The sequence below is a fragment of the Chaetura pelagica genome, unplaced genomic scaffold (assembly GCF_000747805.2).
Source record: "Chaetura pelagica isolate M959 unplaced genomic scaffold, ChaPel_1.0 scaffold344, whole genome shotgun sequence".
Taxonomy (NCBI): domain Eukaryota; kingdom Metazoa; phylum Chordata; class Aves; order Apodiformes; family Apodidae; genus Chaetura; species Chaetura pelagica.
The window spans coordinates 12369835-12441923 of NW_009953098.1; the positions used below are offsets into that span (position 1 = coordinate 12369835).

General features: G+C 35.4%; 1 protein-coding gene across 1 annotated transcript; it reads right to left on the bottom strand.

Moving 5' to 3' along the window:
* Window positions 1-22889: 22889 nt before the first annotated feature.
* Window positions 22890-52628, bottom strand: PCDH11X (protocadherin 11 X-linked). The gene is made up of 3 exons (XM_009997169.1): window positions 52054-52628; window positions 30696-33182; window positions 22890-23485 (listed from the first exon to the last, which is right to left on the bottom strand). Exons 1-3 carry the CDS (start codon window positions 52591-52593, stop codon window positions 23480-23482), a joined length of 3033 nt encoding a protein of 1010 aa, XP_009995471.1. The 5' UTR covers window positions 52594-52628; the 3' UTR covers window positions 22890-23479.
* Between the last annotated feature and the right edge of the window lie 19461 nt (window positions 52629-72089).

A 72089-nucleotide genomic window follows, 5' to 3' on the forward strand; every position in this document is an offset into this window, starting at 1 on the left:
TCTGCACTTTTTCAGCTGTTTGAGCTCTGCAGGTGACATGCACAGCAAAACCCTGAATTATTTGATGGACCCATTTGACCTTTTACTTGTTGGTAACACTGCTAGCTTTTTCATCTTTAATCCATTTTATTTCTTGTGAATTCTCAGAAGACTGCATTCTACATTACACTGACAAAAAAGCTTTTCCTTTTAGAATTTGTCATTTAGTTTCTAACAACATATTTTACACTTTTTGGAGCATGACAGAAGTAGACAAGAAAGTGCCTTCAGGAAAACTGCAAAAGAACATACGTATTATCCATTTTGCTCTTTCAGAAGACCCCAAATCTCAATGGTCTTAAATATAAAATAGCAATGCTACAAATGTGCAGTTTATCATTCCTACAGCTTTTTCAAAATACATGTCTAATCACAACAAGTCCTGTTCAACACTTTCTTTACTCATGACTTCCATGGGAAGGAATGCAGGATAAGGCAAGGTGATTATTGCAATCTGTCACAGGAGAAAGACAAGAAAACCTAACTTTTAAAACTTTTTTAAAAGAAAGATTTAAATGTAGATTGTGCTTAGGCACCATGTTCTTTAGAAAATTCTTCTGATCAGTTAGAAATAAAACCTGAAAAAAACAGATTAAGTAAGATTTTTAACTGAAGCAGGGCAGTACCATTTTACTGAAAGAGAACTTTTTCAGTTCTACTAAATTTAGAGTGTAGTCCACTGTTTTAAAGAGTGGTAGAAAAACCTATCATTATGCCATACTGCAGTTTGTAATTTAGTCCTGTTAAAGTCAATGCTTGCAGATAAGAAAACTTACTCTTCATAAGCAACATAATATGCTACATGCTTAACAGAAAATGTGCTCTATTTTGTTTGGGGGTTGGACTACATGAACTTTAAAGGACCCTTCCAACCCAACTATTCTATGACTGATTGTATAAATTCACCTTCTCTGTCACTCTTACCGATGGTGATGTAATTTCCATGTTTTATGCACTTAATTACAATTATTTCATGGCAATGTGTGTTTGCCTAAAATATAAAGCAACACTGCACACAAGCTTCATCCCCGGCCATGAAGACAACTTGCAGGGGGGATTGCAATTCCTGCTTTTGGAACAAACAATGACAGACAAGCATTTTGAAACTTGTCTTGTAAACTGAGGTCCCTTCATTGTCTAAGCAGTGGCAACAGCCAGTGGTAACAGAAATGTAGAGGGAGAATTTACAACAGAATATACAGCATCAGCATCATTGAGCATATTGATTATGGTGCCAAAATTTTTTCCTGCTTTCCTTTTTTTCTTGACAGCTGTATAACATACACGTTACACTTACATGCTTAAGTAAGGATGCCTCAACAATCATTAAGGGAAGATGCATTCACAAAACTCAGACAGCTAAGCAAAATGCAAAGTGAAACTGATACATAAACTAGTTTCCAAGTCAGAAAATATAGGGTTAATTCTTTTATCCGAGTTTTGGTTAAATGACCTAGTTTGACAGAAAAACTAGCAGTTGCTTTCTGGGTTTAGTAAGATCATTAAAACTCCATTAGGTTATTTTTAACCTTGATACAGAATATAATAACTTCATTTATTATTTTCCTGCCATCAGGGCCTAATTCCCAAGTATATTTTTTAGACTATAGACACCATGTCCAAGTATGTTACTTATTTCTGAAAGTAGCTAAATCACACTGTTACGGAAAAGTTTTGTTGACATCATGCCAAGTTACATTTATGCTTAAGTTATATGTACATTAGCATTTTGAAACTTGTCAGATGACTTCTGTGGAAGTAAATATATGAAACATAATGTATTTCTGTATATACATGACAATATTAGATTATGTTAGCTATCATGCTTCATCATTAAGGTGTTGCATGACAATTAACAAACCTCCAATTTCCACAGGAATTTGGGCAAGGACCATTGGTCCACTCATGCAGATGCACTCTGCATCCCATATCCCTAAAGAACAGCCTTGTAACTGATGTAATCAGATGCTGAGTATAGCTTGCGTTTTGAAGAACATATGGTGGTAAAGAATTTACCAGGTTTCCTAACCCAGCAACACATCTGCAAGCACCATAAGGGGAAAGCCTCAGCTACGCTGTCCACTGAGAAGACACTGGATGTCTGCCACATCTGAATGTGAGTCATGGAGTAGGGAGAGGGGAATTTGCTCAATGTGCACGGTTGAACTATTCCTTTCTTTGTAGCTGAAATAAAAACCGATCTAGAGATTTTGCACTTGAGTGGTTGAAACATATTTTCCTGTGCTGGCAGAAGACAAGGCCAGTTTAAGAGATGTTCTTGCTTTTGTAATCAGCATGTAATGTCACTTACACTGCTACTCACTTTGAATTAAAACAACTGCTCAACTGTGTTAATTTATGCTGGTGGATCATTTCAGTCCATCATTTCAATCATGCATTCCCTACGTTCCACTGAATGCAGAGAAAGAAACTTTCCATAGCCACTGTACAAGCAGATCAGACAGATTTGATTTTTTCATCCATCTTTAGAAACAGCTGCAATTGTGTTGCCTGCTCAAAAGCTCACATAAAAATGGTTGTGCATCTCTTTTTTCCTATCTTAAGTGTCTTTTAAGATATGGAACAACAACAAAACTCCTTATTTTTAAGCAGAGAGAGTATAAAAGCTAGGACCCTCCCAGCACCTTAATATACCTGCTAAAGTGTCAAACCATCCTCTGCTTCATCCATACCAGAAGAGCAGGCCTCTGCTTCAGCTATCAAGCTCTATGAAAGACTGAGATCATGAGACAAGGTGGAAGCAGAGTATGACTTCTGGGATATAGTGTGTCACTGGAGTTTCTGACCTCAGGGTCACAAACAGCTTTCTGCCACGCTTAAACATTTCCAGAGTGCACCTTCTGTAATTAGTGTATCTGACATCACTGCGACACTACTTTGAAAAAGCCCTCGGATATACTTCATTTTGTGTGACTATTTGTACAAAAATGCACAAAGAAAAGGCTTTTTTTCCCTACTTTTAAAGAACATTTTTAATTCTGTCTATAGCTTCAGCTTTCCTAGATGAAAAAACCTCAAATGGAATTACAGAGACACTACTTATGCTATCAGGAGTGGATGAACTTCATGAAATAAAAACAAAGGCAAAGATAAATCTATACAGCTGCCATGGTGTGCATCTTATAAATACCTGGATGGCATCTATTCATCATCTTTATTTTATAAGCAGACAGATAAAAGCAGAGCTTAGAGAACATCACTCAGCTTAGATTGAACCCTTTAGATTTATCTTAATTATGAAAATCTGACAGATACTATCTGACAATAAGTGCAAGTAAGACTGGAAATGCAAGTGATGGACTTCCCTGAATGAAGACTCAGACTTATCTCACAACTTGCAGAGTGAAAGCCACATTTTACATTACTGCTTCACATTTATTACTATTATCTGTAGGAATATGAAATAGTTTGAAAATGGGAAAGTGAATGGATTCAGATTCTATTCTTTTTGCTTGCTAATACATTCTAAATAATGGTAGACATGAATAAATACCAAGTCTAAACACTTGGAGGGGAAAAAGTGTATCATATTTAGTAGATTCAGCAGTATTTGTGTGTGATTTTTTTATGATCACATCTCAAAATTCTGTCCCCATTTTTTGGAATGGAGTTTATTATAGGTACTTCAAGACATGAAATTAAAACTCACTCTTTGTCACATGATTTTTTTTTTTCCTCAAACTCTGTTCACTCCAGTTGCGTCTGCCTCATGCAAAAGGCTCTTATGTAGCAAATACCTTTCACAATTCCATGGTCTTTGTTCTTAAATTAGAAATAAGTATAATATTAAAAATTGTAAAGTTCAGTTACATTTTACATACTAGATAGCTTGCTACATTTTATATTTTTATACCATATTCTGAAGTTTCACAGATGGAAAATGGTATTTAATGTCCAAAAGTTGTCAAAGCAGCATTTTGTTTTCTTTTTAATTACTTTTGTTAAAGCAGAAGGGATGAAAAACCCAGGCATACAACACATTACATAGTAGCTAAATTTGGAATATCTTAGAGTACAAAAATATTTGCAGAAATTGCTTTTATATTTTATTACAATACTAGAACCACAGGAGATGGCCTGAAGTTGTGGCAGGGGTGGTTTAGATTGGACATTAGGAAGAATTTCTGTACTGAAAGAGTGCCTGCTCTGGGAGGTGGTGGAGTCACCATCCTTGGAGGCATTCAAGAAACATGTAGATGTGGCACTTCAGGGCATGCTCTAGTGGCTGAGGTTGTGGGGTGATCTGTATTTTTTGGTGGAGTGTGTGTGGTTGTTTGTGGGGTTTTTCTGTTGATGGTTGAACTCTGTGATCTTAGAGGTCCTTTCCAACCATGACAATTCTGTAAACTTGGGCTACTCAATTGCATAGATAATCTATAAAACATTGAATTGGAATTACTTCTTACAGCTATTTTGACTGATGTAACAGATAAATTATACCACATAAAATCCTTATAATATGAGAGTTAAGAGAATTAGAAGAAGTTAGAATCTTCTTGCCAGATAGAAAACATTGGCACATTTCATCCTGTTAGGAAGGCAAGAGAAATGCATAAAATTAACCATTACTGAACTCTTTGTTATAATATTTTAAAGCTTATAAATGTCAAAGTAGCTGTTTGATTGGAATCTCAAATTGACCAAGGAAGCCAAAAAAATCATTTAGCAAAAGCCTCTTCCTGATGATAAACTGGAGTAATTGTAAAATGAAGGTACACATTTAAGGTCATTTCATTGCTAAAAAACTGCTGAGCTGCTGTTTTCCATGAGAAATTCCAGCTCTAAGGAAAAAGAAATAACAACAACAAAATAAAGGTGAGATGACAATACTGTGAGATAAATAACTCCTCAACAATGTGCCTCACCATACAGGTGACCTCACCTAACTTTCCTTGTGGTGAAGCTAATATGCCCTTCTGTGCTTTCACCTCAGGACAGCTTCTGTATGTAAGTTAATTCAAGCAAGAAATACTTAGCAACACTTGGCTTCTAGATGGTTGTGTCAATAGGGCTTGTACTTAGGGACAGTTTCATATTCTCTAGCTCATCCTTTATAAAGGAGTCACTGGTTTGCCATTTAAGCATACTACAATTTTAAGCAGGCTATTTCTTGTTCAAGCCTGATAATTATTCACACAAAACTTAAAATAATAAAAAAGTAGTTCTTGCTTTGTAGGCATTTAGGTGCAGAGTGCTGCAATATGGAAATGAGGGATCTACCAGAAGCAGAAAGAGAAGCTTCCACTGTAACAGACACCTTCAAGTATGTTTTAAATGTCTGCATCACAACAAATCCCACACAGAAGGTATCTTGCCCATTCTCCAGCTACCATTACTACTTCCAACTCAAAACAAAACAGAGGCACTGAGTGAAATCGATCATCCAGTGGAGCATCATTTATACTATGCAGTTATTTGGGAAGATTGTCTTTAGGCACAATGAGTCCATACATATCTAATCCAGTCTCAGATCCTTTCTAGGATCTGTTCTTCGTTTCCCTCTAATTAATGGGTCACATCTGCTGAAACAATTCTACTGCTAAATACCAACACCTATCAATCACTGTTCCTCTCATTAAGAGGTTCCATCACACACTGCTAGACTAGGCTTACAGAGTTTTATTACCTGTTGTAAAACAAACAAAAAAATCCTTTAAAGAGATGCTTTATTTTGGGAGATTTATTTTTTTTACATTAGATTCCTATACCATATATACCCTGAATTCTCTGGAGTGATTCATTATATTTGCCTTGCTAAAAGGGCAATTTTTCTTAAACTGTGGATTGTTGAAGTATAATTAAATTGTTTCAACTTAATAAAATCTTTTTCCTGGCCACCTAAAAATACTCAAGTTTTAGGAAGTGATATAGTTCCTTTAAATAATGGATAACAAGTCAGGTTAATCCCTGCTATGTGGAACTATTTGCAATAGTAATTACTCTGATTTTTTTTTTTTTCAAAAACCTTGCAACATTCCTGGTACAGCAATATAGCTAATGGTGACTGAATGTTATGAAGCCACAACATCTGTTCTAAATGCTGCCAAAATAATACCAATTATTTCCAAATAGTGAGTTCCTACATCATTCACAAGAAACTATTTATTTAGCAGAGTTTGGGAACTGACTGTTCCAAATAAACTGACACTAGGTTCTACTGTGAATACTTTGATTAACATCCATGACAAAAAAAATTTTCAACACATTTTGGGATAAGACTGAACAGATAGTGCTATAAATGAATGCCTTTATCAACAACATTGCAGATAAACAGATTTGCTGGCCAGGACAAGTTTGTTCTTGCATCCCACTGATTCAAGCATGTCCTTACTTATAGGCCTCCAAAGTGAAAAGAGATACAGGACAGTGTACAGCAACAAACTTCTTCACGATTGCAACACAACTTCTCTTCAAAAAAAGATCAAGAAATCTCATATTCTATTTTAAACCTTCGCATAATCCAGAGCATCTAAATCTTGCTCTTGCATTTTCCGTGAACCCTTGCTTTTTGTTTGCTAAAATGGAAGATCACTTTTTTTTTCCTTCTCTTCCACTGCTTCCTAGTAACCTCTCCTTCATAAAAAGAGCATTCAGATCATCATTCCTATGCTGGCAATTCCCTCCCTCTACAAGTAGCAAGGTAATGGCTCCATTACACCTCACTTGCATCAATCCACTGCCTTAATCCTATCAAGCCAGAGAGATCTTGTTTATACTTAAGATTCATCCAGTCCTAATTTAACCTGTCAGTAAGAAAGAAACCCCAGTAAACAGATGTAAGTAGCAGTGGACTAACAAAGAGAAGCCTTGATTTTAATGGCTCTAAGTACAGGCCTTCTTTACTCTTCAATGTTTAAATTCTTGTAATTATTTAAACTTTTTTTTCCTATAGACATCTGTAAGCAACCAATAAAATAAATGTGTACACACATCTGATTACTCAAAACCAAAGCAATTTCTGCTTCAAATTTGGGGTTGATACTACAGTTCAGTTTAATGTAATGCTTCTTTATTCAGATGAACACAGAATGATCTGACTTCATGTACTGTCATAAATGGTATAGTTCTCAGTGTATCCCATACCAGTCTGGCATATGGCTAAAAAGACTGTATCTAAACTGTAAAAGACATTGAAAAATTAAATAATTTAAGATAAATTGGTGTTATATTAGATAAGAGTGATAGTCATGGGAGTCATCTGTAACTTCAGTCATTTCAATGACACCTGCATTCACCGTTAACCTCCCTGTTTTATACTGGCTACCTTCTTAGCTATATCCTGCAATGAAAACAGGATAAAAAGAATTTTGTAAAGCTTTGTGTCAATCCTACTCTGCTTCCCCAGAAGTCAATGATTAACCTTCTGTACTGAAAGGGAAGTTAACCTGCATAGTTTTGCAAAGCCAATTTTAAGGAAGTACAAAAGGAAGAATTTGTGAAGAACAGGAATGACCTCAAACTCTACCACGTCATACTAAGAAGCTTCAGCTACTGAGCAAATGAAGTCTCTTTGGAATTCACTGTAAAATATAAGTACTCAATTCACTATAATAATCAAGTTTCAGTGCTTTGAGTAACTAAAGGTAAGTAATACAAGGTAGGAAATAAGAGTGAGCAAAGAGCAGATACTGACTTTTGATCCAGAACTTTAACTTGCACTGAAATATTTCCATTACTGTATCTTCACAATTTTTGTTGTTCAGTATTGAAATCATGCAAAGATGCTTAATTTCATATAGAATTCATATAGAATTCCAAACAGTTTACTATAAAGATATAACTTTTTGCCACTCAACAAAGAAATAAAAACCAAGATGTAAAAGCACAGTGAAGGACAGATGATTTTAAAACTTCAACCTATAAAATTCTGCATCTAAAATTAATACAGCAAGATGGGGTGGAAGAAACTGGTAGCAGAGATTACCACGCTGATTTCAAGGCATGTGAAGAAACACATGCAGGAAAAACCTCTAGATTTAGAGCCTGTCCTCTGAGGACAAAAAAAAAAAAAAAAAAAAAAAAAGAGAGATGCCCTATACCTATCCAATAATGAAAGAAAGCTGGATATAATGATAATGAAAATTAATCTTCCTTAATACAATTTTCCAAAATATATTTTTTTAATTAAATTTCAACTCATACATCAAAATGAGTGAGAAATCAACTGACTGGTTTGCTGCTAAAGAGCTGCAGACTGCTTCTGAACTAAAACTGCATGGGACTGCACTGTGTTTTTAAAGGTTAGCAAGACACCTTATGCTCTGATACTGTTCTCATTTCACAGAGCTGCTTCTCTTCAGGTTTCATCCCCTTGCAGTTTTCTTACAAAGCAAAACTGTGAGCAAATACGCAATACGATATAAACGTCTTTATAGAGTATCATCCTACTTCTTTCTTATTATGCTTTTTTGTCCTTTCATTCATACAATAAAAATATGTTATCTCTCCAATCTAGAAGAAAGCAAATTAAATGAAGCATCAAATAATAACTGTACCTTTGATTTTCCATTAAAATAAATCCAAGATGTGGCCCTGAATAAAACTAGCCAAACAATAAACAGTAATAGTAGAGGTTTTTTAAGGTTTACCAAGATGCAGGCATCAGAAGTAACTTTTTCATTATTATAGTAGAAATGAGATCAAAATATAGTTTGGGTTGCATTTTTTTCTACTTCTTAAATCTCACAAGTATCAGGACTACTCAGGAAGGTTCAAATCTGAAACCTATCCAGTCTGAAAATGCATCACACTGTAAGAGCAGCTTTACCGTATCACTGTAACACATGTAAACCCTGACATGATGGGAGCTGCACTTGTGTTGAAAATAAAGTTCAGCTGTCAGATGTCAATAAGACTTCAAAATACTTCTGGACACCACAATAAAGATGTTTATTATCCTATGGGATGACAGTTTATGAAATTTGGGATATCTACTTCTAGGAACAGTAAAAGATCAACAGACCTGTTTCACAAAAGGCAGAACTATATTACAGTAGAGGTAAATTCCAGTTTTCCCCATACCATAAGGTTCTTTCCACTCCGCATAGTACTTATTCCAAAGGAAGAATTATCATTCTTAGTCCAGTTTTTCCAAAAGCAGTCCTGACAGCATAATCCAGAGGGAACATGAACTCTTTAAACCCATTAGGTTAATGTAGTCTTTGATAGTATTAAGTGGCAAAACTAGTAAGCCAGTAGATAGTGGTACGTACCTGACAAAATATCTAGTGTTCTCTGAAAACAACTTCTAAATTGGACTACTTCTCCCAAAGCGTTTTGCTGTAGTATAGGAATACAGCTCAAAAAGACATTAACTGTGGCTTCTCTTATGACATGAACTTTATCTTATAACGATGTGTTGCCAAAAAGATTTACTAATCTGACCACTGCTTCATTGACTGCAGCATTTTCGCAAAGGTTAGATAGTACCAAAGGAAGCAAAAACATGCATGTTGACACCCGTGAACTTTGCAAACAAGAAAGTCATCACGCTACTCACACTGCCTGAACAGAACACTTACACTTTCTACTCAGGAATGGTTTTTGGATTACTGGAATGTACCAGGATACCTCATAGGTTGTCTGCTGGCAATATGGAGGTATGTGCTTATATATGACATACACAAGCTCCAAAGTCCTCCTTTTAAAAACATTTCTTAAATATCCTGGTGATGAATTAAACACCCAAATAACAAGCACAACGTGTGCACTTGAATTTTTATCAGCTTATGGCAAAGAGTGAAGGAGGTGAATCAATCAGACTTGATAGACACCAACAAAATTGACATGATAGAAATTGCTTCAAAAGTAAGAAATACATTTGTTATAAAGTAGTATTTAAAAAGTTTATTCTAAAAAAAAAAAAGGGGGGGGGAAAGTATCAGATTATTTAATTTCACTTCACACAGTAAAATTTACTAATATTTCAAACAGCTTCTGACAACACACATGGAACAAGCACCCAAACATTAAGAGTCAATGGAGGTGAAAATACAAGTACAATGCTTCTATTCACTTGGAAAACTCCTCTCTGCATTATCATTTAATTACCTCAGGTCTTTTTAACTGACAATACATATGCCTACAGTACTGAAGGTCAGAACTTCAGCATTTTCTCAGCTCTGTGAGCCCTAGCTGTGAAAATTATTTTTGTATGAGATTTCAGAAACCACCTCAGAAATCATCTTACTCTGCTTTATCTATCTAAAAGCTACATATTTATATAGCTTCTTAATAAAGTACATACAGGAAAGACAGTTACAGAGGGTGATTTCATCCCAGCTTATTTAAGTATTTGAGACTGCTACAGCAGATGATTCTCTAGGTGTGCCTCTCTTCCTTCACCTCATTGAGAACAAATGAATTCCAACCTAAATCCTTCATTAAAAAAAAATTCCCGCTACATTTACAGTCACTCAAAAGGGACACTATTGGAAGAAATCACTATGAGATTCTGATGTCTGTCTTCAACAACAAACACTCCATAGCATAAAGTGAACAGTAAGGCTGTCTCTGGTCTATTACTCTCCCTCCCCAAGCTTGTGCTTCAGCCCACTAACAGCTGAGTAGGCCAGATACAACTTATTGACTGATCCAGTATGTCAGCCAATCTGCTGTAAATTTGTAAAAGAATTAAGTAACCCAAAAATACCAAGAAGTAAAACATTACCACATCACTTTTCAGCATCTCTCCTACTCAGGTATGTACAAAATGTTCGCTTGTGTCAGTCTAAGGGCTTCAGTATGAACATTGCCTCAGGGAGATCCTACCTTCACCTCAACATGGCCCATTGACTTTGCATAAACCCCATGGTGTACCATCAGGGTAGCTGTGCATTATAGCTCTATGTCTTTCATCAGGAAAATCCCATTCACCCTCAACAACACTCCAAATGGCAGGCCTTGAAATTAAGTTTCATTTTATTTTCTGTTATTACTTAACAAAGAAGTTGTATCCCATTTCCACCTATCTGGTTTTGGATAGCTGGATCAACCCAGTCTCTCCCTTTCAAAAACAAAATGGCTGTCAAGCTTTTACAAGCTTTTTTGCTTTTCCTTCCAATCTCCAGCCACAGTATGCCTATGGCAAAGACAATTACAAAAAAAAAATATTATATAACCATACAATGCCTACAACCACTCAAGTTACAGAACAGAAAGAACTAAGGGACTCTTCCACAATCCCTGGGTAAGATTACAAAATTTTCACTTGTGAATTCCCATACTAGTAGTAGAACATCCTGCTCCAGCTCCTCACTCTCTATCCTGAGTAACATTCTTTACAAAGTCAGTATTAGATGTGTGGCACTGCCAGACAAAACCTGAAACGAACACAAAGCAATTAAACAGAATAATAACCTTTTTCTATCTTAAAACAAAAACTGTGACAGTCATGAACTATTGTAGGAAATCAGCATATAGCAACTTTTGGTTCTTTGTACCTAGGAGCTTAGTATATCTGAGGTATATAAATTGAAAATTACTAGTCATATACTTTTTCCCCTGGAAATAATTCCTAAATCATTATTTACATGAAACCAGTACAAATACTACAGAGCTCCTCTGAAATAAAAGGTTATACAGATTTACCCATAAAGTTGTGACACCCATTGGTAAATTTTGGATTAATAGAATATTCTGTATTTGAATATGAGATAACTGAGTTTAATTTTTAATTTATTTTTTTGATCAGAAGTGACTGATTTCAAGGTTCACATTTCAGCACACAGAGACCTAAACTAGGTACCTCCATTAAATATAGATTTACATTCTTGACTTGCAGTCTTTAAACCTGCCTGATGGAAAATGAAGAGTAAGTGGCATTTTTCATCAGGATTTTATCTTGACAAAAAGCCCTTTTTGCAGATATATGAGATATTCATTATGATCCTGTAACAGCCTCTGCATCTCAAATGATATCAAACCTTGGCAGAATCTTTTCATCTTAATAACACAAAAATAGACCTTGTGTTCTCACCCTATTTTGTTCAGATTATCAATAAGAAAGGTTTGATTGACACAGGGAAAGGAAAACAGTTCTCATTAAATCAGAGCATTTTTACTTGGGTTGGTTTCACAAGGAGAAATTATCTGTTATGACATATGACAGACTTATTTTCTGGCCATTATTATTTATATACACCACTGGACTATTATTTTCAGGAATAACTGCGGGTAGCTTTCAAGTAAGTTCTGTATTTGTGGCTTTGACGAATGGCTTCAAGCTCACCAAGCAGCCAGATTCAGTCTTTCACTTCATTTTCAAAGGAGAAAACAGGGAAATGAGGTAAGTTATTCAGGCCCCCAGATCAAAATCAACATGTGTTTGATGTTAACCAAACCAACTACAAGCGACTTGATCAAAACATTAAAACAGTAACTGCCTTCTACTGGTTTTAATTTTATTTCCATGTAATGCCCACCTTAATTACATGTAACTTTTGGAAGATAATGAATCATTCAGACCTATAAAAACTTTTTTATGTTCATTTAAATGGAGGTTTAAAAATAATCAAAGTTTGAAAGACACATAAGATCAAAAGATGTCAGTAGTCTAATCTTTTCAAATTAACCTACAAGAGACAGAACAGGACTTGTTACAAAAACCCTGAATATACATTTGCACTGATCCTGTACTTAATAATTTCAAGATATTGTGCTGAATTTGGCCAAATGGCCAGAGAGCTATAAAAAGCTTTATGTACAGTCTCGAGTAAAAAGAAAAATAAAATGTGGGCTGTGTAACACATTCAGTACTTGGGAAAGAACCCTCAAGCATCAAAAAAACTCGCACACAACAAAGCCAACCAACCAAAAAAAAACCACAAGCAAACCAGCAAAATAACACCCCACCAAAAAAGGAAAAGAGAGGGGGAAAAATACATTTAGAGATATTCAAGTTGTCATATTAGAGTTACCTTTTAGGCTATGTCATTGTGTAAAAATCTTCTTGACCTTTGAAACAGAAAATCTTATAAAGACACATATGAAGCTTTCCTTAAAAGGAATTTCATTTCATCTCTTCTCCTGATTCATGTTGTTAACACATTGAGTGGGAGTAAATTACTTTACAGGAGCCATCAGTTGTGTAAATACCAAGATTTGCAGGACTGGATAAACAATGTCACCTGTTTCTTAATTTCTCTGACTACGAAGTTTAGTAAACACTGTGAAGTTCAGTACTCATAGCAGATGCTCACTATCCAGGGGACAGTATAGTGATCTTCCCTGCACATTGTCCCTGTGCAGCCTTCAGCAGTTTTCATTTAATTTATGAGAAAGCCTTGCAATTAACAGAGTCATGTTGATAATGTATCATTTTCCATAAGACAAAGACACTTTAGTTTCTTTGGCTTTTGCACTGTTGCACTACTACTCAAGAGACTGAATTCTGGCTGTGACAATTATCTCTCCATGGGATATATTTTCAGAGATCAGTACACTGTTGCTTATTTGCTTCCCTTTTCTATGCAAGCAAATGGGAAAAACAGTTAAGTCATTACAGAGTGTAAATGCATTACGACATGCAACTAAAAACTAGGTCAATATTAAGTCAGGCTACTCTTGTTCTATTGAAATAAAGCTCAGTAAATAGCTTAGCTGTCCACTGAAGGAAACCTCCTCTGAGGATTCCCAGATACTATGAAGTGCTGTGTAGATTCTCCAATTGATCCATCTGCACCCATGCAATGACCTTTTTTCATCTGGTACAGAAGGTATTGCACAGGGACCATCCTGGACTAACATAGCCAAGGAAATGTAAAGAGAATGTAACACCAGATTTATTCCTTCCTTTGCTTTTCCTTGATGAGCTCCTCAACAGATTTGAGTGCTCTGAGTCACTTAGCTCTGGGATTTTGCATTTTCTCTTTCCTTTTTTTTTAAATACAGAGATATGGTTTACAAATGCAGCTTTAAGAATGAAATTCAATTTGAAGAAATTATATTTAAATGGACAATTTAACAAAATACATCCTGTAAGTGTTGGCAGGAAATGTACTTCAGTGTTTTTGAGGAAAACATTTTTACTCTTTTATCAGAAATTCTGAGCAGTAATTTTGCAGTTTCAATGAAGAGAAATAAGAGAAAAATAGCATATTTTTAAGAAGCAAGTTTTTATTAAAGCTAATTTCATTACGTGACATTAAGTGTCGGAGAAATACTGACTTAGAGACAGCCATTCAATAGCAGAAACAAAAAAATGCTCTATGGTCACAAAAAAGGCATCAATATTGTGAATTATACCCTTCAAAACATAATCCAAAATACTTGGTTTAGTCAGCTTTGTATTTTTTTCCTATTTACATATAAATTAGTATGTCTACTATAATTTTAAAATGTAATACATTCACCTCTTTTTAAATATATACACACTTATTCCTAAAAGGACTTCATATGACACAGGGAAGAGTTCTAACACAATACACTAACTTTCTCTGAAGTATTCTCTACTTTGCCTCTGAGGAAGAACAAATGTTTAAAACTTTGGATTTGTTAAACTGGACTGTGCAGGCTGATTCTGTTTGTGGTACAGAGACAGATTTCACTCAAGAATTCAATTCAGATTTCAACGCCCTCTGAAAACTAAAATACCAAATGGGCTTTGTTTTTTTCCATGATAAAATTTTAAGATTCTCCCACCTATCTCAAGAAGAATGATGCTCTCCATGAAACAGATTATTGCAGTTAATTCTGTGAAGTTCCACAGTTATCATGTCCTCATGTGAATTTAATAAAGCTTAGCATTAGCTGCTCTTGAACAGCAGCCAAGCATTTGGTTTGTTCTATTTCACTTTATTCATTTATGCATCTTGCTACCATCTGGAATCATAAAAACAAACAGTTCAAGCAGTTAATGTGTTAAAAAGGGGCAATGAAATAATGAAATCTTGCCTTCCAATCCCTCCCACCCCCCATTTACTCTGTTTCTTTCATATCCATTTCAGAACTCATGTTGCCCTTTCCTAATTCCAACAAGACTTCCAGGAAAAAGATTATCAGGACAGATGTTGGAACCCTCACACAACTGTGCACATGCTGTCTTATCTGTGTTCACTGTTTCAAAACAAGATTATTATAACTAATAAATCATGCTTGGTAGCTAAAAGTGAACAGATAATCGCCCCACCGTACACTTTGTATACAGAAAAAAAATAATATTTCTTTCCAATTCCATTTGCCTTATTTAACTGCTACTGACAGTATTTTTCTGTCATTTCTATCTGCTTTTAATATCCAACTTTCATATATAGTTTCTGAAAAGGTTTGATGCAGTCATTACACTGTAAGTAAAACAATCATGATTATGTCAACTTATCACTTACACTAGTAGAACCAGATGGAATGCACATGAAAACTCCCAAAGTATTTATAAAATAAAAACAAAAGTTTGAGCCAAACAAGTGAGCAGAAAACACTATGCTTTTCTCTGAAAATGCAAATAGATATATTTAAAATATTTACATCTGTAAGTAAATTAATTCATTTAGAAGTTTATACATATAAATAGTGGATCCATAAAAAGCGATGAAGATTCTGATATCCCTTAAGACACCTACATATATACCTGTGTATCCAGAAATACATTTGCACTGACAGAAGAACGCATCAATCTCAGAGTTCTAAGAATATCCTTGGGGATTCCTATAGGATCCCAATACTTAGCTGAATAGGAAAAAGTAGTTTCAAGAAAAAGTACTTACTTTCAAGGAAAAGTACTTACTTTCAAGAAAAAGTACTTTCAAGAAAAAGTACTGACATGGCAAAGAGTCAAATTCTCCCTGACATGCTTGGTTTTCAGTATTAGTTTAAAATCATATTCATGGGTTCTGTATTAGCAATACTATGGAGTGACACAGAAGAAAGTGATGTAACACAGCACCATCTGCATTAGAACAGAAAGAATGCAACAGATGTGGACACTGGAAAACATTAAGACATGTTTGGTGAAGTATGATGAGACAGCTGAAGACTGCTCAACATCTAGAAGTGAAGGGGAAGATGGAAATACAGACAAAAGTGCAACTAAGAGAAGAACTTATCCTGCAGCTTCCTCAAGTGAAGTGGTTCAGTTTTCCCAAAGGAAAACTTACCAATTAAGACAAGGAAAAATTTTTCACCATGGGGTAGTCAAACATCAAGTAGATTTTGAGAAAGGTTTTGGAATGTCCATCCTCAGAAGATGCTCAGACATGAACCAAACAATGTCCAGTGTCAACTGATCTAAATTAGCCTAGCTTTGAGCACATGATTGTTCTTGTTGCCTTCCATAAGCACTCTGAACCTGAATTATTCTATGATTCCATGATCTGCAATCTTTAAGAACTCTGATATAACAAAGACCTATATTCTATGACTCACCAACACAACCTAAATGGTCATAATACACTGTTAAAGAAAACTTATACACCTGATACTAATTCCTTTGGTTATTATAATGGTGCTCTGGCCAAAAGTCGACATGTATCAACTGTTGCAGAAAAACCATAGTTACAACATATTTAAATAAAAATAGGCAAACATATAATTAAGACAACCCTAAATCCTCAATTAGAGACCAGAAAACAAGAATCTCATCTTAGACCATACAGTTATTCTTTTAAACCATGAAAGAAGGAAGATAGTATTTGATGAACAGAATATGAAGTAACTTGAGTCAGGAAGCTGGACAAAGGAGTAATGCGCAGAAGTGGTCTTACAAAAACCTGGTGAAAAAGGGAACTGAATCAGCAAAGATCACTTACCAAGTATTATTTCACAACTTCGGTCATATAATGGTCAAAGAATATACTTAGAAGTTATCACCTTTTGAGTTAGTAATTTTGAAGGAATCCTAAAGCGTAATGTTATAAAAATAAGTATGTTTGATCATTGCCCTATGTGTAAGTAAAAACTAATCTATTTACCTATCTCTTTTTAATTTAGTCACAATGTCATTCTGCTAGGTTGAAATAAAAATGTGTTTTGGGCCATTCAAGAAGTATTAACTGATGCTACTAACAGCAAGAAATATCTTAGATCATTCCCTTACAGAAAAAGAGCATTTTAAAAGTCGTAGAAAATTACCTTCTTTTTTTGGGCATATTTAAATTTCTACAGCCCTACATTGTAGAAAATAAGAGTTTAAAAGGTAAATGCTTAGTGTGAAGAATGAAAATCTACTTAGAAGCTATTTTTTAATTTGAGTGTGTCTAATGGATATACGTCTGAATAGTATTAGATGTTCATATTTGGAAGAGTAGCTTACTGCTATCTTGAGGAAGGAAAACAGGATTTTCTTGTAGGATTTCTGTTAAACCCATTGTTCCCACTCAGCTCTGAAAAAATACTATCAAACTGACTCAGCTTGGACTGTACAATGCTGCTCACTGCTCCTAATAACAGTATGAAGAACACCTTTAAAAGTGGCAGCAGCTCTTAGTGGCAGCTCCCACTGAGTTCTGAGTTTAACCTGAGTCAGGAAGAACGTTTCTTCTACAAATTGTAGTGGGATTGGCTTGTAACTTTGAAATCACTAACAATCAACATCTCAGAAAACTGTAGAAACTCCTGCCTTCTTTCTGCTAAGCTTGAGAACATAATCCAATGTTTTCTCCCCATCCTGAAGTTTTGTTTACAAGTATATTTATTCAAAATAGAAAAGTACTTCAGATTTCAGTAGAGCTATCTTACCACAATACAAGTTATACACTAACAAGACCTTTATTTTCTCTCATTCTTTGCTATCCTAACACCACCTAGATCCTGCACATGATCATGACCTTGTCTATAGACTCTGGCAACTTGGTTTAACAGACAATCACAAAAGATACACAACACTGAAAAGTTGAGGTATTTTTCATTTAACTGGGAAGCAAGAATGAATACTTCTGTCATGCTCTATTGGTTTCTCTCAAATAGTTTAAGATGCTTACCTAGACCTTAAATCTTAAGACAGTAAAAATTACATTATTAACAAATCTGCTGGAAAATACAAAATGAGTGTTTACTCCCCCAAAACCAAAACCACCATATCACATGTATGTCAGCCAAAATAGCCCCTTAAATTCAAGTCAGATCTCGGATTCCAATTATTTAAATAGTCTAAAAGTTCAAAAGAAAGGAGGTTCCAAAACCCTTTCACCTATTTGAAGTATTTGCATCTGTGGATCATTTGCTTATCTTAACCAGACAAACACTAGTGCATGGATAAGACCAGAATTTGTCCTGTTTTCTTTTTATTAGAAGAGGGTGACAGGAAGAATCAGCCCATTTACATATTGGTCTAGGAAGTGAGGTGAAGTCTATGACTGGACTCCTTCAGAGAAATACTAGTGTCTGTATGTATACATATCTGCAGCTTATTTGCTGTTCATACACAGATTAAAGAGAAGTACTTGTAGTACCTAGAAAATAAGAACTCTTTTGAGGAAAGGTCTGAGATTAAAATTTCATGTCAGACCCTGGTGATCATATCAAGAACAAAGGTAACACCCTAGCCCAGAGGGAAACAGAACATAAGCAGAAGGCAGTTTATCCCTCTGATATCCATGGACAACTCAGCAAGAAAGCATGAAAACTATGCTGAGAAAACAGACTGGAATTCAGCTCATAATTCTTAGCTGCAATTCAGCAATGGGAAATCAAACCTCACATCTTTGGTATCATCATTCAGTTTTTATTGGAAATAAGTTATTTGAGCTTTAATGAAAACCTTCCATAAAACCAAAAAACAAATACAAATTAATAAAACCTAATTAAAAGATTGCAGAAAAACAGTAGTACCCCTGAAAAATTCCTGATAACACACTTAACTTACTATCCATTGTACAAATATAAATAACTAAATTTAATTTACATGTGTATTTATTCAATAAGCAGAGACAATTTGAAGGAATACAGAAATGTCATTTTCATTACATTTTCAGTGGCAAGATTTCAGAGAACGAGTCTATATAATAGAAAAAGATAATATTTGAGAATAGTGGGAGACAGTACTAGAATGAGTAGAAATGAAATAGTGAAAGAACTGAAATTCAGAACTGTACTTATATTGTATCCTAACCTCCAAGTTATAAAGAGTCACCAAGATACTGAGAACTCAATACACTTTCAATAGAGAAGATCAGCCTTTCCAGGTCTCAAAATGATGTGTTAAAAGTGAAAACCTAACTGCTTGATCTTTCAGGGACATGGTTTAGTGCTGGACTCACCAGTACTAGGTTATCAGTTAGACTCGAAGATCTAATTATTTTTTTTTAATTTTAAAATATTCTATGATTTATATGAAGATATACTGGGTACTAAGATCAGCAGGCATCTACCTTATGTTATATATACTGCCTACAAACTTTGCTAATGGAATATGTGATAAGTGTATATCAAAGAAAAGCTATTTTATTATTATAAATCTTAACCACTGTAAAAAAGATCAGCTTATGTATAGATTTGATGGTGTGCATGCAGTAAGCAAACAAATCAGAGGTGTATTTAAAAAGTGCTTCTCCAGAAGGTATACAAATATAAACTTCAAACAAAATTTATTTTAGAAATAGCTAAATAAGACATAAAAAGGAACAGTGTTCAGTAATTCAGTATGAAAGCAAAAATATATATTAAAAAGATTTGTTAAAAAGATTTTACAAATAATACTTAAGAGCAGGATATACCATAAATATATGTTGTATGGTAAAATGGGAAATCACTGAAAATGTGTAACCAAAAAACCCTGCAGCATTATAGTTTGTTATAAAATAATTCTATTTACATCACAAATCAGCTTTTTTCCTGACAGCACCCTACTGCCCTTCTGCAGTCCTTCACTCCATTAAATGCAAAGACACCCTCCAAAGTTCAACATATTTTATGATAAAATAGGCAGCTTTCATACAAACTGCAGATGGTGTGCCATAGCTTTTCCTTGGAGTGACTCAGATGGTAGCAGGGGACATTTTGATCAAGTGGCACTAAGCTTTGGTAGACACATCTGTATGAAACCCAGGCATTGACAACACAACACTGGATGCAGAACAGCAAGTCTGAGTGCTACCTTTGGCTGCTGGCATTGTAGGGCTAAAAGCAGCCATGTGATTAATTTACTCTGTAAAGCTAGCAATAAATAAAGAACTATTCTTGTTGCTGAGCCACATATTGAACAGTAACTAAGCAAACTCTAGGACTTTATTTGTAGATACAGATCTGTCTGCACTGGTGATAGAGGTGGCAATGTGCACCAGATCAAAGGATGACTCTTGAAATCTTACTGAGATGATGGTGACTAATAATAACTACAGTCTAAAGTACAATAAAGTAACTTTGGAATTTCAATCATACTTTGTAAGTAAATACAGTGATTTTTTCAATGTCAAAATCAGGATTTAGTCAACTGCATGATTTTTGCTCTTAATGTATTCTGACTTTTATGCAGTCAGAAAATAGTATTTCTGTTGGTGGAAACATTTGAGAAACAGAGTTAGTTTTGACACACCTACCTCTGACTCAGGGTGCTAATAATTATTTAAACAAAACATACAGAATTTTTGACTGGCCTCCATTTAGCCTTCACATCATTGAAAAGTATATAATTTATATATAGCAGAGATTCACATTTGGTCAGTACATATCAGGCTTTCACGAGACTTTCATTAAGCTGTTGAACCACCAACAAGAAATGAGCTCTCTGAGCAAATCTTATGCCAGTCTAGAGAAGAATATTTTTTTTTAAGTGATATTTAGATGTAAGAAAACAAAGACTGAAACAGTGAAAACACATTAAACTGAACCACTTAAGAGGTTACTGGTTTTCCCCTAGTGCATTTGGTGGGTTATTATATTTGGCTGTGGTGACTCATGAAAGAACTGAAGACAGGAGACGACTGAATTAGACCAATAATCCAACCATAGGTAAATCTTTTGAAGTTTAAAATCATCCTAGATTCTTCTATAATTATTTTTATTGACAGCCTAGAATGATATGACCACTGAAATACTAGGAAGAAACTCAACCTTCAGCTAAAATCAATCCAGGCTAGGAATTTAATGAAAAATATTTTTCTCTGCAAGCACATAACTGGCACATTTAAATTAGAAGGTACTTATCAAAGGTTCTTTTCATACTCATTGTAAGAAACCAGGCACTTCTAGAGTGCATGCAGTCCTAAAATCAAAATAACCTGCTAAAGTATGTCTGCACCTTTTCACTACTAGAGAAAAAACTGAGGGCAACTATATGTCCACTAAAAATTATTAAATTACATTCTTGAAGTTAGATTAGATTAACCTACTCCAGTATCTCAATTGAATAATCCTTGAAAAAAAGAAAAAAGTTTCAATGGAGGCACTCAAATTATTTGGTGCTTTCCTTCACTGAAGATTAATTTTATGTACATGAGTTCTCATCAAGGAAATCCAACCTATTCATCATAAAAACAGCAAAATGACGATTCAAAAAACAAATAAAAACCAGAAACTGAGAGTCTGTGAAATCCTATAATCTTCCTGACAAACAACTCTACTAGGCCAAAAGGTTATTACTCTTAACAAGTATCTTGAAATACTTTCCATCACCCACCTATGAGTTCTTTAAACAAATTAACAGTAATAGGCAGGACCATGTTTATTACACTAATAAATACTTATTGGATAAATTCCTTACTACATTAGGAACTAACTTTCACCTCAAAGCAACTGGCGGAATTGTGGGAGTGAGTCAATAATATCATTGTATGTCTAACCACTGAAACTGTTGGGTTTTTAGCTTGAAGAATAAGTGCTGCAAGGGTATGATTAACAGGAATAGCAAAACTGTCCTAAAGATACATAAACCTCTTAAGAAAATTATTTCACTATCAGAAATGGAAAAATTTCTGTAACAATCATACCTATAATTATGCAATACAATATGTTAAATTACAATACGTACTTCATTATTAATAGAATTTATTTTACAGATCAATACCCAAATACACATTTTTTAAGAGCCAGATAGCAAATGTGGAGGAAACTATAGGCAACAGTCATGACAGACATTCTTCAGTCCAAGAACTGAGGCAACGTGAATATTAAGTACAAGCCTATAAATACCTTTACATCAAACATACAGTAATGTGTAAGAACTCCATGTTGTAGTCTAATTCATGAGTCATTAATAACTTTTTCTTTAAAATAAAGTTATATATATATTGTATACATCCCAGTTAAAAGCAGTGCTGTATTTAATTATATTCTAGCAAACTAATATTACATGTCTTCATAGTAAGTGCAGAAAACAGGGTTCTTTATACTCCTTTGCTTCCTAAGAGATTGGCATTGCATACCAAAGCCTAGTATTATAGATGATACATATTAAGCATTTCTCTCTAAAATGTGAGGTAATATACAAGAACTTGCACCCAACCTGCTAACAAAGCTACGATAGCCAAACTTTATTTTTTAAATAATTTGTGCTAAATAGTAAATAATAATGTAAAAAAACAACACAAACTGAAAAAAACCCCATAAACTATTTAGGGCAATAATTTGAGAAATAAAACAACAGTAGGCCAATTTTTCAGCATGTGCTGGCTAACAGTAAAAACAGTATGTATGCTATCTCCAATTTTATCACACTTGAAAGCAAGCGATTGGATTAATGACTTTTTCAAATTAAAAGTATTTCATAAGGTTAAAAGTATGGCACCTGTTAGACATCTCAGCAAGCAAAATGCAAATTAACTTTTATTTTTAAAAGTCAAGTGAGTACCTTTCAGTTATTTAAGAGATGATCATTCATCATAAAATGTGCATAAGAAAGCAGGAAGTACTCATTTTTCACTACTACTATTGTGCCTATAAAACGAGGAAGCAGTGATTTTATGATCCATAGCAGCAATAGCATCATTAAAAAATATTATGGAATAGATATAAGTAACACTTAATTCTTAACATGTACAATGGTGCTATGAGTTACAATGATTCTTTTTTAAATGCAGGGAGTATAAAGAACTTTACATCCTCCTTTTAATGTATGAATAAAATTTATTGCTCCCTTTTAATATATTTATAAAAACAAAAATCCTAATTGTTTCAACTAAAATAAATTAAAAAATCTGGGACAAGAAGATGTTTACAAGCAAAATAGTTTTACCATAACTGCAAACTGTGAAGAAAGATGGGTCACATTACTTTTTTCTTAGCAAAACTACATTATAGAACACTATAGCACAAAGTACTAAAATTTGTCTTTCTTTTTAAAAAATTCTTGCCCTTGATACCTTTCAGTAGGGCATCTTGAACAGTTCATCGTCACTTCCAAACCCCTCTGGAGATCAGACGATAAATTTCTTCGGCAATCAGAGACAGGACAAAGGGCTTTCTCGTGCTATTTCCTTGTTTTCATGTTTGCTGGCTTAACATCATTGTGTACACGTACGACTTCAGTATATAACATCAGATGCGATGACGTTCAGAGCTGGCAAACAGAGAAACAGCATGAGAAAAGCCCTTTCCTGCATCATTTTCCCCATATATTGTCAAGTTTGCTTCCAAATTTCTACCATCTCAATCACTGTATGGTTTGAGAAGTACTTGAACTAATTGAGGTTCTAAGTAACCAACCATTTTTAATGTGTGTGTCTTTTCAGGTTTCTATAAACAAGCAAAGATCTGTACACATCTATATATACATAACAAAATCCCTGAAACTGAAGGAGCCACAGAAATGGCCATGTATGTTAATCTAGGTTTCTTACTATGATTTTTTTTGCTTTATCAGCTCAAAATCCCAAGCATTGTTGTAAGATTATAGCTATCAGAAAACATGCTACATACAACATGTTCTACAGGTTTTTAGCAGACTTCATTCAAGAAGATAATTTCGAAGAGCATATAGTATTTTGATTTGCAGGGTTATTTTGCATCTTTGATATGTATTTTTCATCAAAAGAGTTAGACTCCTAAAAACTCACAAAGACCAAGCCATTTGGATCAATTATTTCAAGGGAAAGAAAGTACTATCACACTAGCCAATTGCTGGTCAGGAAATTGCTCTCATCTGCAGATTATTGAGTGTAATACCTTCTGGGAGAGAACAGGAAAAGAGAAGTGTGAAAATGAAACTGCAGTTAAATCAGACTTCCTTCTAGACAATGGTTTCTAGCTATAGGTTATTTATAAAATCAAAGTAGAATCACAAGGAGAAAAACTTCTCAGTGATCCCACTGAAAAATGAAGGTTAAACACACTTAACATTAAGGAAAATTTATGCTGTTTCCACCTCAAGGCAAACTGCTATTCAAGAGAGAGACGTGCATCATTCCAGCCTGCATAAAAATCCCCCAGTTATTAATGTTGAAACTCCATCTATCAACTTCAGTATAACCTCAGTCAACCAGTTAGCACTTGGGGAAAAAAAAAGAAGCCTGTTTTCTCCTGAATTAGTTTTTAGTAAAGTGTCATATTCAAAATTTTTAATTTTTTCCTGATACAAAATTTTCATTTTTTCCTGAGAGAAAACATTCATTTATTCTCTTCCCATTCATGCTCTGCTTTCATCTTCTGCTGTTGTGCAAGAGGGGCACTTTCCAGATATCTTTCCTCATACTTTTCTAGTGAAAAATATATATCAAAAGAACAATTTTGAAAATTTTCTTTAAAGCGTCCCACAGAGGAAACGCATTTTCTAGACCAGCTTTAATTTAGTAGTACTGCACATTTAGGTAACTGCCCACTAATTTCCAAGTTGTAGTCTTTACCTTATCCTTCAGTTAGAAAACTTATCTCCAGGTGTGAATTCCAATTTTTTTTCTGAAATGTATATACATGACAGCATAACAGTGCTACCAGCAAAAATAACAGCCAGAAAATTAAGAATAACAAACAAACAGAGTATTTAGAATCATAGTAATCAATTCTGAAACAGCTTGTAGGAAGGCCTTATACCAACAGCTGTTTAGCTGATATTTATAAGAAAATGTTTTTTGAATTTAATTTACTCTGTATCTGTCAATGCAAAGTGCTAGTGGTATCTCTAGACTTAGATAGCAGAAGCATCAGCACTGCCTACTGATTGTTACACTATACTGAACTCACCAGTCTCGCTGTTATTAAACAAAACAGTAATTTCTGCAGCTAAAGATTTACATAACAGGTCAGTTTTTAGAGCTATTACTTTCAGGAACATAGCTATAATCTTTCCATTCACATTGTAAGCATACTGTTCTCTTAGTGAGTGGCAAGATAGAAGGTCATTTCACCAGATTTCAAATAAGAATCAGAAAGCCAAATATACCAGAACTGTAAGCAGGTCTAAGTAGTTACTAATATGACAGTAGGGCCCAAAAAAGGTAATGTATTTTACATGAGGTCTACTTCCCACTCATATATTACATTTCTTATGGAAATCTATCTCCAGTCAGTTTCTAACAAACATGTTCAGTGGAGATCATTGTGTCAAATAAAATTTCTATTTGTAAGTATGGACATGTTCACAGATGAAAGAAAGAACCCTGGCAACTAAAATGAGCTAAACATTTGCATTAGTAATAATGAGAATAATCAATCCACACGCCTGCTTCCTCCCACAATAAAAGATGGTACAGTTTACTAGAAGCAGAGCTAAATTAATAAACAGACCAGAATCCACTGTGAAGCATGGAAAACCAAAGAGGCAAGCAATCATAGCTTCAGAGCATGATTGCACTTTCCAGCTCTACCAGTTGAAAAGGTGGACTGAAATTGAATCCAGTTTTCCAAACACTGCTTTCATAGACACTCGCTTCTTCACCAACACAGTCAGTTAAACTTGCTCTTAAATTAATGTTAAAATGACAATACAAATGGTGACAAGAACCTTCCTGACTGACCAGTTGTTCGGAGCATTATACTGTTATGGAGTGAGTGCAGAGGAAGGCAAAGAAAATGACCACAGCAGAGGTTCTCCAGAACTCTGGAAACAGGCTGAGGGAGTTGGGGTGTTCAGCCTAGAGAAGAGAAGGTTCCGGGAAGACCTTAAGAGCACCTTCCAATGCCTCAAAGTGCTACAGGAAAGCTGGGGAGAGACTTCTGACAAGGGCACATAGCAACAGGACAAGAGGAAATGGCTTTAAACTGGAAGAGGTGAGATTTAGGTTAGACGAGAGGAATAAATAATTCACCATCAGGGTGTTGAGACACTGGCACAGGTTGCCCAGGGAAGCTGTGGATGCACCATCCCTGGAAGCGTTCAAGGCCAGGTTGGATCGGGCTTGGAGCAACCTGATCTAGTGGGAGGTGTCCCTTTGCATGGCAGGGGAGCTTGAACTAGATGATCTTTAAGGTCCCTTCCAGCCCAAACCAGTCTGATTCTATGATTTTCAAACAAAAACAATGTCTGAAATAGTATTAATTAAAAGAAAGGTACAAGAAGGAGGAGTATGCACAGGAAGTACTAATGAGCCTTTGTGGCAGTAGCTTCTTTGAACCAAGATACCAGAATTAACATTGTACTCTAATTATGCATGTTTTGATTAAACAGGTTGATACCTAGGAAGGCATTGAAATCACGTGAATATTGTTTCAAGTACTTGAGCAAAGACTTCAAATTTTAAAACTGTGCCATATACTACCAAAAAAACTAGACTGGAAGAACCTCTCCTTTCTTGTCATCACTCCAACACAAATGCAAAAATAATTAGAAGATTTGTGTCAGTATGGAATGCTCTTATAGTCTGCTCTCACTAAGGTAAATGTCAGAAACAATTGAGCTGTTACAAAGCTTGCAGACAGATAAACTTTGCAGGTGCCGTGTGTTTTCTGCCAAAGAAATACATCTTTCTACAGTACTAACAACTACCAAAACAAAGAAAATCTGATGACACTGAAAGTCAGTTTGATCTTACAAGCCTCCAAACTTATTATGAATAAGAGGCCCTTTCACAATGTATCACTTAGTAAAGCTTCTTTAAGAGCAATCTCTCTACTAAATCTCAAAATAAAGCATGCTGTTCTGAACAGCTACCGTTGCTAGTATTTATTAATTCCTACTGTGTAACTTCAACATAATGTTAATATCTCTCTCCCTTGCCCTTTCCCTTCACGTAAGTACAACAAAAGCATCATCTCTCTCACAGGAGATTACATTAGGACCATTCTTCTCCCTCTTCAGCTTCCTGTAGTTCATGATTCAGTGTGTCCTCAGCTGCTTCAGGAGTCTGGTTCCTCCTCCGTAACAACTTCAGCTGTTGCACTGCTGTATTTATTTGTCCGCATGACAAGTGAAGATATTTTTGGGGGGTTTTTTAGTAGAAAAACCTTTCAATCTTCTTTTGCATGCTGTTTGAATACAACTGTTACATTGACTCTGTCATTTTATAGATCACTTAGACAAAGTTAGCAGTAAAGCAAAGACAATTTCCCTTCTTTAAAGACCTGAATCAATACCATTCAGACATACACAAAATTTAGAGCCTCAAAGAAAACCATATATTTTTAGTTCTAACTCAATGTTATTTCAAATATCTGAGCAGACAGTCTTGCACAGACAACACTAAGAAGGGTAGAGATGTGGGGCTTATTAATCTCAGCATGTATTAGAAACTGAAGAAATACCTTCACAGTGAATGTAATCTTCTTTAGTCTCCTTCAGAGAGCTTTTGGCTTGCAAAAGGGATGCATTACAGTAATTGTTAGCAATAAAGTAAAATATTTTTTCTCACATTAGACATTATTTTCATTTTTCAAACTAACACATCTTCCTTTTAAACTGAACATATTATTCCGCAATTCTTCAGGCTATCCTACAGTTTGCTGAAAATTCAGAGGGTGCACGACACCAATACTAAATTAACCACAAACATTGTCAGTCTCAGAGAACAGATGGCAGGACAGCATGATGTCCAAAGACAGGTCAGCATGCCCAAGGGAAGGGGATGTTTTTTCAGAACTTATGTTAGCATGATGAAGAGCTGAAGGAAAGATACTAACCACTAATGCCTTGCATCCTAAACCATAAGTAAAACAGGTAACAGAAAACAGTTAATTAAACTTACTGTGAACTCACTTCCTTAGCATACTAAATTCCCCATCTCAGGCTGGAAGGACCACATACTCAAAAAAGCACCCCCACCCCCTGAACAAGTCTAGTGAAAAGCAGAAGTGCTACCACTTGAAGCGGAAGTGAAGAACTAGGTAACCCATCACACAGACAAATGATATCAGTATACTTGGAGATAAGGTAACTTTGCATTTTTTTGTGTATAAAAGTAACCTTGTGTTAAAGGACAGGTGTTGCTGGCTCACTCTGTTAGCAGATTGGGTTATTGCACACCGGGTAAAGAGACCCTGTTTTGGAACAACAAACATGACATCCCAAGCAGCTTAGTCCTGTTCAGTTGCTTTCTTTACTGGCTAACAGTAACAACTCTAAGTTAGGCTGTACTGAGCCACCATCTATAGCCCCATATAAGAAAACTATACAGACAACAATATACAAAACCAATTTAGGATCAAGACTTATTTTTAGAAGTTACATTAAGATTTAAGAAACACTTTTTTTTACTTATCTGAAATACAATTCTGCCTTTGTGATCACAGTCCAACAAGAAGGATTTAAGTCTAATGATCTTTCTTGCCCAATTTGTGTAAATAAATGCACTTATGAAATTACTTATGTTTTATTTAAATAAGTAATTAAAACAAATTCACATGTTTAAAGGTAAATGTTGTTTACAAATTAGTATGAAAGGCCATTGAAAGTGAGTAGTTGCACTTTCCCACTGTGATCACTTTCATACAGAAAAACAAAAGACAGGTAACTGTATATTTAACAAAATCAATACAAAGAGCAACATTAGTCTCTTTTTCATATATTCAGCACATCATACTAATATAAGTTCAGGTACAGCTATATGAAGGTAAGATAATAGCAGGTAATGAGTACTTGAGTATTTAAAAAAACCCGTAACAAGAGTTCTGTCCTGCTCTTCCAGATTGGAAGTCCCTGTCATTGACCATTCAGATACAGATAAAAGAAAATGCTCTTTTCACCAACCAAATTCTGCAGAAGAGAACTGCTTTCCATTCTAATTTAAAAGTCCCTTCTGATGGAAAACTACACTAAACACCTAGAGAGTCATGAGTTTGCTTTCTTTGTTAGCAACATTACTGCATGACAACATGTATTTGTCAGACATCGGAAGAAGCTTTTTGGCTTAGAGGAACTATTGCAGAAATCAATTGAAAAATCACTTGGATCAGGCCTGTAGAAATTCTGGAAACAGCATCTCCCTCCTCAGAGTTAGGAGAATTCAAACAGATTAACCAATTAACAAGAAGCTTTTCAGACATGCAATTTAAATTAGCACATTCAAATATCTTTAATAGAAAATACTAAGATCTCAAAAAAACCACTTTTTCATTGCTGTCTGAAAAATATTTTTTTTCCCTTCAGTTTTTCTGTTAAAGCATCTCAAAAAAAAGGAAGTTTTATAAAGTGTAGTGATATGGACTAACTGCACAGAATTGTGTTGGAAAGTGGAATAAAATAGAAAACCCATCCTTCAGTTTTCAAAAATATGATGACTACTTTGAATGAGAAGCTTTTTTTAGCCACAACTTATTATTACTACAGTGGTAAGAAAACAGTGTCAGAAAAGAATTCAAAACATCAGCTGCAGCAAAAAGCCTTGACTGACTAAGATATGCTGAAGATTTGATCTGAAGCGAAACTATTAAAATATATTATCAATAACATAATAAACTCTTCTGAAATATTGTTTAATTATCACTTCCTTGACCAATTAAAGCTTAACTAGAAAACTATTTTCACTGAAAACTTTATGATATGTGTGAAGAAAGAAGAGACAAACAGCAAAGCTTTATTATTAATGAAACTTTCCAGAAAATGGATAAACAGATTCCATTTCCAGTGACTTAGTGCCCTTCTGTAAGGTCTAGAAGAACAGACAGTACTCTGGTTCTCATTTTATTTCTAATTTTAAGCTGAGGGTTCTTTAGACATTTCCTTTGCCATACTGAATTTCTGAGGAGCTAGCATCTGATGTATAAGGCACAGAACCAAATAAGTGACATCAATTATACTGATGCTTTTGATTTTCCCCGAACTTTGCCTGTCAACTCTGTCATTCCACCAGACTTACATAGTCTAGTATGTTTCTAGTCTGAAGATGACACTGAAACTCTCAGAGGAAAATCCTCGCCTGCTTTTGAGAGACCCTGAAGTAAAGCTACACCCAAATGAAGGCTGCAATTCCAGATGCCATTAATATTAAGAACCACTTATCAGATCCTGTAAAGCTTTATTGCTTTCCACCTGGCCTAGAAGACTTCAGGTCTTGAGCATACAATACTACAGAGGACAGTACTGCAACCCTTCCCTGCCTGACAGAGCCTCACTAAGTACTGCAGTAATGCAGAAAGTGCCATGCTGCCATCTGCAGTCAGGAATACCCACCAATTTAATAATTCAATTTCCTTACAGCCAACACTCATCATCTTTTCAATTTCTCCCTTAATACTGATGAATCTGAAATTGTTTACTCTTCAATGCCTCTATCAAACATGACCTTTCAAACTTTTAATCCTTGCCAAAAAAAATAAATATTTTGAAGTGCTTAGAGCTAAAGTCATAGTAATGGCAAAGAAAAAAGGAAAGGAGAAAGAGAGCACCTTAAAGTCTCCATTACCTGTCTCGTGTGTATGGGGCCTGGAGTCTTGAAGCCTCCTTGACAGCTGCATTCAGAAACACTGTAAGGGTCCGAGCTGCTTGATGAGCACTTGGAGATTGAGTCACAGCCCACCACAAAGGTGTTATCTAGAGGCAGTTCCTGAATAACATGGTGCTTCTTGGGGGGTACAGGAGTCTCAGGCTTAATTTGAAAGGTAGGCTGTGGAGAAGCAGACTTGTAGTGCTTTGCTAAATCTGGGCTATCAGGCTTAAATGTGGTTGGTGTGGTGGCCCAGTTATATTTTCCCATAGTCTGTTCTTCTAGCTCTACAGGAATGTCTAAAGTGCCATTTATGTGCTCGTGGCCAGGATCATCAGGTTTAGATTCTTCAATAGTCACAAAGTTGAGGAGGAGACTTTTTGGAGAGCGCTTCTTCTTCTTCTTCTTTTTCTTGATCTGCCTGTTTTCTTGGTTTGGGGAAACCCATTCACCACTCTGCTTGTTTTTTTGTACAACCTTGTGCCTAGGCGTCTGGCGGCACCGTACTAAAGCAGTTACAAAAATCACTAGAATAACTGTCATGGTGCCTGCAATAATGGCAATGATTATCTTGACATAATCATTTGTTTGTGGTGTTATCTCACCATCCCCGATGTTCTGGACAACTGGAGTTTCCATGTTCCTACGCACTAGCTCTTGTATGTAGGAACTGTTGGTGACTGTCTCATTCACAAACAAATGCACAAGAGCTATAGTATAAAGAGACTCCGGCTGTCCTAGGTCATTGACTTTTATCACCAGTCTGTGCAAGCCATGGTCTGATGTAATTACCTTTTCTTTCAAAGTAATATTGCCTGTTAATTGGTCAATTGTAAACAAGCCCCTTGAGTTCCCTCCTATGATGCTATAGCGGAGCTCTGCATTCATTCCTGTGTCATTATCAACTGCAAAGACCTTAGTAACTACAGACCCTGGGATGGCTGATGTTGGAATCAATTCATATGAATAATTAGATGAGGGAATAACAAAAACAGGCCTGTTGTCATTTACATCAACAACATTGATGGTTACTTTGGCAGTTGAGGAACGCTGCAGTCTTCCTCCATCCACAGCTTTCACCTGAAAAGTATATGACCCCTGCTGTTCCCTATCAAAGGTAATGTTAGGTCTTATTACACCCGTAAGTGGATCTATAATGAAATTATCTCTACCATTTAAAATAGAGAGAGTGACTGCAGCATTCTCTCCAGAGTCAGCATCTGTAACTGTGATAAGCCCCACTGTGCCATACATGGGCAAGTTTTCTGGCACATAGAAATTATATTCGTTATGGGTGAAAGCAGGGCTGTTATCATTCTGGTCCAGGACTGACACTGTCACAGTAGCATTGGTCTGCAAGGGTGGCATCCCATTATCCTTAGCCAGCACAGTGAAGGAGTACCTGTCTTGCTTTTCTCTGTCCAGCTTTCTCACTGCTGTCAAAATGCCTGTACGGCGGTCAAGGTTGAAAATAGGGGGTGCATCAGAACCCAAGAGATAGCTGATCTCAGCATTGCGCCCACTGTCAGCATCTGTGGCACTTATCTTGGTTAGCTGAGTACCAGGAGCATTGTTTTCAGGAATGGAAAGACCTATGATAGGCTGCATAAAAACTGGGGCATTGTCATTTTCATCTTTAATTTTGATCAGGAGCATTGCAGACTGATTTAAGGGAGGTTTCCCTGAATCTGAGGCCACTATTTTAATGGCATATTCCCGTGTGGCTTCATAATCTAGAAACGTGGCTGTCTCCAGGAGAAACTGATTATCAAACACTGGCTTTAGCCTAAAAGGGACATCATGATCTGTAAAACAAGTAACTTTTCCATTCAGATCAGCATCCTTGTCCATTACTGTTATCAAAGCAATTTTTGTATTAAGGGGAGCCTTCTCAGACAAAAGCACTGTCCCATTCACCGGATTGATGATATATCTTGTGTCTATTGATGGGACATTGTCATTAATGTCTGTGACATTAACAGTCACTGTCGCTCTTGATGGACTTGAGCTGCCATCACTTGCCAAAACAGTTAACTTGTGTACAGAAGATTCCTCCCTGTCTAGTGGTTCTCTTATAGTGATGAGGCCAGTGCTGTTATCAATGGCAAATAGCCTCTTGGCCAAACTGGAGATCTGATTGCTGAAGTAGAAGTGAATTTGTGCATTTGAGCCCAGGTCTGCATCAGTGGCATGGAGCTGAGAAACAGAGGTGCCGACTGGAGCATTTTCTGGAACACTAACTTCAATGTCATTCTCTTTGAAGACTGGGCGATTATCATTCACATCAGTCACAGTCACCTGAAGGATGGCAGTGCTAGATCTTGGAGGGCTTCCACCATCTTCAACTTTAATTTTCATCACATAGGTATCCTTCTGCTCCCTATCCAGGATCTGTTGGACAATCAGTTGAGGCCACTTATCTCCTTCAGGTGTCTCAATTATATCAAGACCAAATACATTTTGACCCTACAAGACACAGAAAGAACATACTTTAGCATGACAGTATATTTAAATAAACATCTCATTAAAGTACTGAAATAGTCACAGTATATATATTTATTTATATGCTACATACAGGGACACAACTATATTTATTTTGCAATATTTGATTTTTCTTTAACCTCTAGAGCAAACATGCGAAGACAGATACTTAAAAAAGGGGTTAGGGGACACACGCAGTTGGAGGGGGTGGTGGTGGTGTTTTGGTTTGTTTTTTTAACCAGTTTTTCTATTTCTACAGAAAAGTTATTAAACTCCTGGAGTAATTTAGTTTCTCTATTGTATGAGTCAGTGTGGAGAAGCAGAATGAAGTCAAAGATCAAGCACATCCAAAGGCAAGATAGTGGCATACACTGGAGGACCAGAACCAGTATTCAATTTCAAGGAAAAGAAGAAAAATAAAGGGACTGTTCCTCCTGTTCATGGAGGAACTCTGGACATAAACTAAAACCATTAGCATAAAACAAGAACATCATAATTGAAAAGAGGCTTGCTACGTAATTCAGGGGCTACATGGTATAGGTCATAACAGTCTAGAAGAAACATTTTTTAAAGTCATTAAAACTATTTCTTTCTTCATCATGTATTTTGTATTTGTAGTCAAAATTACAATCCCAGAAGGAAAAGACCACCTATTTTAATTTCAAAAAATATCACAGAACTACTAGATCCATTTGAAAATAACAACAAACCCCATAAACAAATATTAACAACCTAACACTTCTGGAATTGTGAAGAAATGCTACATATATTGCATAAACAGTTTCTTTTAAAATAAAGTATTGACAAAGCAGTCTAGTAAAATAAAGCTTGGAATCTAGAATTAGATTTTGTCCTCTGCTGTCCGCTCAGACAAGCGGGGATTAACAATATGAGAATTATATCTTCTCCCACCTCTCACCCTTCAGAGGAAGAAAGGATGTAAAGGCAGTTTTCCACAACTGTTATCTTCCATAAAGGCAGAGTTAGAATGCAGATCACTAAAGCTGAATGTATAGGATGACCAGAAAAAGAAAACATTGATGAAGATAATGACTAATTAGGGGTTTTTTTTGTGTGTCATACTTGTAATAATGAACAACTGCATTCAGCCTGGCTCTCACTCTCTCGCGCGCGCTTGTCTCTTGCCTGTGCTCATGTCATTGTACGTATGTTCTAAACCAACTGGAGACACTTAAGACCAAAGGGAAAGAAAATCTTCCCTGTGTGCAAGGTTTCTTATTTCTCATTACTTGGAAAAGATTTGTATACACTCTATCTTGCTACCCACCATTAAGTGAGTGCATTTATAGGTCTGACTCTATGTAAAGCTGTACTCTTTCACTGATTTGTTTTCTCAAAGCCGGAATTTGACCTTACATAAGTAGTAAGTTATTTCCTGGAAAAGAACTATTCATCCACATTTCAAAAATTACTGTGCCACTTGCACAGTATTTGTTGCAGCATTAAGTTGCAACTAGGGACATTCCAAAGTAAACTGGAACACATTTTGAAACAATAAAACAAACACAGCTTTGGCATATGAAAACATAAGCCTTGCAAATTGTTCCTAAATCAATATATAAATTTGGAAGCAATTACGTTAAATTTTAGAATGGTAATTCTATGCTGATGTCTTCATGAAGGCAGAGTGTGAGTTTCCTTTTAATCTTCAACCTGACTAGGGAGTTCTCTGCAATAAATGTCATAATTACTCAAACTATTAATTATATATATCCTATGTTTAACATAGATTTCCAGAAAAAAAAAGGTAACAGAAGCTAGAGGGAGAAAACCCACAAAGCTGTCAGCGATCTTTTCTTGCTTTATTTGTACACAATTTGACAGATGGGCACTGATTGTTTTGTCATTAGATCCCCCAACTGCAACAAACACTTTATATAGACTTTGAATACATGCAGCCAATACATGCATACCCATTTCTGACTTTCTGTAATTGTCAAGTATGAGAAAGACATTTTCTTTATAGCATAGACGTTTTCGTATAAAATAGAGTTCCCAATCACTAGCAGTAAACTACTGGAGAATTAGAAAAGAATGCAAAGATATCTTCCAAGTTAATTACTGACATGAGTTCCAAGTGTTTCTCACTATTCATTACACTCTCCTACAACTTTTTAAACTATCAAAAAAAAAATAAAAATAGTGTTACAGGACATAACACTTTGTCCTAATTCAAGCAAGCCCATTTCATGTTGTTTAAGGGTTTAGGTAGGAATATGCTGTTTTAACCAACACTTCTTCTAAGAACAGACATTTCTCTCATTCTAAACTTTAAAAAAAATTGATGATTTATAAGATTATAAATACCTAATTCTCTCCCTTATGAACAAAGAAATCTAGAGGTAAAAATCCTGAGATAAGCATGAAGAAAACCCTTCAGGATTCAATTCTTGATGTTGAAGTAAATGACTCTATCACCACTGAAACCTCAGTGAAGTGAAAATTTCCATTAGGGTCAGATTGTTATTTGGACTGAACTGTGCCTCAGTCACCACATTATTGCAGTAATTTGCCAGTTTCATTCACACTAGAAAGGGTATGACTCCAATAAGGAAAACAGAACAGACAATTTACATTTCTATAGTACCTTTAAAATTATTGATAAAAATTATCTGCTACATTATCACCTTCACCAGTCCAGAAGGCTGGGAGTGAGAAATAAAAAACATTGACTTTTTAAAATCTAAATCTTACAGTTTAAGCAATGTAACATACCTATTTGAGGCAAAGCAAGGTTATGCCCATCTCAGAGCCAGGATTAGCTTCAAGAGGCTCTGACCCTCATCACTAGGTTCTTTTTAGGGCAATAAACAACTCTGCTAGCTTTTTCAATTTTCTGAACACCCTCTTCAGTGGATTCACATACACAGCAGTAACTGAAGAAATTAAGTTAGTATTCTTGTTGAACACCCCCTACCGTATATTTACCTGATCATTTGTAATGGATCCAAATGTCCTTTTCGGAGCTGTTTTGGGCTGTCATGTAAATAAAAAAATTAAAATATTTTTTAAAAAATGTAACATTTAAATAGATTAAAAAACACATGATCAACTACACATGGACACAATGTGATAAGCTAGAAGAGTTTCTAATATTAGGGACAGGACTGCCTGTGACAAAATTCCCATAAAGTGCACTACACATAACTTGCCTGTAGACATGCATATTGCAGTATCACAGCAACTCAAATTATTCCATTACATCCATGCAGTACTGACTACCCAGACAGTGAATGAACGTTCTATCAAACCACAAATTTTAATGTGGGTTTCATTGTTGAGAGGAATGGGAAAAAGGACCATCTTCTGGTAAATACTCAAAACAGTGGCACAGTCTTGTGTTCAAAATAACTTCAGAATTTACACTCACAGATCAGTAAGTTGACAAAATGGAGTAACTTCTCAAAGAAATATAGAAGAGAAGGCATGTTGTGTTAAATAACCATACAAGCATAATAGGATGAGTCTTCAGTTCAACTGAATCTTAAAGAAAGGGCCAGACAACACATTTAACTGACTTTTCCTCATGTTCTACCGTAACTTATTTCAATGAATATTGCAACAAGCTACAAGTGCAGAACTATTTATTACATGTCAACCATCCTCCTAAAGTCACCTAGTTTTATTACTTCTAAAAATCTTACACTGCCTTAAGTCTAAAATAAGCAGATTTAGAGTGACTAAAATCAAGCAGGCCAAATACAGCAATGCTGGAAAATAAACAGAACACAAAAAAGGAAATACATAGAAAGATGAGCTTTTCTTTAGAAGGTAATCCAGTAATTCATTAATTACTTAATAATCAGACCTTGGTTGAAATGCAATCTTGTGTCCAAAGGACCCTAAAATCTTCCCATAAAGTTAAAAAAATTGTGTATGCTAGCTGCTAGTTATTTCAGTTGTAGCAAGACAGAAGTCCTCTGTGTATCTCCTGCAAAATTACAAGATAGGTCACAGCCACTGATACCTTTGCCTGTTTTTGTCAAGGTGTATGGAACTGCCCCAATACTGTGTGGTGTTACATTAGCAAAAAAACTACCACAATTTCAACTGAGACAACTGGACAGTAGTTACACAATGTATAACATTTTTAATACAAGCTGAAACTTCAACTTGCATTTTTCTTTCAGAGTTGGTACTTTGAATGTGAAAATATGAATTCCTAAAATCAAGATAAAGCCTTAAATAATAATATTCTACATAATAGGCAATAATGGATGCAAGTTCCTTCAACGGGTACATATGAGTACAATCAGATCTTCAATATCATATGTTGTGTGGCTCTAATAAAGTTCCCTTATCACTATTACATGCAGCATGTGTGACATGTTCATGCACTGTAGATGATTAAGATTCATTGGACAGCTGCCCAGTTTAAAGACTGACCATTCACATGACCTTTATCACATTACACAGTTTATGACCCAAAGGTACTTAAAGATGTTATTAACACAGATAGTTTGGGAGTGACACTACCTCAACGGAGAAAATAAAATTACAAAGGTAAGACATTTTTGTAAAACAAAGCTCAGCAAATGCAAAGTTGCTTGCATATTTGAAGCACTAGCTCTTTGTGAAAACTACTACAGACTTGTAATTTCTAGGCCAGGTTTCCTATGAGTTTTGTTTAGTTTATGGTTTTCTATCAGTATCACACACAGTTTCACATTTCCTTTGATGCAAGCCAATGGTCAGCTCTAAGTACGCTGAACTTACAGGTTCAGATCCACAGTAGAAGTAGGACTCAGAAGCTTCCAATCATGCATTACGCTAAAGTGAATTTTATTACTTAAAATCCTAAGTAGCTCCACCACTATAGAAATGTTAAGGACATAGTTTATTAGCAATGTCTATATCATGACTTGCTATTTTTCCACTTCCAATTATGAAAGCACTTCTATAAATGTAAAGCTCTGCCAAAGATTTCCTCTCTGTATATACAACCACACACAACACCTTACTCATCCTTTGAAGCAGGGAAACCAAAATGCTATTGATTAAATTAACAAAAAATAAGGATAATAATGAACCATTTCAAGCTGCAAAAGAACTGTAAAAAATAATATGGAATGAAGAAGCAGACAATGCATTGAATACTGGTTTCTGAAGAATGAAAAACCCTAGGAGGTATACCTAAACAACTACTTCCTTGGAAAACTGGCCTTAACATTACTACAAAAAGACTGAAACAATTCTAACAATTACATCACTTCGATTTCCTTAATCCTTTCCAATTATTTGTTCATTTCTGCAAAGGGTTCCTTTCAATTTTGTCATATCCTGAATACTGTCAACTTTATTTTCTAAGATAGACAGGTTTTTTCTAGCAGGAGTATTTTGGCATCCTCCTCAATTCTTAGCATCCAGTTCTCAAAACGTATTTACTAGATCAATCGTTCACATTCATTAATGAAAAACAATTAGAGATATCAAATACTACTTTTTTCATATATTTACTTTTCTGCTGCCCTCATTTCTCCAGTCTACACTCAAAACAAGCCTGCACATATGAAAACAGTCCAGATAGAATATCAGAACCACCACTTCTAGACTAGAAATTCATGAGTCTCAAATTGTTGAAAGCTCAGTAATAGCTTGGGAAAATAGGCTTGAGCTGTTCTTAAAGTCTCTTCTAAGTATCGGATACCAAGTGTTAGAGACAGCATACAAGATGAGATGAAAATAATTTTCATCCAGCAAGGCCACTCCAAGGTCAAGTCAGTATCATTTACATCACTTAGCTATAAGGAAACTGAGGCACAGAATGCAGAAGTGACTCACTCACGACTACTCTGTAGGCCAGTAACAAAACCACAATAGGCTAATCTCACAGTTCAGTGACTCCCAAAGATCACAACAGAGTACAGAACATACATTAAAAAACACTCTGAAAGCACAAAGACTAGTGGTTTAGATACCATTACACATTTTCAAGTCAGCTTTACCCTTTCAAAAAAACTGCCAAAGCAGTTTGAAAAAGACACCACTGTTGCTCATACAGCACTGCTCTAAGTAACAGAACACTTCTATCCAGACTGCTCCTATAGTCTCTCCAAAAGTTAGCAGAAAAATTGGTGATAAAAGTGATTGTTTACAGGGGTCCTAAGCATTCTAAAGAATAATCCTGCTATCCATATACCACAGCACTAAAAGCAACACCACTAGGAATAATCTGTGTCCTATTATTTTTACTCAGTCTTTGGACATATTTTTGTTCATTTTTCCTTTCATTATGAGCAAAGTGCACACTTTTACATTCTAGGATCCCATGCTCACAACCTTGAAAGAAAAAACCACCACAGAAAATTTTCAATACTTGGCAGCAACAACGAGGCTGGCAGAGATAACTTTTTTAGACTTTGAAAATAGGGACAAAGAAAGGCTGAAGACAGAAGTCTAGCTAAGATTCATATGTGAAGGTATGGAGAATAGTCTTAACATAGCACACCTCAAATCTGAACTTGTAAAAAATTAAACATCAGAAGCAGACATTAAAACACAGAGTAAATGTTTTTTTTTTTCTTTGACACTGTTAAAGTTCCAGTTAGACATTCAAATTAATTGCCAATAACTCTGAATGATGTTGGCAGTTGAAGGTTTTTTTATGAGGAAGACAACTACTGGACTACTTCAGAAGTTAAAACCCCATAAAATTAATGTACAACCTTACAGAGAACTAGGTAATCTGTAAACTTCTAGGAGTAGGATTCATGTTCTGATACTTGGCAAGCATAGTATCTTGGATGAACATGTAATTTACAAGAAACTGTAAAAGATGTGCAACATTACTGGAAAATAGCAAAGTTATATCCATCTTTATTATCTATTTGTAAGACTGACTTACAAAGTATGGTGTTCACACTTTGTGTTTACTTTCCATACAAAGGTCAATTCACCAATGCAAAGTACCAATATATTCATGCCAAAAGACTAGTGTTGAAGTTACATGGCAAACAAGATGGAACAAAACAGAAGCTCCTACTTTGTTTATACCTTTAAATGTACTACAGCAAATAGGTTTGAAGAGTCTCTGATGGAAATGAGAATTAAAATTACAGGGATGGGGTTAAAGTGAAGAAAAAGTAATTTCAAAGTGAAAAAGCCATACAATGTCCCATTCTGAAAAGTAGAGAGAGCATCCTGACTCAAAAGAAAAGGGGGAAAAACACAGAAAATGCCAATTTGCTTCATAAAGCAAAGAGAAAAAATTACAATTATTTGACTTTGGAAAACCAGCAATAACCAAAGCAGTAATACACATCACATTAATAGAGCCAGCAATTATAGCACAATGCAAGAAAAATGTATTTCAATACTGACAGATGATGACTCAAAATTCATTCCTTTTACCAGTATTTCTTTTAGTTTCTTTAAAATTGTCTAAAATGCTCTTTGCTACATGTCCCAGCATCAAAAGCTCTACGGGACTTCAGTGTTCAGACCAATTAAATTTCTGAGCTAGGGAATATAAATTACTTTGTAATAAACCTTTCTTTCAGGAATAAAAATAGCCATACTAATGCAGTCAAGTGCCACATTCCACAGTTGACACTCAATTTTAATGTATTCTTTGACAGCTAAAAGAATATAATTTTGGACTTACCTTTTTCTCCCTTTACTTCCTCTTGAAAGGAAGAAAAATATTATGCAGCGTATATTTGGGAGAAAAACAGCTAAAAGCACAGTTAAAATAATAAAACAGTATTGTGAAAGCTTATTTAATATTTTAATTGTGTACTTTCTGACCACTAAAATCAGGAAAACTGAAACTACTTCCCTATTTTCAAAACATTTCTTAAAAACTGGAGATCTTCATTGATCCCAAGAACAGAGGCTATAGAAAAGTGAACAAACGAAAATATGAAAGTTTTGTGAACATCATCCTTCACCTTTACTTTTTCTCTTCTTTACTGAACATTTTGAAAATAGCTGTACTTTTTGGATCATCCTGTGTATATGTAGAATGGCAACTATTCATAAATAACTGGATCCATAACAACTCTCGTTTCATAATAACTTTGTGAGGATTAATTTTTCTGCTTTAGTTTTAATGATAAGAAATTGAATAATGTTAAGATTTGCATGCAATCTACTGGAAACCTAATTCAAGGTTTCTCGTTATAGATACCCAAAATACAAGTAAAATTTGTATTGCTGCAGCCATGACAATAAGTAAAAGAAACAGAAAATAATCCTAACAAAATTATTCTGAAACTCGAGTTGTTACAGAGCCAAAGAACATTTACAATTTATGGAGCAACAGGGAGTAAAATTAGTTGATTAGCTTCTAGAATTTGTGATAATTACTTCATATTTGGTCAAAAATAATAGTGCTTTTTAAACACAGTATATTTCATGCTTGGATAGTGATAGCTCTTGCTGTCTTTAGCAGTAAGTTTCTTTTTCAGTAATAAATCAGTTTATTGACAAATATTAACTAAGAAAACTACAAAAAAAAATCTTTTTGATGATGCTTACTAGCTATAAACCAAAGTCAGTTTCACTAAACACAACTCATAAATAAATGATCTGAAATTCAGAAACCCATGTCAAGTCATTCTTTAAAGATAAAATAGGGGCAAAGAGAATTGCCTTTATTCATAGATTCTGACCTTGAATATATAAATATACCAGTACAATGGCAGTAAACTCTGTGGGTATTCTGAAAAAGCTCCTCTTTCCTTAGTGATGTACAAAATATGAATTTTAAAAAAACATAGATTGAGACAGTCACAAAGATCATTTGGTGCAAGCTAATTTGTTCTAAGTGCATTGTTAGCAATCTGCCAGCATAAAAGATGTCCAATATATATAAAATAGCTAAACAGTTATATAGTCTAAGCCACTTTGTTTTTTTACTGCATCTGAGAAAAAAGTTCTGAGAAGAGATGATTTGTTAGCACTGTTCTCACCCATCAGATCTGGGGAAAGATAACAGCTGGGAACCTGGAAGCAGTGTTTGATCCCTAAGTATTATGGGAGGCCCCGATTTATGCAAAGCAGGTAAGACAGATTTTCAATAGCACAGGGAAGAGCCGCAAAGAAATCTGGTGACTTATCACAGACTCAAGAACAGGCTTATGTAGTGCTCACTGGATGGCTGCAAGATCAGTTTGTGTCCTGCTGGCTGCATTTGGTAGCTCCATAAAGAAAGAAGACAAACAGCTATCAATGAAACAGTTTTAAGTACTGCTCCAGGAATGACACATTAAGCATTTATCTGTTTAAGAACCTACTAGTAAATGCAGTAGGACAGAGACATTTATGAAATGTGGATTTCCAGACTTACCAGTGAAAAACACAGTGGCACAGGATAAATCTCTACAGTTTAAGAAACTGTGAACAATCTAATGCAGTAAAGCTTCACAGTTACAAGTGAGCAAACAACTGCTACCTTGTTGGAATGGCACACAGCTTAGGGAAGTATTTAAAAAATGGCAAACAAACACATGATGAAATCTGAAGCCTCTGAAATTCTTGCAAGTTGTCTGAAAGTCATGAGAATCTAGAAGGCATTGCTGAATTTCTCAGTCTTCTCTGTTATTGAATTTTTTTTATGACAATGTAAGGCATTGAGAGCTTCTGAGGAAAGCATACAGTGGTATCACCCTCTTCACACAAATGCTTTGGTGACAAATTTGGGACTCACTTATATATATAGCTTTCAAATTTGTTCTCATCTTTAAAACTGTATATAAGGACGATACAATTATCAGGAACTGTTTTTATAATTGATAAAAAGCATTTACTCCTCAAAAGCTCTTGATTTATTTTAGACTGAAACTGAGGAGGATTTTATATCACAAGGGAAAAGTTAAAGACTCAAGCAACTTCTACTGAAATCAAATGAAGTCTTAACCAAGTGACCAGTAAATTCAATCCTGGCTTCAGTTCTAACTTTCAGAGATATCTTCCTAGAGAATTTTATTGTATGTTTTCACTTACAAAATGTTTAGCCAATATTTTTTTGCAATTAACTGGTGGGATACATATCTCATCTTCAATGATCCTTCAGCACTTTCTGAAATATATTTAACTGTGTACAATTTTCTACCTGTCTATATTCACATGCTTCATAAACCTTCACAAATCTCTCATTCTTGGAAGGCAGACTTATTTTGAACCAGTAATACTGATTTGTTTCTTTTGTCTTTGGTATCTCAGATACAGCTATCTGAAAACAAATCAGCACATAAGAAAACAAAAACCCGAGCAACTCTATTCTCCAGGTAATCATCACTAGCATCTAAACCTATAAAAAAGGGCTAGAAGAAGATTTCAGTGTACTGTTCCTTACATAAAGCCTTCCACGACCTGAAAAAAAAGCTCACTTTAATAAGTGAGCTTACTTTAAATCTCATAACACACAAATGACATATGGAAATCTCTATTTCTGCCATACATTTTACACCTGTAGTCAATTCAGATATATCCAGATTACAAATTCTGGCAACTTGTAAAGACTTTAAAAGTACTCATTAAAAAAACAAATCAAGTTTGAAAGTCAGTGTAACATGAAATAACAGTTAACTGATTTGAAATATATTAAACATTTTTCTATATATTTCTCATGGTATGGCAAACAAAAATTCACTTTTCATACGAGTATACTTCAGTGTAACTGCTCAAGAATATGACACTTTTCATTACTTCGCATGACAGTGCACATTTGCAGTTCCAATTGTGTATATATGCAAACCAAACTATCATTCTATTGAGATACATGGGGTTTCCCGTTACTGCTTTTATTGCAGTTTGCTGTTGAGAGCAACTCAAGTTTGTACTCAATGTGTTTTGGGGAGGAACTAATTGTGAAGTGTTCTCTGGTTGGTTTCAGGAGAACTAAGTAAACAAATCTCTATTCTATTATGCTCAGAAAGCATCACCGTATCTGTGCTAACTAGCATGCTGATCTGTCTGGACATCAGCAAAAGATAATATTCATGTAAGATAGATGAAGTGAAGATCTCCATTTGACAGATTTGTGCCTTCCAGCTTAAGTCTATCATCCTTCCCACACAGAGACATGCTAAGTTATATATTATTGTTTCATGACAGCTAGTGTGAAAATCAGAACCTGAAATGCAAAAAGAGACACCAACTTGTCCCTCACCCTAACTCATGGAACTCACCATGCCTGGAAGCAAGACTTTATCTTCCAGTCTTCAGTCAATCCCCTAAAGGGATGTCAGGATAATGGAACCTGTCATTTTTACAGTAATAATGCCATAAACCACACTAAAGGAGCCTTGTATCAACGAATAAGCAGCAATTACCTTGACTCTTGACTCACCACCACCAGCCAGCAGCAGAGTTTTATCTACTCAGAGACACAGCTGTACAAATAAAAACAAGGTATTTCCCCCTTTAAAATTCAGACCTCGTGATTTTTTCAAAACAACGCTCATAGATGACCACTGAAATGTCCAGATCTCTCCAAATTACTACCAAGCAAAGCTTTTATTCTACTACAAAACCTTCTCATTATGATAATATACTTCGGTATTTCTGATAATAAGAAAAATGCGTAAGGGGGTTCAGGATTTGTAAAAAGGAAAATGCTGAACTACATTCATAAAACAACAAAGATTGCCTTATGATACAAAAATTACCTAAAAATATTTTGAGGCAAGTGAGCTACGCAAACTGCAGAGGGGCTTTTTTTAACCATTAAAATTTTTGAAGTAATTAGAAAACAGTAAGAAGCAGCTATATTTCACTAGATATCCAATGATAATAACAAATGTAAGGGGTAAGAATTCTACCTGCATATAGTTATAATTTCTCCCTCAGTTCACCTTCCAAGTTTCTGTAATGACTAACAGAAAATAAGATCAAAATTGAAGTTATTTGTCCCTTTCAAATATTTGCAGGGGAGCTTTTAAAAATTTTAGAAAGTCACTTAGCACTCGTAAGGATCCCTCAAGTTTCTGTATCTCATTTTATAGCTTATTTTAGTTCATGTCATATTATCCAGAACTACCTGACCTAGACAAATGATGGTAGAAAGCCAATTACTTCTCTCCTAAACTGAAAGCTGGGTAAACTCTCTACTCCATTCTATGTGAACTACTCATTACTTCAACATCCTTAACACGGTTAGGAAACAGGTAACAAGAAAATTCTGCACATCTTTGATATTAGGATTTATTTAACATTAAGAACTTTCACGGTTTGCAATGCTACAAGACTTTTCCCCTCTCTTCTCAACACAAGGGGTTGCCTAAATGTATCCTGTCCCAAGTAATTTAATGTGTTTTAAAAAGTATTTAGCCAACACTTGCTATGCACACCTTGGAATACGCGCAAAAACAAGACAAATGCATGGGGGAAGGGAACTGTTGGATCAGCCAAACCAAGAAACAAAGCTGTTACCCAGCCTAACTGCACCTATCAGATAAAAGCCAGAGTGAAAAGAAAATCATCACCTTCTGAAAATATATTTGCTTTTCAAGAACTCATTTCTAGAGCAATGGACAGTCACTTATGAAGTTCACACTAAAACCATTATATTGAAGTTATTACTTTACTTGAAACCAACTCATCTCAAGTTTCTGCAACAAGAAGCCCCTTTGCCCAGAGTTTTACAGAGTCAGCATCTGAAACTGCACAACAGTACTAAGGACAACAGAACTTTAACAGAACTGCATAATCGATGGGAAGTGTTACATATATTTGAAGAGTTTTAGATTCTGTGAGGCTCAATATTTTGAAGAATTGAGCCTTTTTTCTAATGCCTAAACTTCCCTCTAGCTGAAGGCTAACTTTCAAATCTAGCCCTAGCTACCATATTACTACTTCATGAACAGAACAAAACAAACAGTATAAAAAAATCCTAAATTACTTGGAAAACTAAGAAAAAACTTGCAATGGCACTTCAACCTCTACAAAGGTATATTAAAGGAAGGTAAGTTTTACTAACAATTTCCGTTTGTGAAGCTGGCCATCTCCACAAGTAGTATTCCAAGTCTTCAAGGGACTGCTGAAATTCCTGTCAGTTCAGATGGTAATTATCCATGTGTCAGTGGATAAAACAAGGAGAAGAAAACACCTATGTGAAAAAAACTTAACCTATGCTATGACATTAAACAAATACACAGGTCTTTGAGCAATAATGGAGAAAGATGTTTGAGTTGCAGCCTATTGCCCACTGCTACTGTGGACACAGGAAAAAAATTACTCAGCATCGTTCAAAAGACAGCCTGTCTGTCCTAGATCGTTGTTCTCTTCTAAAGGGTAGCCAGAAGTTACCTTAGACAATCAAAAAGTCCAACCCCTCATATTTATTAGAAGACAGTAGAGGGTGATCTTAGAGCTTGACTTGAGTGCAACTCCAGAGCTCCCTATTACCTTCGCCATCTATGCTAGTGCATGAAATGAGAAAGATCCAGGACTGTTCTGCAAGTGTATGAACTATAAACCATATGAGCCATTGCAGTGAAGACAAATTAACCCATCTGCAATATTATGCTGAACGAAATCCCTATGCTAATTCATTTAAGGGACTGAGGTATGAAATACAAGTCATTACCAAATCCAAGCAGAAACTGAGAATCTTAAACTAAGCTACATGACAGTGAAAAGAAAAAAAACCCACCCTAATTCTTTTTTCACATAATTAATTTCACCATGTATTTAAGCACTGTCAAATAGGATTTCTTTAACAACACCATTATTTCTCTGGTTTAGATTCAAATACCTAAGTACTATTGTTACCTGAGATATCAATATACATATAAGTGATTATCGCTTTAGTGCCAGTTAGTCTTGAAATATCACTAGCCTTTCTCCAATGAAAATAACTGAAAAGTTCCTGTCAACATCTTACCAGGAAGTCAAGATATTTCCTATCTTAATTAGGCCTTTTCCTGAGTATAAAGTCTGTAAAATGAAGATTCCTGGGATCTTGAATAGCCATCTTTTACAATTCAGCCATATGACTCTTACAAAATTATTAGAAAGGATTGCTAATAAAAGAGAAATTAGAAAGTGCAAAAAGACTTTGCTAGTAGTAGGTTGCCATAAATTTGCAAAGGATTTTTGATAACAGGACAGTAATGAAGCTAAAATTTACCTAATCTTATTAGTGTCTAACAGCACTATTCAGTAAGACCTGACAATATTAATAAATGTCCATTTACAAAATGGCTTTATCTTGGCTGTTTTGTCACATAAGGCAGATATTCCTAACTAACCATCCAGGCTTTCTGTGACCTAATTTAAAGGGCCAATATACCACTTCAGTGTCCTCTCCTGCCACCAAACCATACACAGAAGAATTTAATAATTTCCCTGTGATTAGCTGTGGGATCCTCCCTCATTCAAACACTGTTTGAGAGCACAAGTGATGGCTCCTGCTTCCACTTAAAGTAATGAAAGCATAAGAAAACAGAAATGAGAGGGTCAATCAGTTCATGCTTGGGACTGTTCATTTCTTTGACTATCAAACTTGTACCACTGCTTATAGTATGTTTCTCAACAATGAATTCACTCATCTTATTTTCTGGTTTTGATTTAACTATAAATCTAGTATCTCTCTATAATTTTGATTCAACTACCTTCCTAACTTTCATTTTCCACAAAACACATCTCCTTTCATTCTTGATTTTCTCAGATGGACATGAGTTCCTTCATCCAGAACTACTAGTTGCAAGAACAGGCTTGAAATATGATGAAGTTTCGTGAACTCCATTTTCCATCAGTGATGGAATTGATAACTGTATCTAAAAGGGGAAAGCTTCTATTGAAAGACACCACAAGAGATGATCTACAATAGCAAGAGGCAACTCTCCTTGGAGACAAGACTGATGTGTTTTGAGACTGAGTAAGAATTTATTTTGTCAGATTACAGAGGTATGAACTGACAGCTACAAAAAGATTATTATATTATTCTAAAAGGAATGCACCAGCTGCTTCCGATGATAAGTAAATACAGGTAAATTACTTTAATAGGTAAGAGTAATGGAACTGTAACAGTAACATCCATTTAATTTTCCCCAAACTGCGACAGATTAGAGCAACAATCTATTAGCACAAAGGATTAGCTGACAGAAGAAAATGCTCCAGCAGGAGCAGAGCTATGCTTTCACTTCAGCCCACCACTAATTGGGCATTGTTGTGCCGATGTAACACTTAGTGTACACAGTATACCTGGTTGACAAGAAATGCTAAGTAATCAATAACAATAATGTAATTTAAAACATACACTTTTACTAATCCTTTTGGAAGTATGCAGGTGACTCTCCATTACAGTGATTTGAGCTGAAAACCTGCTCTGAAACAGCTCCCTTTTATGTAATCAACAACAGCATGTAAGTATTTTAAACACTTTGGTGGTATTAGCAGACACAATGTACATTAATGCCCTGAAGAGGGCAAAGACCTGCAGGCCTAGTTGCCTGCAGGGGTTAAACCAGAAAATTAGTACTTGCAGATTAATCCTTAATCAGAAGTCACTGCTTACTCATATTCCAATTTAAATTTGCTTTTGCAAATTTTGCTTTTGCTATTCTTATACAGGAATAGCTTTTTTACAATGCTTTGTTTTCTTCTATTTTAAAAAGATTTTTTGAAAGATGCATGAGAGTAAAACAAAATGAAAGTCTGTCATATAGTTAGAAGATTGTATATTATCTACTTAGCAAAAGAAACTTAATACAAAAATTATAAGTAGCCTTTTTCCTTCATACTTGGAGAGGGGCAGTAAGGTAAGGGTAAAGAAGTGAGGAAATATTCCATCGCATGAACATTACCTTCCCAATAAGATATTAAGTTGATGAAAATGTGTTAAAGACCTACATATTATTTGGCTGAGTTTGTAGTGAGTTTACTTTTTTTCACAATTTATTATGGAAAAAATCTTTAGCTTCTGCCAAAATAGGCCTGGCTTCACAGAGACAACAACCGCATTTCAGCTTAACTTTTGCAAAAAGTGAAATATAACTGAAAAACTTCCTCTTCATTGCACAGCTTGTCAGTTTTCTATTGTTCTCTCTAAAATATTAAGAAATATTCCACTCTGTTGCTGCATGCATACTAAAGCACCAGCCTTTGTACTTCTACAAAATTACTTGCATACCTTATAACCTCCCACTCCTCTGCCATCCTCCAAATATGCTGCCCTGCCCATCATCTTCACATCTGTTGTGTCCCAAAATGCCCTATCAGCCTATCAGGAGTCTCATGTGCTGCAGTTTCCTCACTACTCTGTCAACACACATGAAAAGCCAGAAGACAGTAGAATCTTCACAGAATGCCCTACAGAACAGCATAGGATAACACACAAGAGCATTTGGATGAAAAAGGCAAGCAACATCATCTTTATCTGCTTGCCTCCCCTCCCTTCTAGGTTTTCACTGTGTTGCCCAGCAAAGAACTTTCAAACACCACTACTCTTTCCTTGTCATCTCCCTACTCTTCATCACTGACAGATAGATCATTGTGTACACTACATTCCCTGCCTGGTCACCAGAACCCTTCATCTCTCCTAGTTGTTCCTCCCTCTTCTTATATGATCACTTTGGGTATTAATACTGTTAATACTACTAATGCAATAACACCTGGATGTTAATGCTCCAAACCATGTCTGAATGTCATACACTGCTTCTTGGTTTTACAGATACTTTCCAAGGTATGTGAAAATGCTGACTTATTTAAAGGTAGCTGACCCATAAATTAAAAAGTACCTAACAAGCTGGCACACAAGAGAAAAATGCAATTAATTAATATAATAGATTTATCTTTTGGACTAAGATTTTACAAATTATTTTTATAGCAGCACATCTAGCACAAAAATTCAGAACTTGCAGTCCACATCCGTTTATGTTAGTCCATATCACCCAATTTCCCTCATGTGGGAAAAGCACTCTTTCAGAGACACTTGAATCACAATGTAACTGTTTTTATTTTCTTCCCCTAATGCAAATACCAAATTATTAATACCTGTTTTAAAGGTTATTTGCACAACTCTTGGTGAAACCTGGGGCTCTGGCAGACATCTCACATTACACCTTTAGACAAGACCTACACTACTTTTGGTATAGCTGTGGCTTGTATTTTAGATGTATCAGTGGTGTGATACAGATATGTTATCATTCTGCTGATCTGTTACATTCTGCTTCTGAACACACAGTCCAAAAATAAACTCACAAGACTGCTATTGTAGTGATCTGAACTGCTGCTCACTCAATCCCAGGACTTTCTGATTTTGCTGTTTTCTATTTTTGTTCCTTTTACTAGAAAAACAGCACATTAGCTAATACTTCTCTATTCAGAACATGTATTATTTTGCCACATTTTGTCTGTAGCCCTTGGTGTTGGTTTTGGTTTTTTTGTTTTTTATTTCCTACTGCTACTGTTATTTAATATGCTACTTTTCATTTTCATTTAAAATGCCAAAAAAAGACTGCACTCAAATCAACTTGCTTCTGGTTAGCTATCTAAGAAAACCAAAAATCATGCTCACACATAGATCTGTCTGGTCTCAGCACAACCTAGGAGTTTTAAAGTTTAAATAAATCTTACTACAAAGACCTCGAACTTGGTATTAAGTTCTTGAAAAGTGTTAAATTTCTAGGCAATCAAGAGCAGATAAGACAGACATGTGGGTTTGGGGTTTTTTTTAGATAAATAACCAGCAGTGTCTAGTGGGATGTGATTTGCTGAAATAGATCTGTATGTCTTTGTCACTACTTAGTACCCATACCATTACAACTACTTCAGGTTGCAAGCAATTTAGAACTGCGAAATAAGGTAGCTAATTTTTTTAAATTAAATTACCAGTAAATACCGGTGAATATTAGCTATCAAGTCAATCAAACAATATATTGTCTTACCTAGTTTATATTCTTCCAGTCAATAACAAGGATGTCAGATTGGCTGCTGTGCAGTCTAATCACCCAATAGCTCCCTATTCCAAATCAAGGGAAATGAAGAAATGCCCTTCCTCCCACATAACCAAAGAAACATAGAATGGATCAGGTTGGAAGGGATGTTAAAGATATGTGCAAGTATCTCTATCAAATACCTAGTTCCAACATTCCTGCACAGGCAGGGACAACAACCCAACAGGTTTAGAGGAAGTTTCTTTCCTGTTCTAAACTATCGACTTAAGTAAACTCAAATGAAAGCAATCTTTTACTTGGCAAGCACAGGTTCTGGAACACCACATGTGAAAGTGTTATTCTTTTGTTCCCTAATTGCACTTCTCCTGTCATTTGCTACAAAGGGTAAAAGAAGCAAGAATACAAAATATCCACACTTACAAGGCCACAGACACAACTATCCTTGCAGTGACTTTCTTGAACTTTCTCCTGCCCAGAGATTACACTGCCCAAACATTATGAAACTGATTTGATAAACAGATTTTTCATTCTGGAATAATTCACTGGCATAGAGATGAGCATCACACCATGATCTTCCAGGCTAAGTTCTACTGCACAAATCTAGCAGTCATGAAAGAGGGAGACATAAACAAAATGCAAAATATTGTTGCACTTGGCACTGTCATGTCAGTAGCAGTAAGGACATACCTTTAATGGTCTAAGGAGACTGTTAGCCAAAGTATATAAGCAATTTGGATACTGGTGGAGAGTTCACAAAGACATGCATGCTCCATCATACTACTACACAGATAGATATAAATAGCTTTCCACGAAGTGAAGATATTATGCACTAGAATGCACTCAGAGGTATACATTAACATTTCAAGATAGGTATTTGCAGTCCCATTACTATCATACACAGCTTCATATTTATAATGGGTTGATGAGGACTGGCAACATTAGTGGAAAGACAGTAACACAGAAGACAACACAGAAAAATGGAAGAAACCCACCTTAAGGAGTTCATAATGTTGAATACCATTCACACCAATGTCTGGATCAACGGCAGATGGGACAGAATAACGAGAATTAATTGCTGTGTTTTCAGGGATAGAGATGTTAATAACTGTTGAGGGGAAGAGGGGGGCATTGTCATTTATATCCTCTATTAGGAATCTGATCTTGACAAGTCTGAATACTTCATCAGGCAAAACAGCAACCTCCACCTCATAAAAGCAGCGATTCTCACTAAGGATGCCAGAGCACAGCTTCTCTCGGTCTATGCGGTTTGCAGTTGTGAATATCTCACCAGTGTTCTCCTCCACCCGTACTAACGGTACATCCCCAGTCTTATACACAAGCTTGAACTGTAGTGGTGAGGAAAGGGGCACATCTGGGTCCAGCGTTAGGTTAAGATCCTTGAGCAAATTGCCAATGAGGACATTTTCAGGCAGTTCTTCCCGCACGGTATAATTCTTCTCCTGTGCGCCAGATTGAAATACAATACAGGCTAATGAGACTGCCAAGAGGTAGGTTCCAGACAGCAAGTCCATCTCCAGAATGACTAATAAGTATTTGTGTAGAACACCAAGAGTAGCTGTAAAGAAGAAAGAAAAGAGTCTTAAAATTTTACAGAATAGTGTTCTTAAAGTGATGGAGACATGAAAGGAGTCTCTCTCCTATAGCAAATAACCTGATCTGTTTGAAAACACTATTAAGGAAGTGATGTTTGACTTACCAATCCTTCATAAGGTCTGTAACATTTCTTGCACAAATTTTTACTTAAAACTGTTACTAAACACTGAGATTTACTAAAGACTTTGTATTCAACTCTTAGAACTGCATGAATGAATGAATAAAAACCCCTCTTCCAACACTAAATTCTCCTCTGTTCCTAAAGAAAACCCCTTGCTTTGAGCCGTCTGCCACATTTTTCTTGGCATACCAAAAAAACAAGGACAAATTTGGTAAGAATTTTGCAAGCAACCATCTGCTGAGAACATCATCTTTTTTATATACCTCTTGCTCAGAGGTAGAAAACCAAGAACACCCAAGTTTTGTACTGAAAAAAACAAGTAATATTTGTTAACAAAGAAATCTGGCTATTGTTAATACAGAAACTTAAAATGGCAAGGCTAGGTTAACCTGTGGGAGTCCAGTGAACTTCAGTGAAGAATGGGTGGCCATCTGTTAGACAGATGACACTGACAGAGACACTAACAGCAGTCCCTTTCTTTAAGATAACAAGATCTGATTTGATCTTTGGAAGTAAACAAATACTAGCATTCAATTAATTGAAATTTGGATTATGTGTCTAAATCCACAACAGTAGTGCACAAATTTCAACACAGCAGTAGAACAACAAAACAATGAAAATTCTGATGAAGAACTAAAGCTAGAAGAATTTTCCCAGTAGGAAGGATAAACTTGTAACCCTCTTAGTTCTCCAACTACCCACCATATTGCCCAATAATCCCCATTTGGATGCTTCTCCTTAAACTCCAAAGCAGTTGAGATTTCTTTTGCTATCTTGGATTTTACAGGATAAAAAAAAAAGGAAAGAAAAAATACTCGGCAGCAATAATTTGCCTTCTATTATGTGACAACACTTAATATTGCCCCTGGAGAATGAACTGTAAGAAATTTTGCGTAATTTTAAATCTCGTTGATGTCTGGTCATATATGAGCTAAGTACTCTGAGTGGGATACAGATTTTTTTTTCTGGGCTAAAGAAAATAAAACTTTACACTTATCAACCTAGTTGCTCAATTAAATAAAAACTCCTCTCAAGACAGAAGCAGAATGGGATGACTTAAAGGTGCATACAGGTAACTATATACCTACAGCTGAGAGTTTCTAGACAAAAGCAAACTATTTAACTCCTAGTACAGAATATGCTTTGCATAACTGTGCCCTTTCAGAATTTGGAATAATCTAAGATAGCATTTCTGTAAGCATTCAGTAATGTAGATATTCAAGAGTTCCACCTAAATGCTTTTTTTTTTTTTTTATGAAGCTTTACTGCCTACTAGCTTAGTACGTTTCAAATGTACCTATACTAACTCATCGTCATGCTTATCATTGTGCAAGTAAAAATGCAATTTTTTTTCCCCTGCCTTTTCTGATTTTATTCTCCCTGTCATCACATAGATTGATTTACTCTTGCAGATCAAGTTGCAGTGGTTGAAGAAATTACTGAAGCCAGTAATTGTTTTCACCCGTCAGATACTGCACTTCAGCAGTACCACTTTCAGGGTAATTTAAATTAAAACATTTGACTCTGCAGTGAAACAGCTTAGGAACGCGTAAGATTGCTATTCTGTTTCAAGCCTTCAAACTTCTTCTGATGGGAAGTAAGTAATAGATAAAGGACATTCCAGCTATATCTGCAAGGTGTATCTTTCCACGTCCACATGATTTATCTGTAAAGCATTTTCTGCCTTTATAATTATACAAAAGGAGCACTATGAAATAATCCCATCCTGTAAGTCTTCACTTATGAAAAAAGGTATTGCTCACTGGAGTAATTCAATTAACCTGAATGAGATTGCTGACATGGGTGAGAACCGGATATGCAGTTGTGGCATAGCTACTGCATTACCTGTAGTATTTTACTAATTCAGTGACTTATGAGTACTTTAGTAACTCAGTATGCTAAGACACAGTACAACACTGAACAGGCATTCAGGAATGATGAAACAGTGTACCGTAAGCATCCTTTTTTTTAATCCATTATAATATTAAACTAAATATGTAAATAAAGAAACCATCAGCAGATACTCATTTTCATTAATAGTAACATTACAGTAGCAGCATGAGTTTAATGAAAGCAATGTGGTGTACAAATACATTAGCTTAACTACTATGATTTACTAACTGTCTAATATTTTTGTAACTACATCTTCAACAATTGTCACCCCACTGAAGTAATTGCCCATGTACAGTCAACTTGGAGAAAGCTCTCATTTCAGGAAAGTATATTTTTGTATCAACTATTATTTAAACAAATATATTTACATTGGCTCCATGCAAAACACTAATAAAAACGTATGGGTTACATTGAGGAGCTGATATTTAAATATTCCCCTCAAGACAAAATTTCTAAATGGTAGCATGTTCTGTGTGTACTAGAAAGCACTATTATGTCACTTTTTCTTCTCTACTAGAGACAAAACAAGGAAGAAATAAAAATTTGAGGGGAAGAAATACAATTTGGAAAAAATCCAAACAAATATAAACCAAATTCCAGTTTCAAGCCCATATTCTTCTGTGACAATTATTGATGTAAAGTTTGCCTATAAATAATACAATACAGTAATGCATATGCATCTTTCAAATAAATTATCTTACACTATAAAAATTCCTTTGATTAGTAACAAGGTTAGTAATGCTACACTGCACCTCTCTCCATAGTTTTGAAGATACAGTAATAAGACTACCTGCTCCATCAATTACTGGTGTAAGTAGAAATACTGATTTGTGATTAAATGAATAGAGAAAATAATAACACTTCAAATCTTTAACCTCTAACAATGTAACTGTCACTCAGAACTCCTGATTATTTCCAGTAAAATAGATGCTTAGAACTTAGAAAATCCAAACCCTGAATTTTTAGGAAAGGAAACCTGGTGTTCTGTTACTAAAATCTATCAAAACTCCAGTGTTTTGTTCTATGCAATATAAACTAAGTGCACTAGAACAAATTTCCCATAGAAAACATTCTATTCTGGTCTGGTCTACTAACTGAAAGTATTGAAGTTTTGAGGTATTGAAAACTAGCTATAATTTCTATTACAGCATAATCACTAGAAACAAAATATTGTAAAGTTTAACAGGATTACTGCAATACTTCTAAGTAATTTGAGGATGAGTACAAAAATCAGTCAAAATAATTAAACACTTACCTGCATCAGTTGTGAAAATTGTGGCAACATAAGTAGATTATTCACATTAGAAATAACTGACAAGAATTCCTGTAACGCCAGTTATAAATGCAGTGGAGTGGCTAGGGACTGTAAATTAACTCAGAGTGGTTTGATAGGAAAACTGGGGTGGAACTTCTTACCATTGCATTGCTATGCTTATTTTATTTACTTATTTTTAAATAAAGTTAAGTTTGAACCATTCTATTAAATATTTTTATATCACATTAAAGAAAATGCATTAAAACATGAAAACAACAGGACACCGCTGTTATAAACCATGTAAGAGAAATGCTAGCATGACTTTTTGAGATCTCTTTTACTGTCGTAGATTTTCCATAACAACTAAATGGGATAGACACCCAAGAGGTCTTGTTTTGAGTTTTAATTGAGAACTGCTCTGAAGTGGAAAAGCAACCAACAATGACTTGCAATTCTTGAACTTCTGTAGAATAGAGTTTATAACTGACCTTTCTAAACATTTCCAGGAACAGTTTTGAACTATTAAGAACTTTTCTAGTGCTGTAGAACTTCAAGCGGAAAAAACCCACAATTATTCAAGTTTTCTGCTTAGACATGGAGTGGAACATCTTATGCCATGGGGAAAGTGTTGTTCTTTAAGCAACCTATTTATAAAGTCATAAACTGTGTGTTGCCCGTCATTCATACCACAGCACTTATAGCAATACTATGGCAACAGCAATGTAAAGCAAAAGAGCATGAAGTACTTTCTGGCAACCAAGGATAATCCTGAAAGACAGTTACGAAATCACAATTTCTAATGACATACGATATTTAATGGCTTTTGTATTTGTTTACATATCATAAATATGCATACCACAAAATGATAACATAATATAAATTCAAATCCAAGAATGAAAGGAACGGCTAAAGAAACTGCAAATAGAAGTGGCAGTCAGAAAAAACTGGACATTAAAAGAAATTCCCAAAAGAGAGCATGGAAATGGCAACAGATGGTGGAAAACGTTAAGAGATTAACTAAGACAAGATAAAAATATAATAAGGAAAAAAGGAAAGGAACTGGGCAGAAAGGCAGTCACAGCACAGTGTGTGGAAATAAGCTTTCTTGATGACAGCAGTATAAAGGCAAAAAAAGTACAGAAGGCTAAATAGAGTAGGCCAACTCCAAAGGACCTTTCATAAGCTCCAGCTTTTACTAACACTTGTAAGGTGGTAAAATGAAATTAAGGACTAAAGTTGATTAACAGAAGGTAACATTAAGCTTGCCAAGCCATTTTACCATCTTTCAAAAGAATACATTGATGTCTATGCTACTGACTTCTGTAACTAGTAAGGATGCATTTATTTCCTACAGATGGACAACATGAAGAGTAGTAGGAGAAAAAACAATGAGACTTACTCTCTTTCATCCGAATAGCTATGCACTTAATTACACCTGCTTTTTTGTCCAATATAAAAAATATTAATGGCATAATTTAACTATTATCATTGTTCATTATCTTCATTTAGCAGCTGTCAAGTCATACCTTGAAAAGTAGATAGGATATGAAGATCTTTACCTAATATAGTATGATGTGAAGGTAGAATCTAAATCTGTTCTTTATACACAAGGCTTTACCTGGTCCCATCTGAGTCTGAATTCCTGTAGCTTATTACAGGGTTTGACTGCTATTTTTCACTTTAGAAGATCAGGGAAAAGTGATAAATGCAGTAAAGAGTCCAAGTGTCCACTTCAGATTAAAAAGTAAAACTACTTATTGATGCCTGACTTCAAATTCTACTTAAAGCAGGAATACACACACTGTGGTAGTATTTCGTAACTGCTCCATCGCTTTAGAAAAGAAGTCTTCTTAAAATTTAGAAATACTACATTAAAGCCCAACACTACATCAATATCCAGATACTGAAAATGTAATGGAGGAAAAAAAAAATGAAAATACAACTCCCATTCTTATATTCGTATTCTGATTCTATTTTAATCACATGGATGAATTTCACTAGTATACCACACTTTTTCAACTTTTTTTTCCCCTTTATTTGCAGCAAATCCACCATGGACTCCCTAAATATGAGTATTTAAATACCTGTGTTAAAACGTGTTTTCAGAACAAAAGATCCCCATGACAGGGGCTGTATTTGTCAGTCAACAGAATGCTTATCACACTATTTAACTGAAGAGCGAGCTATTTGCAGCTACTCCCGTTCATAAGGACTCCCTCTAAAGTATTCATTGATAATTAAGCAGTTCTATGCAATATGTCAGAAGCTTTAAATTTCAGAGTCACGTTAGTATGGGTTTCAACCTTATCCTGTAGGCTTCAGCTGCTCGACTGTTACCTAGGATCTTTCTGGTACTGCAGATTTTTAGTGTTGGGTGTTTTGGCTGGGGTTTGTTTGGGTTTTTTTTTGCTGTAAGTCATTAACATAGCTGAACACAACAAGGTCTATCCTTTGTCTTCACACATACCATGTCTCATTAAAGGAACAGGCAGGTTAACTTTTTTCTAAATACAGAAATTTTACTGTTATTTCTTACAATTTTTCTTGACAATAAGAAACACCACTAAGATGCGTCTTAACAGGAATCACCCTCATTTATTTTTTAATGTCAGGCACAAAAAAATTAACAACTTGAACTCATTTTCATACTATAATGTTTCAAACAAATTATTTTGCAATCATCAATATTTATCCACAGAACCCACTCCCTACATAGTACATTTTATGGTTCTATTCAAACAAACAGACCTACCTCAAAGAGCAACTGATGATTTGTTATATTAGTAAGGCTTTCAAATTCATTCCTTCATATGATTTTACTCTAAATCCACTAAGGGACTGATTTATTCTTTGATCTATTTTTTATTAGTGTAATGGTACTGACTTCAATGAGGTTTCTTTAATTTTATTTTTTCCAGTGATGAACAAAATGAAACTGGAAAATCTTATCACCATGAGAAAACATCACCCAATCCCCATTTAAGTCAACAAAAGAATTAATTGTGAGCCACAACTTGCTTACATTTGCATACTCTCCTGATTCAGTCTTCACTGCATTAGAAATGGAGTATTTTTAGGCTGGTTTTGTTTGTTTGAATTTTCCATCATAGGGAAAAAAATACTCTTCACTTCTAGAAATAAAATGGTAATGATAAAGTGGGAGATTCTTGCAGCCAAATGAAGAAGCAGCCAACATGTGGAAAATAAACAACTGATAAATTCTTAGCGAAACAGAATTCTATATTCCTGATATTAATCTGCAACTAATAGACAGAGTGCTCATTGGAACAAGATGCTGTAAACAGTGAACAGAACTATAAATACACAAAAGGCACTGACCATGTTGAATGTACAAATTGAACTCAATCACATTGATATATGGTATGAAGAGTAATTTCTTCTAATTGTTTCAAATGAATCCCTGTAAAGTTGAAGTCTTTTTTTACTAAAATAGTAAGTATAGCCCATGTCCAGAAAAAAGCATCTAGCCACCTCTCAGCAAACATTTTTTAAATATCCTGTAACTGATTTTAGAAGACTGTAGTATCAAATTTATCGATATACAGGTAACACTGGGAAACAAGATAGCCCTGCTACTAGCAGTGAAACAGCTTTGCACAAGAACTGCACAAAAAGCCCAGGGCTGAGAACAGCAATCTCGGAAAAAAAAAAAAGATGAAAAATCTCCCTAATAACCATGGTTATTCGCATTTTCTTAGAAGGATCATTGAGATACCTAAACAAACAACACCAACACCACCACGCACAAGACACAAACCCTCTATAAAGCTGCTGAATGTTACAACTCCAAAGCTAATAAATACTGCTCTACAAATTCAAATATATAGTCACTAAGATTTTATGACTTTGCAAAAACTACAAAAAAATCCAGTTATCAATAGAATGATTCAATTATGTTATTTTCTTAGTGTTTTATTTCTGTGTTTGTACACATTAATACTTTTTACATAGCAAGTTAAAATTTCTCTAGTTTTATTCCTCGAAAAATCTGCGCATGCCTCGAATCTGAAAATTACTTCTCTGCTAAAGATGAAAAATCTCCCTAATAACCATGGTTATTCGCATTTTCTTAGAAGGATCATTGGGATACCTAAACAAACAACACCAACACCACCACGCACAAGACACAAACCCTCTATAAAGCTGCTGAATGTTACAACTCCAAAGCTAATAAATACTGCTCTACAAATTCAAATATATAGTCACTAAGATTTTATGACTTTGCAAAAACTACAAAAAAATCCAGTTATCAATAGAATGATTCATTATGTTATTTTCTTAGTGTTTTATTTCTGTGTTTGTACACATTAATACTTTTTACATAGCAAGTTAAAATTTCTCTAGTTTTATTCCTCGAAAAATCTGCGCATGCCTCGAATCTGAAAATTACTTCTCTGCTAAAGCAAACAAAAGTAATCCCTGAACCACTGGCAAGTAAGAAATTAATGTGAAACCAAATGTGATAATTGGATTTATTTCAACTTATGCTATGCATTTATCAATTTAAAAATGATAGCAAATCTGATTTTACAAACTTGTGTAAAAAATCCTTTGAAATGGCAATTATCAAGATCACCTGTTTCATCCATAAAACATTTTGCTTTACTGCCTTGCTGCCACTTAACCTTCGTTATTGAATAATAGAAAAAACAGTTCAGAGTCTCTACTAAACAATTCAACTATTTGTGAGTAAGTACAGGAATATTGCTCACAGATGAATAGTGAACACAATTCTGCCTACAGTCCAGTCATAAACTTTAAAATATTCCTTCCTTCATTCACCTGCCTTCTTCCATGCCCCTTCCAGCTAAGAGATGATGGAACTACAGTTACTCTTTGCATTTAACCAAAATTTCTATTTGCAAGAACAGTGTTCCTGAGACTTAAAAACAAACAAACACACAGAACCCCACCTATATATAATACCATTTTTTCTTTTAAAAGGAGTCTGGAGTTCAGAGGAAAAAAAAAAAAAAATCTCTTTATATGTTGTAATTCTTATTAAATCAAGGATACCTGGAATTTTGTACCAGTTCCTTTAAATTTCTGAAAGGAAAAAAAAAAAGTTCCCCTGGTTATCAGGATTCATATGTTGAACTCTAAATTATACCACGAATTTACTTTCACAGAATCATAGAATGGTTTGAGCTCTTTTTCAATCACTTGAACTTTTTTATTTCCATCGCTTTCTCTCTACCTCAGCAACACACAACCAGAGAAAGCTCAGTATCCAATGAAAATACTCTCACAGATTTTTTTAACAGGTTCTTGTAGTACTCAAAGCCTGAAAGGAAAAGAGTAGCTGAAGTTTCACCATAATTTCTCCTCAGCAAATTATAAGCATGTCTACATTAAACCGGACCAGAAAACTACAGCAACAAAGCAAGTATAAAACATATTTTAGTATTTGAATATTCCAACATCCCATCAGGCTGGCTGGAAATGGACACTTTCATTTCTGATGCTGTAAGGCTAGAAAAGCTTAAGTTAAAAAAAACTTCAAAAACTCATACACTTCTACAGTCCTTCACTAACCTATTTCATTACTTCTTATTGTAATTAATAGATAGCTAATCATCAAACAACTTAGTTTCTTCTCCCTTGGTAATAAGAAATAAGAAAATAGTTCAGGCAATTTCATGTTCAACCCTCCTAACACTTCACAGAACTGAAATGCCTCCTATTCGATCTATCTCCTTCTAGCAGAAGTTTATACAAAGTTATACAGAAAATATAACAGTAGCATAGTCTCCGTGGAAGTCTTCAGATAAGAAACAGTTGTTTTTTTCATTCATGGCAGCAGAGTTACTAATTTTCATTCTGTATTTTTTTCTCTTAAAGATAGTTAAAATGTAAATTAAATTCAAACTAGAAGGTACTGGTCAAGAGTTTAAACTATTAAACATATAATAAAAAACGTTTTCTAAAGTTTTTAAGTTCTGAAGTGTTTTCTTAGCCCATATCTCACCAATTAACAGCTTTATCACCATGTTTCTCCGAAGTTGTCACATGCAACATACAGATACAACAGATACATGAACAAGAAACTCTGGAATCTCTAGAAGGACCATTAATGAGGAACTAACTGCACGTGTTGGAAGGAATTTTCTCCTACGTACGGGTACAAATAGCAGGGAAGCAAACAACACGTTTTTAGCTAACTGACCTGTCCAAGCACAGCACCTGAACAAAGCGCCCAGTGCACAACACAGGCTCGAGACAGAGAACATGACTTGAGACCAAGGCCCTTCCAACAAAACCACCTGCAGAGAAGTTTTATTAGAAGACAAACTAAACTCATACTGCAAAAAAAGACTAAGACAACACAGGAAAATAAAGTTATAAATTAAGGCCCCTCCTGCTCTCACTGCTCAGCCCCTCCCAGGCAGGCCCGACCCCGCCACCTTCGCACTCCCTCCCACAGGCGCTTCCTACAAAAAACCGGGCACCGCTGCTGACCTGAACACAAAGACAGAACCACCAAAGCCTTCAGCTTCGGAAGGCGTTGCGACACAAGTTGCGGTATAACTGGAGAAACACCCCTGCCCGGGAGCTCCGCCCGCCCGAGCGAAGGAACCGCGGGCGGGAGCTGTGGGAGCTCGTGGCGGCGCGCGCACCGCCCCACGTGACACCCCCTCCCCTCCCGCCGCCTTCTCGAAGCTTCGCCTCACGAATACAAACAGTACCGCAGGCCTCGGCGCTTTGCTTCCCTCAGACCGCCGGCCCCTCCTCAGCCTCTTCCCCCCTGAGGGTTTCCCCCTCCTCTCAGCGAAAGAGAGACCTCTGACGAGGTACCTTTTCCTGACAAACGAATACAAACAGTAAGCACTAAACCTGCCTCAGTAGAACCTGTGGCACCGGGAGGGGTGTTGTCTTTCCTGCTTAGGTGTGCGGATGGAGACAGCCAGGGCAAAGAGAGGCTGTCAGTTTTTTGTCAGCTTTTTACATGAATAAGCATTTAAAATCCTCTGCAAATTCTGGCCTAAGCTGCCGCAGGCTGGCCTGCATAAGCGTCAGTGGTTGGGTGGAAAGGTTATTCCATAGTTCCCTTCCCACAGCTGCCTCTGCAGCACTGTTGGTACAGGCCTTCAGTGGGATGAGGAAAGAAATCCCTGGGAAGCAGTTTGGGATTGCTCAAAGTGAAAGGTGCTGTAAAGATAAAAGGTGCTAGCAATAGCAGCTGCAGAGGAGTGTGGCTTCAGAAAAGTTTTCTCTGAGGAAGAAGTGAACCATCCTTTTTCTTTTACTAACTGTAGGAAATAAATGCATATAAAAGAAAATGAAAAGCAGTTTGATAAAAGATTTATTGTGATTTATTAAGTGGGAGACCAAAAGCATCTGAGTTTGATCCCAGCTGGTTAGAGTTAAAAGGATTAAGATCAAGCCTCCGTAATTCGTATTTTAAATTATTGAGGGCATGAATTTATGTCTTATGATAATACAGGTAGAGTAAATATGTATTTTATATAAAATTCAGTAATATTGTTGGATTATTTTCTTGTGGCACAACTCTTAATTATCTGGTTTTCTTCCAGCCCTCCTAAGGAGGATTTCTCTCCTTACTACAATTGCATCTCTGCTTCAATATGTTGATACAGTGGAATTAATTATTACTATTATTATTATTAATAATAATAATAATAATAGTAATAATAATAATAATAATAATTTATACTGTGTTATCTGAAAAAAACCCACCACATTATTTGATGTAGCTTTCAATCAAAAACTGTATAGCAAGCTATTAATGATTTGCAAAAAAAATGTAACTTAATCCTTTATATACTGATGGAACAGGACTGTAATTCAGTAATAATTCAGTATTAGCATATACATGACTATTAAAGATACACCAGCTTTTGAAAGGTGAAATAATGTAATTTTGAAATAAATTTATCTTACTCATGAAATGTATCCTGTTTACTAACATAGAAGAAAAATAATTCTTTAATTCCACAGCTTATCTAGACAAATATGCAAGGTTTTTTTCTTTGTAATTTTAAGAGCAAAACAGAATTACACTGGTGTCATCCAACTGTTCTGGTAAAACACTTTCTGGTGCCTAGCACCTCTCATCCTGACAGATCCCCAAACTGCAGTAGATATTGCAAATACATGGATAGCTTTTCAAAGCACTTAAATTCTGTGCTTTGATTGTTTTTTTCTAAAAGGGAGCATTTTTGCATCCTCCTACCCTTGTAGATTTAAAATACTAATATATTTTTGGTATGGAGGTTCAGGCTTGCTTTCAAGCAAGCTCTCAAGACTGGAGAAATTAGGGCAGCAAAGAAGTAAATATATTAAAAATGTAGTATTCACTATCCCTAATTGTTTCTCCTTAATGAATGCAAATATGATCTAGTAAATATTTTTAATCTACAAGGGAGAGAACGTGGCGAGATGTAAAGTGGAAGTGATGGAGCATAGCTGTTTAGAGTTGGGAGAAGGCAGCTCCCAACATTCAGTCAGACTACTTGCACAGAAAATACTTAGGAAAAAGAGTCACAGGATTGGATGAAACAGAATTATAAGCAGTTTGATGTACAGGGCCTGATTCTGTACTTCAAATTTTGGTTTACTTGTAAGTACGGTTTTAAAATGTGGAGGATCTGGTCAAATATTTTCTTTTAAACTGATTCAAAGGCTACTAAAATCAGTGGTAACTTTGATAGGGTTTCAAAAATCTGCCAGAATTACAGATCTGGAAGTCAAGTGCCTTAACGTAAGGGTAAAGAGAGAGTCTACATATCTCAACATCAGACCTTTATTAAATTTTTTCATAGAATGTTTTGTGTCAGCATTGAAGACTTCTTAATTTTATTACAAATGTCAGGCTAAATGTTGCATTTCTTCGCTGCCTCCTCACAGAAACCTATCAACCATTAGGATGAGATAAATGTGGACAAAATATTTCTGGCTAGAAATTCGCATGGGCAGCCTTCTGTCAGTGATGTCTAGACACAAGTAATGTGGCATAGACTTGGGCTGGTAATACACAAAAAGAAGTTTGGGATATTATTCCCGTCTGTTCTCCTTCTTCTGACATAGTCCATGAGGATTAACAGCTTCAAAAGGTTTTTAATGGGGAAGGGAACTACATTAATAATGAGAATATTATACATCTGCATATCAGAGTCCTGTAGGTCATTGATGTTCATGAAAACGCTTTGAAAAACCATGTTGAAGCACATTTCTTTACACAGCATCATGGACCCGTGATGTGTTTAATTATTACTGGTATACTGCACAGAACATTTCTTAAGAAAATAGAGTATTATTTCTTGAAAGTAGGAATTAAATGTGGAAAAATCTTAAAGGAACAATGATTAGATTAAACTTTAAGGCAGATGTATCTTCTTCTTCCTCTGTTTTGTCTAAAGGTCACGTCTCCACTCCAGAAACCTAAGTGAGAAAACTAATTTTGCATATAAATGGAGTGACTTCACCACTTGATAACAGCTTGTTATTTAAAGGTAAGAAAGATAGAAAAGAGCACTAAAATACCACACGTAGCAGCCTATTAGCTGAAGTAATCACAACACAGAATCTTGGAAGAATACAGGATTGTATTAAATACTGTATCATTTATAAGTTTTATCATGCTTCACATTTGGGTGACTTTACCTGCTTCATCAACTAGAAATGACCAAAGGCTTTTTGGTTATTTCTGGAAATCAGATGTTTGCATCAGAGTTTTAATAGAAATGTCATGAAAGCACATCAGATAGACTGTTCCTGTACATCAGTTAATTACGCCTCCAAATCTAAGACCTACCAAGAAAATTGATGTTTTTCTTGACGTGCTGAAGTAGTTTGAATGACTTAAGCAAGAGCAACAAAAGTGACACAAGGACGTAATTATATGTTACTTCACAAGATAGAACAATAGTAAGAAGATTACCTGCTCTATCAATTACTGGTATAAAAAGTAGAAATACTGATTTGTGATTAAATGAATAGAGAAAATAATAACACTTCAAAACTTTAACCTCTGACAATGTAACTGTCACTCAGAACTCCTGATTATTTCCAGTAAAATAGATGCTCAGAACTTAGAAAATCCAAACCTTGAGTGTTTAAGAAAGGAAACTTGGTGTTCTGTTTCTAAAGTCTGTCAGAACTCCAGTGTTGTGGTGTATGCAGTGTATGTAAGTGCACTAGAGCAAATTTCCTGTAGAAAATGTTCTGCTCTGGTATAATAACTGGAAGATGCATTTTTATTGACATATTTTTTACTCAGTGGTTTTGCAAATTTTCTTTGTGTAAGTCTTCATTACTATGTTTTAGCAAGCAGGCCACCTAGTGCCTAACAATAACTAGTACTCTATAATGACCTGAAGTGTTCTGCAAGAACTAACAGCACACTTGGTTGACTGGATATCAAAATCATGTTGCCATGTTACAGGTTTGCAAACATAGCAGAGAGTCCACCCTAGAGTAGGATTGTGACCATTTCCTGTAAAAATTTTAAATATGGAATAGATATGAACCTTTTTCTTGTTAAGAAAGATGAAATTTGTTTCTTTAAAAGCTAATTTTGTAACCAATTAAACTACTTGTATGATTTCCATTATTTTAATCTGTTGCTGAAAAAATAACTGCTTCTGTTGCTGAAAAAATAACTGCTGGTCTTTTTCTACAAGCAAGATTTTTCGTCATTACTGGACACACATAATTTCTAATATAATTGAAAAAAATGAATAATAATGTAGCATTTTGATAGTGTGAATGACAAATCTGGTTTTATGGTTGCAAGGGGTATTTCCTCATAGTTCCATTTGTGTCAGTATTTTAGAATCCAACTCAGCTTCTTCCAAGATTGTTGGCAAAGTTTCCGTAAACATGAAGAGATACAGTGCCTTGCATAATGCTTTCTGTTTCATCTTGGTGATATGCTGCTTTCCTGTATACTGGAACAAAAAATCAATAATCTCAAGAAGCAACCAATAGTATCCTAAAGTAAAAAAGACTGCTTCTTTCTTTACCCGATTTTAAATTACCCTTACTGCTTTCCTTGGAATAGTGAGATTTAAAGCCTGTGGAAAGGCTATGTTCAGATTCTATACATCAGTTTTCAAATGTTCTAATTTGATATGTCTCTATGAAAGTCAGACCACAAATGGTTCAGTAAGAAATAATGCTTTAGTCCTCATGAACTTCAGTGGAAGTTAGGTTCCCACAGAACTAGAAAATGTATAGCCAGACTGGGTATCTGATTCAGTGCTATTAAAGTCCAAGTTTTTTCAAAAACCTATTTCCTCTGGAAAGCCTAATATCCTAAGTCTTCTGCTTCCATTTCTAAACTTACTTAGGAGTGTGTATATATACACTGCTTATATGGAAAAGATATAATGAAAAACATTCTGTGAAATAAACTTATTTTAAGCTCTAAAGCAAAATTTAAAAGCACATAACCACTACTTATAAATCTACCTCAAGGGAATAGTTAGAGATTTCCTTGTCCTAAATACTGAATATTTTCTACGTGACAGTAACTGTATAACTATCCAACACCATTTAGATTGCACTGGGTTTACTGCTGATAAGATTTAGTTTGATGGGCATTTATTTTTACAAAACCAACCAACCAAAAAACTCACAATAAAACAACAACAAAAAAACCCCAAACCCACAAAAAAAACAACCAACCAAAAAAGAAACCCAAACAAAACAAACCAACCAACCAAAAATAACCCAAACAAAACCAACCAACCAACCAAAAAAAAACCCCACACAAACAAAAAACACAAACAAACAAAAAGCACTAAACCTCTCCAAGGTGTTAAATTTGCCTAAAACAGGAAGCAAATTCTGAATGTGTTTGAAATAAAAAAATCTTTCCTTTTGTGGTAAGTGAAAGCTTCCGTTTGCCAGATTTCAAAACTAAAATTTAGATCCACAAGAACAAAATTCCCCTGCAGCATTTTGTGAGCTTTTTGGAGTTTCACAGGAAGAAGGAATTATCCTTTCTGAAACATCATAGTTTTAATAGCAATCTCTTGACATATGCTAGTCGTGTATTAGAAGGATAAAGGGCACCCATCTATACCTGCTTGATTGAGTACTTCTAGTTTTGTGATTTGAAAGGTGTCATGACTACCTGGACATTAATAACAGCAAAAAACCCCAAAGTGAACTATTATTTATCCCCTGTCCCAAATAATCTGGGGAGTGTAGAATAGACAGTAATGTCTGGGATAATTAAAAACAGAGTAGATTAACCAGGTCATCATATGTCCGTGAATCTATCCCATGATGGATTTTTAGTGGAATATGAATGTTATGTGACATTAAAATTTATCAAAACGATACAATCTCATACCAGCATGCTATAGTGAGATAGCATCCCCAAAACTAAGAATCATGGGCTTAATTGGTCTGTAATGGGGACACAGGGGACAATATCATAATACAAAGATTAAGTTTCATGTTTGCTGGAGCTCCTGAGGCTGCAAGAATGGCTGCACTACCGGTGCTGCTTGTACTTTGCTGCCTAGCAGTTTTCCTTCTTTCACAGAGACCACTGTAAAAGAACTTAATCTAACTGCATGTTAGAGTAGAGGACCTGTGACTGGTTGTTGTCATCAATGTGTAGCATCCCTTGGGTGACAGGTTCTCTTATTCATCTGAGTGCTCATGCATATTGACAAGGATGCTGCCTGCCAAAAATGACAATACTGTACAGTATTTCTTTAGCTGTATTTCGCCTTCTAGACTGCTGCATGCCACAGGATAATCTGCTAACCCAGACTCTTTTTCCCAAGTAGATCTCACACCAACTGCATTCTTTCAAGTCCTTAAGAACCAGGGTCCTTCCCTGGAAAACTAATGTTTTTTTTCTGATACAAGTGAAGGGACTTCAAGGGACTGAAGTCATGCATAACAAAGCTTATCCTGTTATAAGTCTAAAATATAAAGCTCTCTCTTTATTCTTCTTATTTTCAGCATAAGACCATATCAGAAATAGCTACAAAAGGTTTTGGTTTCCTGATGGACTAAAGGAGGCTGGAGGAACAATGGAATTGGCCATTGCAATTTCAACATTGGCATCTGTTCTAGGCTAGAGTACCATACACTGGTGCAAGCACAGTGTAAAAATGACAGCTAATCTATGTATCAAATCTAGTTCTGCAGTAAGAACTCTGGCATTATATGCAAAGTGGTTAATCATTTATAATTTTTCTATTTGAGGAAATGGCCAATAGTATTAGCCATGCAAGCCTCTGTGGGCTAATGTAATTAGTCTTATGCATTTTAAGACCAGATAGAATGGTATTAGAGAGAATGGAGGACTGTTTTAATTGGATGATGGCAAAATCCCTCTAAGCGCTATGGTTGTCTTCTGCGTTCAAAATCCTTTAAAAAGTTCACAGATTCCAATTGTTCTCTGCAGTAGTAGTATTTCTGTCTAAATTATATTAAATGTGCCAGCTCATTTCCAGAGTAAAAATGATAAAAGCACATTCAACTTCTTGAAAGCTGATCACTTTAAAGAAAAATATAAGATAATTAAAAGCTGTTACAACTGACAATACAACACTGCAGCTTCAAAATTCTCCCCTAATTACAGCTGCTGACTTTTAATAGCAACTGTAACAGTGAGTCAGATTTGACATTACAATAGCATCCCAACCTCTTCTTTGGGAGAAAGGCTCTTGGGAAAATACAATTACAAGGTGAGCATATCCAGCCAAGACCACTGCAAGTTTTGAAAAGCCCACGATTGCTTTAATTTTTATTCTTGTCAAGAAATCTAGATTAGTTCCTCTTTGTTTGAATGCAGTCTTTAACAAGGTCAAATGTAGCAAGGTGGAGCTGGTTCCCTGAAAACATTAAAGGGCCTTAAAGAGAATGGGCACTGCTCCTTGGGAAGACCTTCTTCTATTGGTAATTTGTGAGCCAAGCACAGGGCTGATAAAAATAGCTTTAGACCATTCCTGAACAGGATAGAGGAAGGACATTCTGAAGCATACTGTAGTTGGTTTGGTATTAATTATTAACCTTTCCTTAGTTTGATATGAATGTGTTATAAAGGCAGAGGAATTCTGAAACTGGTATTGCTTAAAAGCAGTGGATGTTTTTGCCCTCTAAAAATATAATGTCTCCATTGTCTTTAGCAGGGATTAAAGGAGGGATGAAAATGAACATTAGTGCCAGTTACGCTTTGTCTCAGCTGTACAACAGGAGCTCTTAACTCCTGGTCTCTCAGCCGGCCTTACTGGTGATTGGGCCAGCATGTCTCTCTTTAAAGCCCGAGCAACATGCATTTCTTTCTATGAAAGGAGGATACAAAAGTGAAAAGGTCTGAATTCAGTATCAGCACAAACTGAGAAAATTCCCATGAGGGACATTTTGTCCAGAACCTGGGAAGACTTTATAGGTCCTATGCTTTATATGTTACCCACAGGCTTAAAGTCTTAAGGCTACACTTACTCTATCCTCTAAGGACACTTACTAATCCTCATGTGAATTTAGGGGTATGTACTGTACCTGACAACATTTAAACCTAAGTGCTTTTTAAACCAAATAACTTTCAGTGATTTTTATCCATTGCTGAGAATTTACTTATATGAACAAGCACTTCCATCAGATTGTATTGGTGATTCACTGCACAGAGAAATTGCAAAATATATTATGCAAAGGAAAAGACAGAAAATTTAATCACTGGTCTGCTGTACTGAAATGAATGCTAAGATCATTCGAAGATCAATACAGTGTTAGAATAAGAACTGAATCAAGGTCTTTTCTCAGATAGTCAGCGGTTTAGGTTTGTCAAATTAATGGGCAATTCTTTGTAGACTTCATGGTTTATCCTGTCAGTTTCTTGCATTAAGCAAAAGTACTTTTAAATAATTCTTTCTGAGGAAATGTTTTTACTCAAAGCTAATGTCAGCATTCAGGTATGGAAGATTTATGTCTGTAAAGTTTGACCTGCTACACATCCAAGCAGAATAAAGAGCAGAAAGACATAATGCTGGGGGGTTCTCAGTCTCTGAAGTATGTTCTGATTTGTGGTATTGCATCATTCCCGAAGAGTGATACACAGTCTATTTTGAGAAAGGGTGGAACAGAATAGTGAGAAAATACAAAGTGTTGATTTGCCATCCCTTAATAAAAATTTTCCTTAGAATCCAGCTATTTGTAAAATCTGTGTGTCTGTCACTGAATAGCTACTAAGAGCTGCCCCCAGGACAGAGTTTTGAAATAAACCACCATTCTGTTCCCATAGCAGGATGTCAATACATCAGTTAGTTACCCTGTGTCACAGGGGACTGATCCAGGGGTGCACAACAAGGCAGTTTCTGTGTAGCCATCTTGCAACATTTCTGGCTGTGTTATCATTATTTTAAAATACATGGCCACCATGGAGTGAACTATGTAGAACAATTAATACAGATGTTGTTCCAAACTGCTATGAAGTTTTCACAGGACTTTAATGTAAGCCACGTGAAAGCCTTTCAAGACTTCTCTCAGTCTGACTATACTCTATATAGACCTTACTTAGCTCCCTGTTTCATCAGGTAGTGATGAGCTTTCCTGAACCAATTCAGTCCAAAGTGATCATGGGGAGAATAAACATTGTCAGTGTTGTTTAAGGTCTCATCTGGTTTTAAAACTAATTGAAGAGGAAAATTTCATTCCATTTAAAGTATCCCAAGAGTAGAAGTTAGTGGAAAAGAACTTCTAAGAGCAAATGAGAAAGGTTCTAAAAGAAGAATACCCAAGGGATCATATCTTGGACACAAATATTTTTTTAAATTACAGGTGCCCATAATTACTTGTAAGGGAGAAAACTAATTATGGCAGTCTTCAGGGAGCTTAAACATGGTAAATACTGACAGAAAGCAGCCTGGGTTTTCAGAAGTTATTTGTATATATTGCTTACATTTTCACTCCTTGCTGATTTTTCAGCTTTTTTTTTTTCCTTTGTTGTTATACATTAAGTATTTTTATTTATGTTAAATAATGAGTAGCAAACTCCTGCTTTTAAATATTTTAAAATATTTTCTTCGTATAAACAGAGAATATTCCTGTGCTCACTAAACGAGCACATAAAATCTCATGTTCCTCAACACAAAAAAAAAGTTACCTGAATGTATTCTGTGTTGCCAATATATATTGAA

Excerpts from the sequence above, each read along its gene's own strand:
- PCDH11X (XM_009997169.1), bottom strand. The coding sequence starts at position 52,593 with ATGGACTTGCTGTCTGGAACCTACCTCTTGGCAGTCTCATTAGCCTGT. Across the intron at positions 33,183-52,053 it reads AACATTATGAACTCCTTAAG|GGTCAAAATGTATTTGGTCT; the intron begins GTGGGTTTCTTC and ends TGTGTCTTGTAG.